This window comes from Elaeis guineensis, chromosome 4, assembly GCF_000442705.2.
Source record: "Elaeis guineensis isolate ETL-2024a chromosome 4, EG11, whole genome shotgun sequence".
In the NCBI taxonomy this organism is placed as follows: domain Eukaryota; kingdom Viridiplantae; phylum Streptophyta; class Magnoliopsida; order Arecales; family Arecaceae; genus Elaeis; species Elaeis guineensis.
In genome coordinates, this window is record NC_025996.2 from 1,464,686 (window position 1) to 1,520,570 (window position 55,885).

The 55,885-nt window shown below is 41.1% G+C and overlaps 4 protein-coding genes across 5 annotated transcripts in view; all 4 read right to left on the minus strand.

Moving 5' to 3' along the window:
* The window catches only part of LOC105044303 (uncharacterized), a 15,531-nt gene extending 12,278 nt beyond the window's left edge, over positions 1 to 3,253 (minus strand). The window contains exons 1-6 of the mRNA XM_010922154.3: positions 3,035 to 3,253; positions 2,435 to 2,936; positions 2,139 to 2,216; positions 1,980 to 2,035; positions 395 to 514; positions 205 to 275 (exon numbers count right to left, since the gene is read on the minus strand). Of these exons, the coding sequence (XP_010920456.1) occupies positions 205 to 275; positions 395 to 514; positions 1,980 to 2,035; positions 2,139 to 2,216; positions 2,435 to 2,743 (634 nt within the window). The 5' untranslated portion in view covers positions 2,744 to 2,936; positions 3,035 to 3,253. The remainder of the gene's footprint in view (positions 1 to 204; positions 276 to 394; positions 515 to 1,979; positions 2,036 to 2,138; positions 2,217 to 2,434; positions 2,937 to 3,034) is intronic.
* A 13,618-nt stretch (positions 3,254 to 16,871) lies between these two features.
* LOC105044330 (uncharacterized) lies at positions 16,872 to 22,760 on the minus strand. The gene is given in 5 exon segments (XM_073255049.1): positions 16,872 to 17,890; positions 19,600 to 19,764; positions 19,767 to 20,269; positions 20,669 to 21,783; positions 22,258 to 22,760. Coding segments are annotated over 4 exon segments (2,775 nt in total). The 5' UTR covers positions 21,757 to 21,783; positions 22,258 to 22,760.
* A 2,687-nt stretch (positions 22,761 to 25,447) lies between these two features.
* Positions 25,448 to 39,471, minus strand: LOC105044304 (clathrin interactor EPSIN 3). Its single transcript, XM_010922155.4, is given in 16 exon segments — positions 25,448 to 26,352; positions 26,498 to 27,316; positions 27,319 to 27,538; positions 28,648 to 28,717; positions 28,719 to 28,836; positions 34,445 to 34,623; positions 34,697 to 34,792; positions 35,242 to 35,283; positions 35,445 to 35,786; positions 35,865 to 36,010; positions 36,136 to 36,219; positions 36,564 to 36,642; positions 36,720 to 36,799; positions 37,768 to 37,819; positions 38,075 to 38,206; positions 39,091 to 39,471. Coding segments are annotated over 15 exon segments (2,874 nt in total). The 5' UTR covers positions 38,110 to 38,206; positions 39,091 to 39,471; the 3' UTR covers positions 25,448 to 25,840.
* A 1,714-nt stretch (positions 39,472 to 41,185) lies between these two features.
* Positions 41,186 to 46,046, minus strand: LOC105044305 (cytokinin riboside 5'-monophosphate phosphoribohydrolase LOG1). 2 transcript variants are annotated; one of them, XM_010922158.3, is made up of 7 exons: positions 45,837 to 46,046; positions 44,858 to 44,955; positions 44,708 to 44,738; positions 44,030 to 44,129; positions 42,685 to 42,755; positions 41,719 to 41,862; positions 41,186 to 41,526 (listed from the first exon to the last, which is right to left on the minus strand). In XM_010922158.3, the coding sequence occupies exons 1-7, from the start codon at positions 45,954 to 45,956 to the stop codon at positions 41,434 to 41,436; spliced, it is 657 nt and encodes a 218-aa protein (XP_010920460.1). In that variant the 5' UTR covers positions 45,957 to 46,046; the 3' UTR covers positions 41,186 to 41,433. The 2 variants fall into 2 exon arrangements, with proteins under 2 accessions (XP_010920460.1, XP_073111375.1); XM_073255274.1 differs by having other exon boundaries at positions 42,637 to 42,755.
* Between the last annotated feature and the right edge of the window lie 9,839 nt (positions 46,047 to 55,885).

The window sequence follows — 55,885 nt, forward strand, 5'->3', positions numbered from 1 at the left end:
TGATTCTCAAAAGACAATAACATCAGTAAACAAAATGGCAAGGAAGAAGCTGTATACAAGTATATGCAGAATTGTTGCGCACATTATGCATGAGCAGGTCTGTGCATATATAAGAATAGGAATTAGGTACAATAAGAACAAAAAGGCACCATGTTCATGATGAACAACTGAACACCCAATGTAAAAGCATTTTGCATTACTCACTTATTGCAACATGTGCAGCTGGCTCACGAGGATAGTTTTTCGCCTCTGTATATATACAGCCTGTGGCAATGCTGCATAAGGGTGCCAAGCCGATGGTTAGTTTCATCTATTAGAACAAGGCAAAAGCTAAGCCTATAAAATATCCAGAAGTTAAAGCATTTAAACATTTGCAGAATTCATCACAACCAACCTCTGAAGTCCATTCTCAATCAGAAGCTCCAAGCAAGAACGATAGCAGTGACTAAGTGCGTTCTCAGCAGCAGTGTGGTACTTGACAGCATACTTAGGGCCAACAGTATGTATAACCTTTCTGCAAGATAAAGTTAACAAATGCTAACATAGTGAGCAACAGTATGCACCAATAAAGCAAGCTTATATGTGGATAATAGTTAAAGTCAAAATACACAGGACCTACAGCACTAAGTGTTCCATAACAAATCAATAAAAACAAGCTGGAGAAGTCATACAAATAGAGAAGCATGTGTTCTGTAAGATATTTTAGGGGCATTGTTGTTACTAGAATTGGGTACATAAGATGCAAGTTAGATGATTTTCACACTGTTCCATGCAGTGCCTTTTTGGCAAGAGAAAGGAATAGAATGGAAAGGGACAATTTGGAAAACGAAAACAGGTTCAATTCAAGGCAAAGTTAGACTACAACTAGCATATTTAACCTACCTATGGCACAAGGTTGGTCCTATATCTCACTGGTCTTCTGAAGATCTTGATGTAGAGAAAAAGTTTTAACTTCATTTTTTTTATAGAGTTGTGGAATAACTTTTATGGTAAACCTTTGAGTCTCTTTAAAGTCCTCAAATTGGTTGTTTATGATCCAAGATGTCTTAGGCCATATCAATTTCAGAAAATTCATAGTGTTGAATCAAATACAGCCTCATATTGATTTAAAAAGTCATTTGTTGAACCAAAGAATGCTAAAAAAATAGCCCAGAGAAACTACTAGTAAGATGAAAGCCCTGATGAGACTATAAAGCATTCACTTTTCGGGCAAGAAAACATTGTTTCCTCGCCCATTTGAGGTCTTTTAATCAGTATTTTTTTTTCAAGATAAATTAAAAATGTTTTGGTGGCCCATGAAACACTAAATAAAGCAATATTGCTCAACAGCTTGCGCCAAACCATTGAACGAAGAATTCATAGCACAGGTAAATCTATGATTTTTAGAAAGGCTGGTGGTGGTGACCAGGCTTAGAATGGAGAAGAGGTAGAGTTGTGGTTAGTTGCAAAGAGGCAAACAAGGAGAAACATGTTTATTAAATAGGCTTTGTAGGTCAACCTAGTTTAGCTTCTGAGGTTTTTAGCATTTACGCTCGAGAATGATGTCATAATGAGCATCTTTGTAGAGAAAGGCCATTATAATTTATCATGTTAACTGCATAACAGGGATGATTATATTCATGGAAGCACATTAAAACCTAAATAAATGCAGATTTTATCCTATCCACGACAAGCTACAAGGACTCCTACCATATTGATCCTGCTCGCTTCTGATTTTTAGCATTTAAGGTTGAGAATGATGTTATGGTGAGCACCTTTGTAGAAACAGAGGCTATTATAACTTACCAATGTTGAGTGGATAACGGGGATTATTATATGGATGGAAGCACATGAATACTTAAATAAACACAGCTGAATTCAGAAAATTATGCTGACCGATGCAATAGATAATTTTATCCTATCTATCAATTTAGTTATCACAACAACTTGACAACTTCCGCATTATGAGTACTATTGTTTGAGGGACTACAGACACCTACCTAGCAGGAAGATCGTATGCATTGGTCATTTTTGCCATTCCAGTTCGACATCCACCCTGCAGAGGATACAAAAATCTGATCACGGTCAATTCTTCAGCAAAACGAAGCCCAAATCAGTTGAACCAATTAAAATTTTGTCTAGAGTATTACAGAACTTACCAATGTAGCACATTCTTCTGCAAGACCAGGTCCAGCAGCAGCATGCAAACCAGGGCTGCTATGTGCTTCATCCAGGCTCTACCAAGCAATTCAAATAAGAAATTAGTCTTGGATCCAACAAAATGCATCATATGCTCCATATTTTGCAGGTTTGATAAGCCTTCATTGGTAAATTATACAGAATTTTAAAACTAGTTTTATTTACAGCCAACCCTAAATCAACTCAAAGGTACATAGGAATGTGACCTTTTTTTTTTTCTTTTTCAATCCTTAAACAGAGCATATCAAATGCTCACCTCATTAGTGGAATTCACAACAGCATCAACTTCAAGATTCCACGGGTTGCCACGCCAAAGATATATCTTCGAATTGATTTCATGATCCACGGGAAACCTCGAGACCACCCCATCACCCCCGGCCTCAGCTCCCGAAGACGACGTAAGAGGATCAGAGAAGTAAGTGAAGGGCGATGAAGGATCCCCACCGCCGTGGGCTCGCTGGTCCGCATCGCTCCACCTCGGCACTTGATCGATGGTCACCACCACATCTCCGCTGTCCGTCGCCATCCCGCCCCGCGTAGCACCTGTGGCCACGCGCTGGTACATCTCTCGCCCCCCAAGATCCAATCTTTATGCCTCGGCTCGGCAAATTCCCCCCAACTGAGCACAAAGAACCGCGCAAGAGTCAATCTGTTCTAGGGAATCTCATGTTTCAATGCGAGAATCTGAAAACCCTAGTCTGGAATGTCTCTACTATCCAGAAAACGCATCAATGTCCACAGCACATCGCCTCCAAACCCTAACAACAACGCTTAGTGAGATGGATAAAGAAGAAACCCTATTGAACTCGGATTGAGAGAAGTGAATGAAATTTTTGATCAAAAAGCAGGAACTTACTTCTCCTCGCTGCTCGAATCTCTCAGAGGATCCGGAAGCTTCGGGTGAGTGGACCAAAATGGAGCTAGATTTGTGCGAGGGGTCTCCACGTACTCGCCGTTTCCGATCGAAGCCGGAACCCTAGGATTGGTTTCGCGCTGAGGGAATAAAATATAACGAGAGGAACTCAGACACCGAGAATTTTGGATTTGATTTGTTCCGAAGATATATCCAGGGACAGTCTAAGTAAATAGTGTATAAATCCTTATACGGGGTATTTTATATATTAGAAAATTTTGCACACTGAATTTTGATCCGGGTCAATTGATTGTAATTGAGATGATGATTGGGTTAATATTTCCTGATCACTCTGATACTTCCTTGAATATAACATATGAACTACCCAGAATTGTAAACTGACTGTTTTAAATACTTGCATTAGTATGAAAAAATTATTTTTATGTCATGGTGTGGTTATTTATGAAATTTTTATAATTTATATATACATAATAATATTATTAATTTTATGATATATTTTATTTTATAATTATTAAAAAATATTTTAATTATATAGTTAAATTATTTAATGAATTAAGACTTTTTTAAATTATATAATTAAAATAATATTTATAAATATGTATGATATACGCAAACATAATAGAATTTTATAAGTCATGTATTATTATGTTATTAAGCCTATGAAATAGTTGGTTTGTAATAAAAATTATTTTTTAATATATATTAAATCATAAAAATTTATATTCGATCCAGTAAGGTAGTACATGATTATTTATTAAAATATGAGACTCATTATTTTTTTTGTTCTTTTCAAATAAACAAGGTTGCTAGTAGTAGGAGGTCGAGATAATATGTTTTAAAGCATAGTAGAAGGCTATTAATAAATTTAGTTGATGATTTTGAAATTTTGAATTCTGTAGTTTTGGATATTTAATCATGGGTTTAGATGCTGTGTGGTCGCACCTCTTTATTTAATTAATAAAAAAAATTAATTACTTTTTAATTGAACTTTATGAAACAATTTTTTATATAATTTTTTCTTTTGAATTTTATGTTATTGTGGGAGATGTTCCATGTGACTGTACAGCTATCATATTTTGGATTTGGGACGTGACACTCGATGATATCAAAGTCAATCCAATTTGTAATTTATATGGACTAGGAAATACCATAGCACAGATTCATTGGGATTGACCATGAATCGATAATAATATTTATAAATGTATTAACATGAATTTGGATCCTTAGTAGTTAGTATGATGAGAATGTCAGGATTTAAATAGGAGGAGTATATGAGAATTCATGTGGACATATATTTAGTCCCATATTAATCATTCATTTAGAAAATTTTAGATACTTATGTAAGGCCAACGAATCTAAATAATATTTTTTAAATAATTTTTTGAATGAAATTCTAAATTATTGCACTTAACCAAAAACTTTCATGCAAAGATCCCATATATATATAGAATAATAGAAAAGATGCATGGCACATTTAAAAAACTAAAAAAAATTCGATTCCAAAATATAAAGTTATCGGTGGCATTTAAGCTAATGGATCAAATCCCAGTAAATCAACTGTATATGTTTCCTCGAACCACACTATCTATTGAAGTGGTTATCTAGAGGCTAGATTAAAGGCAAGAAAGTCGAAAAAAATAAAATAATATAGAGGTGATCTTCACAGTCCCAAATTTTTGAAGAAAGAAATAGTGGAATACATACCATATTGGGAAAGGCATGACCAAGAAAATTATAACTCACACTGGATAGTCTGAATTGATGAACTTTGGGCTTTCCTTTCTGAGTATACTTGATTAATTTGGCTACCTTTCTTTAAAGCAATAACGGCCTTCAAAATAAAGAAAAATTCAAGTAAGAATTGAGGATCCAAATCATCCATAAACCATGTCAATTGACTTCTAACAATTACAAAAAGATGATCAAACCTTTCTCAAGAAAAATAACAAATGGAAAATATGCTAAAGATCATACGCCAGTGCAATATAGAACATCAATGTAACTTCTCAGAAGAATATGGCTAAACACAAAGCAAGGCTGCGAGGAGAGGTCAAAAGTGTGTTAGAACATGAAAAACTAAAACTAATGAAATCCGTTATATAATACTCCACTTATTCTGCATACTATTTTAGAAAGGGATAAAGAAAGATTGAACATCTAGCAAAAGTTGGTGAGTTCAGCAATTCATGAAGCACCACACCTAACAGATGACGTACATCGATCGATCACTTCATAGCTTGACATTTTGCCACAATGCTTCCTTAAAAGCCATCATATCGATGAAACCACAAACCAACTTGCACATAGTTGTATTGGGAGAAATAACTTGATTGTAGGCATATCTAAAAGACTCGTGGATATATCTCATCCTATCACCGGATTCAATTTTCGATATGCTCAACAACATAAGAAACGATCCAATCCTTAGAACGTCTTTCCTCTTTCGACTAGGATTCAGAGCCAACAGTAACTTACGGCAAGATTTTCTTCGGTACCCACCGACCGTGATTTTGCCATCAATGAGGAAAATGAAAAGAGCAAGTGATCGCCAAGGGACACCGACTAAATTATTAAAAATTTGAAGTACGAAATATATACTCTACATTAAAGTGTCCGTCTTGTTGCGCACATTGTTGAATAAAATACCCTTTGTTGCGGCCAATCTCTTCGTCGCCTGGTCGCCGGGAACGAGCGCCTGCAAAAAAAGAAGTCCATACTGACCGGAGGCGGCTCCGACGGGGACCCTCCGACGGTCAAGTCAGAGAGGTGACTGGGCAACAGTGAAATGAAGACAGAGAGCTCAATCGAGAGAGAGTCAGAGAGAGAGAGGGAGGGAGCAAGCCTGTTGTTTCGAAGGCCCTTTGCACTGTTGCCTTCCCCGGTATATATAGTGGAGCGTGGTATGGCGCCGTCATTAATGGCACGGACAATTGAGGAATTGTCAACTCACTGTAGACTGTCAGAGTCGCCGTGAAAGTGTCACATCGCCGTGGGGCTGTCAAATCACTAGGGTTGACAATGCCCTAGGTGGGATAATGCCCTTAGGTGGCAGTGCCGCATGTCGCTGTCGGGGTCGACAGTCTCTGACAGCTATACGGCGATCGGAGGAGTCGACCGACCCTAGGTCGGTGGCCATCTGTGTGGCGTCGGACGAAGATTTGGGCCTCTCTGATAATCAGCCGGACATGTTGCGAGAGTCGGCTATCGGACTTCCCGGTTCAGTCGGTCGGGAGAGTGGAAAAGGTCTGCCCGACCGACATATCCTCAGTCGGTAAAGGGCCGTTAATCGGCCGGTGATGGCGTCCGGTCGGTCGATCGGTCCGTCGGTCGATCGGTCGGTCGATCGATCCGTCGGTCGATCGGTCAGTCGGTCGGTCGGGTATGTCCGATCATAAGCCGTCGTGAGCGGGGTCGGTCGGTATCTCCCAACAGTTGCCCCCCTCCACTCTTGAGTCGGACGGTGCGCTGGCCGATGCCTCCGTTTGGCCAGCAACGCCGGGCGAAAAGGAGTGGATTCGCCGCAGGCCAAATTCCGACCGTACCGTGAGTTGATACGACGTCAGGTGTCTCATAAATGCCGAGCGATTCGCTGGCGTCAGGTGTTACGTCGGTGTCAGATGTCCCGTCCTGTCGGTGTCAGGTGTTATGTTGGTGATCGAGTGCCGGACGATTTGGTGTCAGGCAATCGGGTGCTGGACGATTTGGTGTCAGGTGGTCGGGTGTCTGGCGCCTTTTGGGGAACGCAAACCGCCGCCAAGCGCCGGTCCTGGGAGCGCGGGGCGCTGTCAGGCGTCCCATCGGGAACGCGAATCGCCGGGGCGATTAAATTCGGAACCGCGGCCCTTTTGCCACGTGTCGAAGGTGGTTGGGGCCGGCGTCCTCCGTATTAAATGAGGGCGGTGCGGCCTTCCCGGGATGGGCGCGTCGGACCATCGGGCCAAAAGGAGGGCCCGGACGCCGCCACGTGTCGCCCATCCGGGGGATCTCGATCGGCGCGGGATCATCTTGGCCATTGAATGGCCCTATATATATAGGACCACCTGCGCTCGAAGCCCCACCCTGAACAATTTGCTGCAGAGACTCTGTCCGAGTACTCCCTCCGTCGTCGCCGGCAGTCGTCTCCCCTTTCGCTTTCTAAAGGGTCCGTTTTGGGTTCGTGATCTTCTCTTCTTTCTTCTTCCTCTTCTTCTTCTTTGGTCTCGCCTTTCTCTTGGTTCTGGTGTGATGGCCGGAAACCCATCTCGGGGGGCTCGATCGGGAAACCCGACCGATGACCCTCGGTCGACTCCGAAAGTTGAGGTTTCCTCGCTTTCGAGGCCGAACGTTGATCGGCTTCGGGATCAGTATCGCATCCCGGAGCAGTTTCAACTCTCCGCCCCAGGGGTCGGTGGTCGGGTTAACAACCCTCCGCCGGGTCAATTGGCACTGTACGTCGAAGATCTTCGCGCGGGTCTTCGGCTTCCGATTTCGGAGTTCGTCCGAAATCTGCTGGATTATTACGGACTTTGTCTGGCGCAACTGGCGCCGAACTCTGTCCGACTAATAGTCAGCTTCGCCTTGTTGTGTCAGCTTCTGCCGACCAACCCTCGCATTTCTCTCTTCCGGGCTTTTTTTGTGCTCCGACCCCACCCTAAGGCCCGAGGGTGGTGGCTCTTCAACCCCCGGAAGGGTCTTTCCTTCATCACTGGTCTTCCATCGTCCATCCACGGGTGGAAGAACCAGTTTTTCTTCGTCTCATCTTCTTCTCCCTGGGGCTTTTCTTCTCACTGGGGCGTGCCCCGGACCGAAGCAAACGAGAACAGCCGGGTGGAGGCGGACGACCGGGAGGACTTCCACCGACTCAAGGACATGTCGGTCCCAAAGCAGAGGGAGCTTGTTACCGAACAAGCCCTCTATGACGCTGGCCTGAGCTTGGTCCCCCATCTAGGTATCGCCCGATCCATCGGTTGTCTTTTCATTCGGCTTTCGTTCTTGTTCTTATATTAATATTTCTGTCGGTATCGCGGGACACCTCCGAGGATGAGGCCGACCGACGTCGAAATCCGACAGTATGCGGCGAGGAAGAAGCCGGCATCGGGGGCAGGACCTTCGCGTCTGCCGAAGAAGCCCACCACAGCAGCGCCGACCGTCGAGGCGTCGGCGACCGACCAATCGGAGCTGGTGATAGCACTCGCGGCTCCGGCTGTGCAACCGGAGGAGCGGCAGGCGGAGGAAGCGGCGGAAGGGACATCGGCGGCTTCGCCGGGGGTGTGGCATCGGACGACGTTCGGGAACCCGAACATCATCCGACGGCATCTGCAGCCGCAACGGGGGGTGCCGCGTCAAACTCGAGCATCCCCTCCCTATCGGATCTGCTGGTTGGGGTGGCCGATCGGGGGAAAGCCCCGATGGACCCCGCGGATGACACGAGGTCGGGGAGTCGCACAGTGCCGCCCAGCGCTCAGTTTCCCGAAGGGGCGTCGGCGCTGACCGACCGCAATCTGGCCAGGAGGCTGTGCCAGGGGATCCTCCTCCCAGCCGACGTGGAGGCGCTGAGGTCTCGGCAAGTGATCGAGATGTTATCCTCGTTCTACCCGACCATGGTCGAGGTAAGTACCGCTTCGCCTCCTCTTTCTTTAATATTTTCATTATTTTGCTTTCCTGACGAAACGCTCATGTCGGCAGATGATCTACACCATGTCCGAACTTGAAGCCGGGTACGGAGGTTCGGGAACGTCCGGGCGGCTTGGAAAGACAGGGCGGCGGCAGCCGAAGCCGACCGGACAATGCTGGTCGACCATCTGAAGCAGTCGACCGACCGGGAGGCGAAGTTGGCGGACGAGGTCTCTCGTCTCAGGTCCGAGCTAAAGTCAGCCCGGAAAGAAGTCAAACGCAAGAGTCGAACCGTGCACCGTCTGCGGCGCGAGCGTGACGGCGTTGCCGCCGAACTCGAGAGCGAGCGCGAGCAGCTCCGGATCAGCCTGGAGAAGCTCGCCAAAGCTGAGGAGGATCTGTCAATCGCCCAGGCCGACGCCGACATATCGAAGGCAGAGGCAGAGTCGGCAAAGGACTCGCTCGGCCGGGCGGAAGCGGAAGCAAGGTCGGCGAAGGAGTCGGCGAGTCGGGCGGTGGACGACTTCCGCGCCACCGACCAGTATCGGGAAGAGCTATTGGAGTCCGGCTTCGCGTCGTACCGGGTGGGGTACGAGGACGGTCGGGATGCGGTCCAAGCCCTGTACCCAGAGCTGGACCTCAGCAGTATCGTCCCGTCGGGAGCCGAGGACCAAGCCACGGAAGAGATGGCCGATCCATCGTCGGGAGGCATCGCCGTGGCGGGAGAGGCCGTCCAGGAACAAGCTGCCGAAGGAGAGACGGCCGCGACTCGTGACCCATCGCCGACTGCCAGTCCCTTGCCGACCGACGATCCTGCTTCGGCCGTCGACCCAGTGTCGATCACGGTGGACACGTCGGTCATCCCCGACCTTCCATCGGTCGAGGAGATTGACTCGGAAGGATGACCGCGGCCTCGTCGTCTTTTATCCTTTTTGTTTTTTCTTCTTAAAACACTTGTAACTGGGCTTCGGTCTGACTTTGTAAGCTTCTTTTGATCTTGAATGAAATCAGTCTTAGACTTAAACTTTTTTCCCTCTGCCTGTTTTTCTTTCTTTCATGTGTTATAGAATGCATCTGAACACGTAAGTTGCCAACTCATATAGGTCGGTTAGGACGTTCGGCAACTCGCGCGCCACGAAGGTAGAACAAGTCTCGACTTTGGATCGACCTTCAATGGTCGAGGCCGTAAGTCGGGCGTCCTTCCTCCGACCGTGCATCGGCGCGTTCGTTGAGTCGGAAGCCGACGACCGTCGGATAAAGGTTCGGTAGTCAGATCCCTTCCGACGCATTCAGTCGAATGTCGTCCGACGCATTTAGTCAGGGGAACGCCGATAAGTCGGATCTCGATACTCTTGCGATGGGTACTTATACTGCGCCAAATGATATACGGTGATAAACCGAATATCTTCCGGCCGGTCGTAGCTCGGTCGGTGAGTCATGAATGCGACTGAGGTCGCATCGTGAGATAGACGTGATAAGCCGAATATCCTTCGACCGACCGTAGCTAGGTCGGTAAGTCGCGAGGGCAGTCGCGTAGGCATTCCGTCTTTCTTTGGTCGGGGCTCAGTCGGTAGGTTAGCCGATTGTCTGGTCTGAAAGTACGATCGTAGAAGGAGTGTCAACTCCCGTCAATATAGATATATCGGTCCTTGTAAGGGTCTGATGTTTCGTCGACCGTCGAAGGAGTGTGACTCCCGTCCATGTAGATATATCGGTCTTTGTAAGAGTCCGATGTATCATCGACGATGGTGCCGTCGGTCTCAGGCGGATACCAAGTCCGAGTCGGCACGTCGGGGCTCGACCTTGGTGAGCGCCGATCGTCAGTCGAAGAGTTAAAACTCCGAGATTTCAAACTGGATTCGTATTCTGAATGAACAAGTACAAAGTTCATTGATGATACAACTTCAGGTTATCGGTGTTCCATGTTCGGGGAATGGGTTTCCCTTCCAGAGTCTCCAGTCGGTAGGCCCTCGGACCATAGGTGTCTGCTACCATGTAGGGCCCTTCCCAGTTCGGAGCCAGTTTCCCTTAGTCCAGGGGCTTCGAGACCTTCACCTTTCTCAGGACTAAGTCACCAGGCCTGAAAAGCTTCGGCCTGACTTTGGCATTGTAGTACCGGGCCACCTTCTGTCGGTATGAAGCTATGCGAAGTTGAGCCTCATTTCGCAGTTCGGGGAGGAGGTCTAAGTCGGCTCTCCGACAATCAGAGTTGTCCGGCTCTTGATACCGCTCGACCCTTGTAGACGGCAGCCCGATCTCGAGTGGGATCATCGCTTCCGTCCCATAGGCCAAACCGAAAGGCGACTCCCCGGTCGGTACGCGGGGGGTCATTCGATAAGCCCACAGAACGGAGCCTAGCTCGTCGGCCCAGAGGTCTTTGGCTTCGTTTAGCCGGGTTTTGAGCCCGTGTAGTATGGTCCGGTTGGTCACCTCGACTTCGTCGTTGGACTGTGGGTGCCCGATCGAAGTCAGTCGGTGTGTGATGTGAAATCTTGCACAGAAATCTCTGAAATCTTGGTTGTCGAATTGCCGTCCATTGTCGGTGATAATGGTATGCGGCAATCCGAACCTGAAGATGATGGATTTTTGGACAAAGTCCTCCATCTTTCGCTCGGTAATCTGCGCCAGGGGCTCGGCCTCCACCCACTTGGTAAAGTAGTCGATGGCGACAACTATGAACTTTCTTTGACCCGATGCTGAGGGAAAGGACCGAGAATGTCGACCCCCCACTGGGCAAAGGGCCATGGAGCGACGATAGGAGCGATTTGGCTGGCCGGTCGGTGTTGCATGTTAGCGTACTTCTGGCAAGGTTCGCACCTCCGGACCAACTCAGCCGCGTCCTTCCTCATGGTGGGCCAGTAGTAGCCCTGTCGCAGGACCTTGTAGGCCAGAGACTTGCCCCCCAAGTGATTCCCGCAGATCCCTTCGTGCACTTCTCGGAGAGCATAGTCTGCGTCGGTCGGTCCCAAGCACCTAAGCAAGGGAAGGAGAACGACCTTTTGTAAGTCGGCCATCCATGATCACATATTGGGAGGCCGACCATCGGAGCCGCCTGGCCTCCGTGGGGTCTTCAGGGCCGGTCCCGTCAGTCAGGAACGGACAATCGGATCCATCCAGCTTGGTTCGACTGTTAGTTGTAGTACTTCTTTGACCCGGTCGATGCTCGGTTGCTCGAGGTTCTCCACGAACGTCCGACCCAAAGAGTCGAAAGCCGAAGTCGCCAGTCTAGAGAGTGCGTCGGCACGGGCGTTCTCCGACCTAAGGATGTGGAAATTTTAAAATACCTGAGGCGCGCTACGAGGTCCTTCACTTTCTGAAGATATTTGGTCATGGTCGGATCTCGCGCTTCGAATTCACCTTTGACCTGCCCCACGATCAGCTGAGAATCGGAGAATGCCCGGAGGCTGTCGACATCCAGTTCCCTCGCCATCCTAAAGCCGGCGAGGAGCGCTTCATACTCGGCTTGGTTATTGGAGGCTTTGAAGTCGAATCGGAGGGCGTACTCGGTGACTACCCCATCCGAGTTGGTGAGCAGGAACCCAGCCCACTCCCCTGAGCGTTTGAAGCTCCGTCGATGTGCAGTACCCAAGTGGAGACCAGGTCTGGCTCGGAGACCGCATCTCGTCTCGGGTCCGCAGCTACCGATCCTTGGTCGGTGGTCGGGCACTCGGCGATGAAGTCGGTCAGGACCTGAGCCTTCAAGGCAGGCCGCGGTCGGTACTGTATGTCGAACTCGCTGAGCTTCATCGCCCACTTCGCCAGTCGTCCCGATGTGTCCGGTCGGTGCAAGATTGCCCTCAGGGGCTGGTTGGTGAGAACCACTATGGCATGAGCTTGGAAGTATGGACGGAGTCGTTGTGCAGAGACGGTCAAGGCGAAAATCATCTTTTCGTCTCCGAATATCGGACTTCAGCGCCGTGGAGTACTTTGCTGGTATAGTAGATAGGCTGATGGGTTCGGTTCTCATTTTCTCGGACGAGCACCGAACTGACCGCCTCAGAGGAGGTGGCCAAATAGAGATACAAGGTCTCCCCGACCTGCGGCTTCACGAGCAGCGGCGGGGAAGCCAAGTACTTCTTCAGATCTTCGAAGGCCCGTTGGCACTCATCCGACCAAGAAAAACCCTTCGCTTGCCGCAAAGTTTTGAAAAATGGGAGGCACCTTTTAGCTGATCGAGAAATAAACCGGCTGAGAGCGACGATTTTTTCGTTCAGCTGCTGGACCTTCCTCTTGGTGTTCGGATGACGCATGTCGATGATCGCCTTTATTTTCTCAGGGTTGGCCTCGATCCCTCTCTGAAAAATGAAGAATCCGAGGAACTTCCCCGAGGTTACCCCAAAAGCGCACTTAGTCGGATTCAGCTTCATTCGATGTTATCGTAGAGTGCGGAAGGCCTCTTCGAGGTCCTGAACGTGATTCGAAATCCGTGCACTTTTCACCAGCATGTCGTCTACGTATACCTCCATATTGCGCCCGATCTAATCTTTAAAGACCTTATTGACAAGTCGTTGGTAGGTGGCGCCGGCGTTCTTCAGCCCGAAGGGCATCACTCGATAACAGTAGAGGCCCTTGGGGGTCACGAAGGCAGTGTGCTCCTCGTCTTCAGGCGCCATCTGGATCTGGTTGTACCCGGCAAAGGCGTCCATGAAGCTGAGCAGTCGAAATCCGGACGTCGCATCCACCAACTGGTCGATCTTTGAAAGTGGAAAGCTATCTTTTGGACAGGCCCGATTCAGGTCGGTATAGTCGATGCAAATCCTCCACTTCCCGTTGGCTTTCTTGACCATGACAACATTGGCGAGCCAATCGGGATACGTGGCTTCTCTGATGAAGCCCGCCTCAAGCAGCTTGTCCACTTCTTCGTCGATGGCCCTCTGTCTTTCGGGAGCAAAGGACCTTTTCTTCTGCCCCACCGGCCTCATCGTCGGGTCGATGTTGAGTCGGTGGGTTATTGTCTCTAGGGGGATGCCCGACATATCTGCTGCCGACCAAGCAAATACGTCGGCATTGGTCGTTAGCAGCTCCGTCAACCATCGCCGTTCGGGTTCTGGCAGTTGAGACCCGACCCATACCTTCCGATCGGGGTCTCCTGCAATCGGGATTGACACGAGTTGTTCGGCCGGCGAGCCCCGTTCTTCCTCCTCCCGCTGGTCTAGTTTGTCGATCGTCAGGAAACCCCTCAACTCGTCATTCTGAGCGGAGATCTGGAAGCATCGGCGAGCGAGCTGTTGGTCCCCGCGCATCTCTCCGACCCCGTTCCTTGTTGGAAACCGAACGAGGAGATGGTACGTCGAGACGATCGCCTTGAGGGCGTTAAGTCCGGGTCTTCCAAGTATGGCGTTGTAGGCCGAAGGCACTTGGACAAGCGCAAAAGTCAAATGAACCGTGCTTTGTCATGGTTCGGTGCCGACCGTCACAGGCAGGGTAACTTCACCTTCCGTTGAGACGGCGTCTCCGGCAAAGCCTATCAAGGGCGTAGAGACCCTCTTGAGTCGGTTGGTAGATAGTCGCATCCGGGAGAAGGTCGAGTAAAATAAAATATTTGTCGAACTTCTATTATCTACAAAAATTCTTTTTACATCATAGTTTGCTATTGTTGCCGAGACAACAACAGCGTCGTCGTGGGGAGTTTGGATGCCTCGAACGTCCTCCCCCGTAAAAGTAATCACGTCGTCCGGGCGTAGCTTCTTCATGGGTTCCCCTTCAGCAGACGTCCTTGGGCCGAGTCGCTTGGAAATCATATTGATGACCCCGGCCGTCGGCTGATTGGTGGTCGCTTCCTCAGTCGGCTGGGGTCGTCGGTCGGCCACAGGTCGAGTCGGCGGGTTCCTCCGAAATTTATCGAGATATCCTCGATGGATGAGAGCTTCGATCTCATCCTTAAGCTGGATGCATTGCTCGGTATTGTGGTCGTGGCCCCGGTGGAATCGACAGTACTTCCATCGGTCGAGGCCTTTTGCCTTCAAAGGCGGAGGCCGTCGCAGGTATTCTTCCCCCTCGATCTCCATTAAAATCTGCGCACGGGGAGCGAAGAGAGGAGTGTAGGAGTCATACCTGGGGCGTGCCGGCCTTGGAGTCTGTCGTCGGGGCGACTTTTGATTTCGTCGCGGGGGTGAGACCCGACTATCAGTCGGGGGCCTGCTAGGTTCGACGGGATCCCGACCCTTCCTTCGCTTTTCCTTCGGACCCTTGAACTCGGTCGAGCGCCGGTCGGAGGCTCCTTCGTCCGTGCGCATATACTTGTACGCGCGCTCCAGCAATTCGGCATATGTACGGAGGAGGGTCTTGTCCAGGGAGTAGGTGAATCGGGATGCCCTCAGCCCCCGTTTCATGACTGAGATAGCCATGTCCTCGTTGAGGTCCCGGACCTCAAGCGTGGCCGTATTGAATCGCGCCACGAAGTGTCGGAGCGTCTCATTTTCTCCCTATTTGAGGGAGAAAAGGCTGTCCGACGTTCGCGGCGGCTTCCAGCTGGTGCTGAAGTGAGCCACGAAAGAGTACTCGAGCTGCCGAAGGAGTGGATACTTTCCGATCGAAGACCGGAGTACCAGGCCCTGGCAGCCTTGCAGAGTGTGGCGGAGAAGCCGATGCAAAAGAGAGCGTCGGTTGCCCCCTGAATCTCATGAGAGCTTTATAGCTCTCCAGGTGGTCGATTGGATCGGTGGAGCCGTCGTATGGCTCCACGTGCGGCATCTTGAACCGATTGGAGATCGGTTCGTCGAGGATGAGTCGGGAAAGAGGTTGGGCAGTCTGAAAGTCGACGTCGTTCGAAGACTTCTGCCCGTCCACCTGCAACTGTGCAAGCCGATGATCGATTTTCTCGAACCTGCGTTCGTAGTCATCCTCCGCCGGTGCTGGGAGACCCCAAGAGTGGAGTCTCCGGAAGATTCTGAGAGGGAGACGGACGGCGCTCGTGGTCACTTCTCCTTCCTCGCCCGTTCCAGCAGGGAGGGAGAGAGCTGCTGGGACTGACGGGCATCGCGCCGTGGCCGCCCCTCCTCCGCTCCTTGAGAGCGCTGTGGCAAGCGCTCGCGCGGAGGCGATGGAGATCGACGCGGGCGTCGGCGGCTACTCCTGGAGGGCATCGGATGGGCCGCCGGTTGTTGCTGGAGGCTCTTGACCGCGTCCGTCAGCACGGTCATCTGCCGTACGATTGCCGCGATCTGCGCCTCCGTGGTCACCGCGGGGTGCGGAGAGCTGGGTTCCGCCGCGGAGGGTGGCGGAGAGGCCTCTTCCCGGCGGGAAGAGCGCCTCGCCGACCCTGTGACTCTCGATCATTGGGCTCTTGTCTTTGTCATCAGTATCTACTGCTTGAGAATGCCTGCCTCGCCCTCCTTCCTGGCGCGCCAATCTGTTGCGGCCAATCCTCTCGTCGCCTGGTCGTCGGGAACGAGCGCCTGCAAAAAAGGAAGTCCACACTGACCGGAGGCGGCTCCGGCGGGGACCCTCCGACGGTCAAGTCAGAGAGGTGACTGGGCAACAGTGAAATGAAGACAGAGAGCTCAATCGAGAGAGAGTCAGAGAGAGAGGGAGGGAGCAAGCCTGTTGTTTCGAAGGTCCTTTGCACTGTTGCCTTCTCCGGTATATATAGTGGAGCGTGGTATGGCACCATCATTAATGGCGCGGACAATTGAGGAATTGTCAACTCACTGTAGACTGTCAGAGTCGCCGTGAAAGTGTCACATCGCCGTGGGGCTGTCAAATCACTAGGGTTGACAATGCCCTAGGTGGGATAATGCCCTTAGGTGGCAGTGCCGCATGTCGCTGTCGGGGCCGACAGTCTTTGGCAGTTGTACGACGATCGGAGGAGTCGACCGACCCTAGGTCGGTGGCCATCTGTGTGGCGTCGGACGAAGATTCGGGCCCCTCTGATAATCAGCCGGCATGTTGCGAGAGTCGGCCATCGGACTTCCCGATTCAGTCGGTCGGGAGAGTGGGAAAGGTCTGCCCGACCGACATATCCTCAGTCGGTAAAGGGCCGTTAATCGGCCGGTGATGGCATCCGGTCGGTCGGTCCGTCGGTCGATCGGTCGGTCGATCAGTCCGTCGGTCGATCGGTCGGTCGGTCGGTCGGGTATGTCCGATCATAAGCCGTCGTGAGCGGGGTCGGTCGGTATCCCCCAACACCCTTCGTCTCAGCGCTGGTAACAAGAATCATCAACCCATGTTATGGTTACAAATATAACATAAACAATCAAGAACTATTTAAAAAAAAAAAAATCATATTTCAGAACTTGGTACAGTTCTTAGGCAAGCCGGTACGGTGATCAACAATAACAAGCTCTGATTCGCTGCAGCTGATCACATCTTGCCCGAGCTTCGCCCCTGCTGCTTTCAATCCCTTCAAAGAGATTGGTTGGTTGAATAGGTTAATCACTGGCAGCTTCGAAGCAGGAGGCAGCTTCCCCGCCGGCAATAAGCTCGTGAAATCATCCTCCACCAGTGGCACCTCAAAGTCTTCCTTCTTGTGCTTCACTACATTGTCCTTGGCATTGATGTGCGCACCGGGCTCCATATGGTTGGTCGAGAAGCTCATTTGGTCGGGGAAGTTTGGGTACAGGCTCACATATCCTCTCAGGTACATCATGTCGATGAGGAACTTCTTCCAAGAAGCTTGCCACCCGTTGGTCCTGGACCTGGGGATCTGAACCGGGTTTTGCTTGGCATCTTCGGTGAACCTCGAGCCCATGTAAGCATAGAATTCTCTCCATTGCTTGGCAAAGAAAACTGCACCCCAACTGCACGGGAGCTGGTGGAGATATGGGGTGTTGGGGTGGATCTTCTTGAAGAAATCAGTAGCATTCCATCTGGGCCTTTCTTTCACTACTTCGACAAGGCGTGGGGTGTAGAGAGAGATGGAAGAGAGCTCTGGGAGCGCGACCTGGGGGTCGTAGTGGTAGGCTAGGAGCGCATACTTTATCCAGAGGTAGTAGTAGGGGGAGACCTCGATGTCATCTTCCAGTAGGAGGCCGAAGTCATGGTCAGATGATGGGTACCAGCTCTCGCTCACGGCTCGAATCAGCCCACCTTGAATGATGCGCCTCCGTATGAGTTTAGGACCTTGTTCCCATTCGAAGGATCCTACGACCTTTAGTGTCTCCTCATCAACCTTGCCGTCCATGTTGAAGCTCAAAGGGATCTCATCCCCGAGATAGTAGGCATTTTGGAGGGATCTGAGGAGCCTCTGAAGAGAGGATGCTCGGTTCTGGGTGATGATATTAACAGAAACTCTCATCTTATACCAGTCTGCAAGAGATATGAAATTAATCAGTTAACTCTCTGAGAAGCGTAATAGTGGCATTTATTTCTTGTCTATATCTTTCCAAGCTGCTGCTGCTTTTTTTTTTTTTTTTTTTGTGAGGAAAAGGAAGGCTAGGCCACCCAATTTATTGGAGAGGTTAGGATATACATGTACAACAAGTGTACGAGAAGGAATATACATAGAGAGTACAAAGAAGAAGAAGGAAGAAGAAGAAGAAGAAGAAGAAGAGAGTAAGGAAACAGAAAATAAAACAGCTAAAACAGAAAACAGAATGGGAAAAAAAATCCAAGAAAACAAGAAAGAAAATTGTTGTGGGATGGGCATCGGGGGCATCGAGCCCGAAAATCCTATACCGGATACAATCATGAGAGCCTACTGCTTATTAGTGCGAGTTCCTCTTCTCCCATGTGAAGTGCCTTTTGTGGGGCAAAACCGTGAGGGGTGGGGTTGTCACTGGGTCAAAGGCCTGGGTCCCGCTCCAGAGCGGACAATACCTTACGATTGAGTGGAGGAGATAGTTCCGTACTATGGGCAGTATACCTCAATAATTGGTACCGTCTGTGGAAACCCGTCCCCTATCTGCAGCAGTACGCTCCCTTGCTGGGGGGTTGTTGTGGGATGGGTATCGGAGACATCGAGCCCGAAAGTCCCATACCGGATACAATCAAGAGAGCCTACTGCTTATTAGTGCGAGTTCCCCCTTCCCACGTGAGGCATCTTTTGCGGGGCAAAACCGTGAGGGGTGGGGTTGTCACTGGGTCAAAGGCCTGGGTCCCGCTCTAGAGCGGACAATACCTCACGATTGGGTGGAGGAGATGGTTCCGTACTATGGGCAGTAGACCTCAACAATTGGCGTCGTCTGTGGGAACCCGTCCCCTACCTGCAGCAGTACGCTCCCTTGCTGGGAGGCTGTTGTGAGATGGGCATCGGGGCCATCGAGCCCGAAAGTCCCATACCGGATACAATCAAGAGAGCCTACTGCTTATTAGTGCGAGTTTCCTCTCCCACGTGAGGCGCTTTTGCGGGGCAAAACCGTGAGGGGTGGGGTTGTCACTGGGCCAAAGGCCTGGGCCCTGCTCCAGAGCGGACAATACTTCACGATTAGGTGGAGGAGATGGTTCGCCGTCTGTGGGAACCCGTCCCCTACCTGCAGCAGTACGCTCCCTTGCTAGGGAGGCTGTTGTGGGATGGGCATCGGGGGCATCGAGCCCGAAAGTCTCATACCGGATACAATCAAAAAAACCTACTGCTTATTAGTGCGAGTTTCCTCTCTCCCACGTGAGGTACTTTTTGTGGGGCAAAACCGTGAGGGGTGGGGTTGTCACTGGGCCAAAGGCCTGGGCCCCGTTCCAGAGCGGATAATACCTCATGATTGGATGGAGGAGATGGTTCTATACTATGGGCAGTAGACCTCAACAAAAATTAAAGAGAACAAAATAAAAAAGAAAATGATCGTTGATGTAACATGATGCAGAAACTGAGAAATGCAGCTCAAAGTGGAAAAGAAATGAGATAAACAATAATAATCTTGCTCAAAGTCTCAAGGAGGAGTAAAGTAGTAAGGTTAAATGGTTTAAATTGGGTTATTTTATCAATGACATAGGAATCTGTTTAACTAGAATTTATTAAATAGATAGGTTAAAACAAATGCAATCGGATAGGAAAGAAAAAAAAATTAATGAATGGCTCTTACTTGGTAATGCTGTTGATCGTAGATTAGCCATCCAAAGAACCTTGGGTATCACGGACCTTGGCAGAAGAACCAATGCAGAGCGGTTCAAATTAGTTTCAGCAGCCATTTTAAGAGCATTCTTCACGTTAAGATCGATATCAGCTACTGTGATGAGCAAGCTGGGGTGTGAATTTTGACCAGGCCTTTCATGCTCGAGTATACTGCTTGTAAAATGGGGGCCTCAGAATTGGATAATCCCGAGATGGCTTCAATCCCCAAATTAAAGATCTTAAACCTTCTCTCCTTGCAAACAGATTTTGGCCACTTAAGAACAACTGCAGCCTCTTCACATGGACAGAACCTTCCACCTGAGACAGCAATGTATGCTTTCTTTCCTACGGTTGATCGAAACCTGGCAAGAAGAGGAGCAAGTGCTTCAACCTCTCCAAGGGAGTGAGCATAGAAGAGAGCATCTATCTTCTGTGGGTACATTGCAGCCCATTGAGTAATGTAACCAGTGGAGAGGGCCCTCCACCACTGATCATCTCGGACTCGGACGATATCCTTGAAGATTACTGTGGTCTCGGAGACATACGCAAGCCTGTGCTCACTATCTCCCCAAGTTTCCTTGTCATTTGGATCAACAGGCAAGACATAGGAGTCAGCATTCCTGTATTTCTGAAGCTGGTAACTGCAAGATTACGCATATAACTCAAGGCTGCGCGTATGAAAAGAAATGATGAAACTAAAATTGCATTAGAAAAAGGAAAAATTGACCTCTCAAGCTAAATCATAAAAAAAAAGGTACTGGAGTTCATTTAAAACTGACATAATCATAATTCACCTACCAACCCAAACCATAGGCAACAACTAACAAAAAGCATGGAATTTGCTGTCCAAGAACCAAAACAGAAATATAAGACACAAAATGCTATCCTACTTCCTTATGAACCAATTAAATGTCATATCGGCACTATTTGCTACCTAAAAATGGTAGTTCACAGCTGCTAATTGTCCTTGTGAGTCCCTCCATATGTTTTCCAAAATTAAGCAAACCCAAGATGGAGTTCTGTTCCAAATGATCACTTACCTGAGATGCAGATCTTCGCCAGTCATAAAAGTAAAAGGTTTCTCGACAAACAGAGTCTTAACAAGATCGGCCGAGAGGAACCATGAACTCGACAAGAAGTCAACCTGCACAATCCTTTCAACGGTGATATCATAGGCCGGATCTGGCAAATACAAGCCTGCCTCCTTTGATCGGAGCTTTCGGTAGCTCGGGAATGTGAAGTCCTTCTCTCTGAAAGGCAAGATTCTTCCTATACTCCCCAACACTGCATTCTTGTACTTCTCGGTCCCTCCAACATGCGATAAAATCTCTAGCATTCTCCTTCCGGGAATCATATCATCATCCAGAATATAAACGAAATCAGCTTGTGTCTGTAGAGCCATCTGAAACCTTCCATAGTACTTGAAATCATAGCTCGAGCTAATGAAGCTAATCCTTGAATTGTTATAGCTCTCGACTATTCTTTTAAGCAAAAGCTCATTTGGGCTTCCAAAAGAAAGCACCCAAACATGGTGGAAAGGCAAAGTCTGATGGAGTAGTGAATCAAGCTGAGCACAAAGTGTTTTCCTCTTCAAGTGGTTTAAGATCACAGTAATTTTCGGGATTTCCAGACCTTGTAAGCTCCACTTAGACTTCATTCTCATGAGCTCACCAAGTGTTTCAGTTCCTGAATTTCGCTTCTTCTGGAACTGCAGCACTTCATTGTAGAGCTCCTGCTTGAGCTTGATCATCAATGCATCATCTGACTTCTTCTGTAGGAAACCAAGTTGCTCATGCTCGCATACATCATATGGGGAGAATGTAACATGATCATCTCGGAAGCTTGCGAGCATTCGGGGTTGCAGGATGAAGTGCTTCCAGTTTCGAGCAATACGAGTGGCCCATGAGAAGTCTGGTTTGGAACGGAGATCGATGGTCGGAGTCATGTAATAAAGAAGAAAGATTGCATATATGGCAAAAGTAAATTGAAGAAAAGTGAGGGCACAAATGAAGCGAGAAGAAGACTTCCTTGGTGTCCTAATTTTATTAGCTTTTCGAGAGCAATATTCATTAATTATCCCTTCCAAGGATTCATCACTTCGTATACTCGGACTTCGAACTAAACCCATAGGAGGGATTTGGACTTGAAGACAGATCTGCATTGACATGTCAGGTTAGACAGATGTACAAATAACAAATACTTAGATGGCAATGAGAAGACTCTAATTGTTTGCTCTTTTTTTTTTTTCTTTCCGAGAAGAAGCGCTAATCATATAACACCAAATTCTACAATGGATTTGATAAAATAAACGAACATTTTCGGGCCTCAACATGCAAGTGCTGGCTGAAAGATGGTCAATCCACAACTGGGAGGAAAGAAACAAGACCAGACATGTAAAGAACATCTTGGCATAGGATGAAAGTCTAAAACAAGAAAGCAATGATACAAATGCTGGAATTGTATGTCCTTCAAAAAATAGAAACAATTACAGGGAAGAAACAAAAAAACATAAGCAAATCGAACAACTGAAAATTATATTTTCCCCTAGATATCGATTTTTATCAAGAAAAAATAAAATTATATAATATGAAATGCAATTTAATGGCAGGAGCATATAATGAAAACATACTGTTTTCTGATGAATGATGACGAGCTTCAAAGCGAGGGGAAATTTAATACAATGCTGACAAGCATGAAAACAACAGATTTCATGCAGCCTGCAGCTATTTCAGAATAAGCATCCGAAGATTTTTCTCAGTAATGATATCCACCTTAAAGAGCCATAAATTCAATGGATAACACTGGCATGTTTCAAATCATCTTTCCCTTCTCCGTGGTGACGGTAAATTTAGTAATTCCTGGTCATGAACTAGAGAATAATACAGAGAGAACTTGTCTCTATGCTCTGAAGGAGATCAGAATCAAGAATTAGTGCTAAATTCAGGCAACTCAAACAAGAGAGAATCAAACTGACAAATTAGCACTACCATGAAGTTTGAATTTGAGTAAAAACGGAAAAGCACTGTCTAAGGCAAAAGAAAGATCAATCCAATGTATTCATAGACATCTGTGCTTAAATAAAGACCTAAACAAGCACTAAATTCAGTAGTTACACTCTTAAGAATGAATGAGGCTAAGAATAATTGATTTCATATAATGAAAGAAAGAACTTTTAGTCAAATGCCCAAAGGAAGCTTTGAGTCCAAGAACTACAGTAGACGTCGAGAGAGGGATCAAAAGTCAATAGGTCCAAAAAGGGGAGTGTTTGTTACTCTTGAAGCAACAAATCATGTGGCAATGCTTTTAATACACATGAGAGACATGCGTATATGTGCTACGCAGAGACTAACCATAAACTTTAAAGCCCTCTTTCACATATTAATTTATAGATTTTGCTGACCTCATGAGAAGTGCAATAAAAGAAGGGTTCACATGGGGCAGCCTGCGAACTCCTAGAGGGGTGATGCACCGAAGCTACCTTCACACCTCAATTCTCATACGTCGACGACACTTGCTGACACGATAGAGTGCCAGATTTTGAGGGTGGGAGAAGAGCGATATTAGCTTTCTTTGTGCTCGCTCGTGGTGGTAACTTACTCCATCACATTGGATATCCGATCCGATTCAATTTGAATAGCATGGCTTTTATCTAATCTACAATGAATTTATGGTGGTCTGAATATATATATATATATATATATATATATATATAACTCTTAAGAATTTTCATTTGAGGTGGAGAAGAGCGATATTAGCTTTCTTTGTGCTCGCTCGTGGTAACTTATCCATCACATTGGATATCGATCCGATTCATTTGAATAGCATGGCTTTTATCTAATCTACATGAATTTATGGTGGTCTGAATATATATATATATATATATATATATATATATATAACTCTTAAGAAATTTTCTTCTCGAGATTAAAAAGATTTTTGAACGATGTTTGGATGTGAACTATACTCCGCGAGGAGCCACACGGGCGTATGGCCTTTTGCCTTGCCATTTGACCTCTCTTTCCATGTGAGATGGAATGTTCAGTCACAACCTCTCAATTGTCACTGTTTGGCAGCACTAATCATGTTCGGACAACGAAGCTTACACTCATTTACATTGGTTCATCCGGCTATGCCCCGGGCCTTTTGCTCTTCTAACAACAATGGTGGCCGGCCATTCGTCAAGGCCCCGGAATCCGCTGGACATCTCAGCGGAGGGATTGGATATCCGCATCAGATTGAAGTTCCATTTTTTTGGAGTCTGTAGGAAGATTTATAGAGATTGTACAGAAGCTAGAATCTTTGACCGGCAAGATAGATTGAATCTTTGCCGAACTTTAGGCAAGTCGTAGGGAAAATTTTGCTTCCAGTAAAGGAGCTTTGAATTGAATATTTGTCCTGTTGCACAGACAAACGGACAGCAGGCAGCTTACTTTATTGTATTTTATATACTTTTCAGCTTTTCATCAATCTGAATCAACTTAGCCATGGAAGGTTGGTTCGGATGATACAAGCCTTATCATGCGTAGCGGTAGAAGGGCTTTGATTCCGCTTCAATGCCGACAGGAGTTATGCAGGATTCACCCTCCGTGTGAATCAACCGTTGGATCGCGCAATGGCCGTTTCAAGATCTGTACGGATGAAGAAGTTCGGAGTATTTTAAAATCTGTGCAGGACGTAATTCAATTATCGACATTGTTAAAGAACATCCACCGTTCTTTTATGCCAAAGATACAATCCGAATCCGTATGTATGCACTCTCGGCACGACAGCTAGTAGCTTACTAGCTTATTTGAGGGCTAAAGTTGCGGTCTACAGATTCGCGTGAAAGGTGCAATATGAAATCATGGTCAACGGGGCCGGTAGAGAGAATGGAAACTAGCCCTTTTCACTACTTAAAAGCAAAAAATCAGTTCGAGTCAACTCATATTATAATAGAGAGATGTGAGGAGAGATGCTCTCCATAAAATCCATTCAAGTGATGTTTTTTTTTTTTTTAGATCAAGAGGTGCTTATATTGTACCAAATTAATTATAAAAAGGTCTCCTATATTAAATCTTTTTTTAAATGTCACTTGGAATGAGAGAGAGAATGAAGAGAAGATGGGAAGTCGAAATATTCTCATTTAAAATTGTTGTTTGACTTAGGGATATTGTTTTGTTAAATCGAAGTGTTAATTAGTTGCCTTTACTAGTACTTCTTGCTCTCACCATTGGGCACTGCCGATATATTCTTTAGTCTGTTAGATCTTGAACTTGTTCCTAAAATTCCTGGGTCGGTGATCTGTCAGAGATGATGCGTGCATTCTGCCACAAGGTCGATAGCGTAGGTGAAGCTTCGAGACTCTATCATATGCCTAACGCATCACACGTCAGAACTATGTTTAAATTTCTGGGTGGCTGTTACTTTTCAAAAAAAAAAAAAAAATCTGGGTGGCTGTTTTAGCCTCCAATTTAAGTTAAAAAAAAAAAAAAAAACAAACAAACACTAGCAGAAACTGCCTGTGCTACCATCTTTGCTGTCCCGTTGTCAATATCGATGAGTCAGTGAGCATGCCATCATTTTCGCCATGAGATGAAGCTGCTGGCTTGCCCATGGTTTTGCACTTTTTTTTAAAAAGAAAAAAGAAAAAAAACAAGTGCGCATTCCTCTATATTTTGTATTTTCACACCAACAAGGACATTTGTCTGTAAGCATTGCGGGCATTCCGTGAAAATGTAATAATATTTTCAGAGGAAATCTTAAAAATTTAACATAAATAGAAGAGCGTAAACTATTCAGAGAGTGTTTCATCTGCCATAGTAACCTGACAATATCAGATGTCATCGTGCCAAATTCGGATGATCTAATGGAAAATTTCTCAAAATTCAACAAGGTTTTTGAATATGAAAAAAAAAATGACAACTCAATTTATTTTCCTTCCAGCAAACATGCTGGAACAAATTTAGGAAAAAAAATCCACTAATGAACCTCGAATAATCTATCATCTACATAACACCACATCAGATACTAGCAGAGCAGGCCTGACTGCCAACACGAGACATTGATAGAATCTTAACGCCCAAACAATGAACGGAAATTACACACACACATCTTAATCAACCTGCTTAGTAAAACCAGTGCCACCAAATCTCACATTCTATTGCAACTTATACTGCAAACATGTGACATTTGTGTTCGTTTCTCCTCCCAGTTTTCTTCATGATTAAACTCTTTCATCTATACCCACCTCCATATGGCTGTTGCGAGCCATAGTTACCCATACCCATCGTGGGATTGTAGGCTGACAAGCCAGGACCCGGAGCCATGCCAGGAACGGAAGGCATTCCGGTGGGAGGTTGCATGTGTGCTCCTTGACCCATGCCCATGTTCATCCCCGTTCCCATACCCATGTTCATCCCCATTCCCATGCCCATAGGTAATTGATTCATGCCCCCACCATACCCGCCCATGCTCATGCCAACACCCATTCCCATGCCAGTTCCTCCACCCATTCCCATGCCCATGCCCATGCCCATTCCCAGGGCAGGGTTGATCGCGGGATTTGGAGGTGGGGCAAGGCTACTTGCACCAGCGCGACCGATACCAGAGCCAGCTCCCATAGCTTTGCCCATGGTGATGGTAGATGTCACAGGAGTCACAGCAGAGCTTTTCATCTCTTTTCTCTTCTCCCTCCGATTGATGGCCTCAAAGTCAATTCCAATATCTGCTAGGGGATTGACTTTAGCTGCAGCAGAAATCAGAACTCAATGAACAAATAGTTAGAAACAACAAAGATCAGAAACAAGAAATTTTATCTTACATCGCGAAGAATTTTTTAAAATGGTAAGACATTTATGGGAAAAAAGTAAGCGAAAACAGCAAGCACTTACGTCCAGATATGTTCAGATCGATAAGACCTCGGCTCAATGTGTCTGCCCAAACTGCAGATTTTGGCTGGAATTTTGATGGCTGAGCTTTTACAGGAGGTAGAGCCGAGGTAGTGGAAGTTGCTTGTGAAGCTACCGGAGTGGATGCAACTGGCTGGAAGGGAAGGTTATCAGATGAAGCTGCATGCATACTAGCTGGAGCTGCAAAATGCGCTGCCTGTGATGTAGCTGGAGCAGACTGTGGAGTTGATAGCTCTGAATGGGGGAGAAAACTCATTTGAGCCCCATTTGTAGGTGTTGGACCTGCTGGTTGAGCTGTCTGCATGCTAGTTGGAGCTGCACAATGAGCTGCCTGTGATGAAACTGCAACTGCTTGTGGAGTTGATAGGTTTGAATAAGGGAGAAAATCCATTTGAGCGCCATATGTGGTTGTTGGAGCTGTGGGTTGAGCTGCCTGCGGACTGGCTGGAGCTGCGAAATAAGCTGCCTGTGATGAAACTGAAGCTGCTTGTGGAGTTGATAGCCCTGCACAGGGGACGAAACTCATTCGAGCACCATTTGTGACTGTTGGAGCTGCAGGTTGAGCTGCCTGTGTAGGGATTTTGGCTGCAAGGCTCATCTGTGGTAGAATAGCTCCCTCTGAGTGGGGAAGGAAATTCATTTGAGCACTTGTTGTAGTTGTCATAGCTGTATGCTGAAGTGCCTGTGAAGGGATTTCAGCTGCAAGGCCTGTTGGCGGTAGAATATCTGCGAGAATATCGCTGTTTTCCTGTGTTATGGGCAACTCTGGAGCCAAAAATGTAGGACCTGCAGAAAATATTGACTATTTGCTACAGTTGGAGCGTAAGTAATATCACCCAAGGTGTCACCAAAATCAAAGTTTGAGAATGCTTCCATGGCTGGGGCTATTGGTGGTTGAGTTTCAGTACCACCAGCTGATCCAGGAGGCTGGAAGGAAGGGGCAGCTGTGAAGTCTTGTGGCTGAGGCGGGAATTCTTCTTGAGTAGCCTTGAAAGGGGAATCTCCAAAAGGATTTTCAACAGGCTGGGCATAGATAAAATAGAAATCATGATTGTTCGGCAATGGAGAATGAACAGAAGGAATACGGGATTAGAAGGTTTTTAAAGGCTTCTCATTCTAGAGGAAAAGGATTGCTAGTGAAAATCATTTGTGATTATTAAAACAAATCCAGACCACTATTTTCCAAGTCAGTTGCTGCATAGAGTGCAGGAGACCGGCTAGCACTTCTGCAACCGATGATGCTTAGATAGATACCCAGATGGATTATATCAAATATTAATAAAAAGCAATTAAGATTCATAAATATATAGAAATATCTAGAATATTAGAATAAATAAGAAGAAATTGAAGGAAAAAATAAATTAAACAAAAACTGAAACAATGTGAACTTTATGTTTCTCCTCAAAAAGTCTTATGCTTCTCCGACAAATTATAATAAAGTAGCTTGATGATCCAAAAAAACTGCCCAGTAGGCGGTAGTTCAATTAATCAACAAGCAATCATAGAAAAATCAATACAGAGTTGGAACTAAACAACTGTTACAGCAAGCTTGTAACTTGGAAACAAACTAAGTGTTTATGCACAAAGGGGGTAAGGGGAAGGGTGTTGTTGATAAGCCACTCACCTAAAACATCAAAAGCCCTCACTCACCCTGCATAATACATGATTAACTCCAAACTACTGTCCAATCTGACCCATCAAGGTGCACCACTAAGCAGCAGGGCATCACATGGTGGCCACTTTGGAATTAGGCCCTAAAATGGCAGCCAGGTGATTGCCCAAGCTCATGCAGTCACCTAGGCACCCAAAGGACCACCTTCCAAAACAGTTATTTGGCAGAATATACAACATAAAAGTATGTTCTATTTCTATTCAACATCTATAAATATTTGGCGCAAAAAAAAAAAAAAAAGAAGAAGCTGATTCATCTGAGTTTTCATACACAAAGTATTATCTAGGACTGGAATTTATATGTTTTGGGATTTAGATTAAAAAGAAAAAAGTTCACTTTTTAGGAGAATTCGAAGAGATAAGATCATGACAAGTCGTAAGAGTACTAGATTAACTAGCACCCAGGACCAAATATGATACTAAATCAGATATAAACGCCCAATATAGATGACCAAATATACCTGGTTTACAGTAGCAGAGGAAGTTGATGGGGCAACAGGATTTGTCCCAAAACCAGAATTAATGGCATATCAGCTTCAGAAGCGTAATGCCAGAAGGTAAAGTCATCAGAGCCATTGAATTTGCAGAATCTGGTGCTGATAAGTATCCAAAAATGTCCAACTCTTGATTACTTGCAGCAGGTGGAGCAGCTGAGAAAAATGAAAAGAAGTCAAAGTAGTTTGGCATGTGGTGCTTGCAATTACTGTGTATCCAAAATAACAGGTTGATGCACATGATAGTTTTTTTTCTTTTTGGTAGAAACAGATGATAATATTAAACAATAACGAAGAACTCATGCTTTAAATTCTTCATCAAATTTACAAAAACCACTCAGATATTACTACTTGCTTCATCAATTGATTTGAAAATTCATTTGAATCATACAATGCATATAAAGAACACTGAGAATCAAGCAATCCTTTGACAGCTTGAGACTTCTTGTTGTCACAGCCACATCGACAATGGTACCAAACTATCATTTAACAAAACCTCATGATTTTATTTATTAATGATAATAAACTAACTTCTATAACATTTTAATACTAGCCCAACCAGCAAAGGATTGTCTCCAATTACAAAGATAAAAGGATCCACATGAAGTATCTACCTAGCAAGCGATTCATTATGTCAAATTCTTGCACATGAGCCAACCTTTGCTGTAGAGAAAAAGAAGCCAGAGCAAGTTGATCTTTCGATGTTTCTAATGTAAAGTGGTTACATGCATAATACTGATCGGAGAAAAAGAAACATTAAAGAGAAGAAAAAAAAACACAAATGGTTGGAGTAGGGAGCTAAACAGGGAGAATCGGCACTGAAGCACGATGAAAAAAATTGAAGCAAATTCCAAGCTCTCGTAAACCTTTAAAATGGGTCGAGCTTCTTTTAGTTTTGGAGAAACTCAGAACTTGTAATATTTGAAAGCAAAATGAAGGAACTGTGTTACATTAGTACTCCTGGAAATGTATAGTAAAAGCAAGAATGGACTGAGCCCATAAACTTTACATCTTGGTATCAGGAATCTTCCTTTTAGGGTGATGCATCTGTTTGTGAATCTCCTCAGAAGCTTGTCCATGCAACTCCTTCCTAAGTGTTTTCTACTTTTCTTATTAAATTTTTTTACGAGACCTGCTTCCACGTAGCATCACCCAACACACTTCCGGAAACTAAGCTTGTTGTAGATAATTTTAGTTCTTCTAAAATTAAAGGTGAAAAGAATGCGATCCTTCAAACACAAACTTTAAGGAAACAGATATTCACAAACTATAGAATGTATGGTACAATGATGAGCTAGACAGAATCCCAGAGAACATAAGCATAGTATTACTTGGACGGACAAAATCTTAAAAACCATATTGCTAGTCTCGAAATTATACTATTAAACAAAAATTCTTGAAACAGTATTATTAGCATAACTTCAGTCGAACTGATGAGTTTCAGAAAAAATATTACTAGATCTAGTCAGGCAAAATGAGTACATGTATCTATTAAACACTTTAGAGTTTACATACACAAAGTAGATAATGCATAGGTGTAAATTTGGAAAAAATGCAGGAAGGAGTCAAAGGGTATCTGAAATTTTACTAGAAAAAACAGCATTTGTTTTATTAGATAGAAAGCAAGGAACTGGAAGGGCAAATAGAAATGTTTGACAATTGGGAAAGCAATCATGAATGAACAGCCTGATTTTACAAGCCTGAAAAATCATAAAGTTGGGAAGAAAATGAATTCCAGTTGTGACCACCATCAACCATTTTTTAGCCACACTGGCTTAATTAGTCATCAATAAAGCAACAAGCCCAATTTATTGAGACTAAGTGAAATGGCTCAAAGTTCTAATAATAAAATATTGAAGAATTATAATATTCATTTTTTCCCAAACATCCTCCATGAGCTTCAAGATCATGATTTGAAAGGTTAAAAGAACTTCTGAACCACCTAGACTGTTTGTGCTAAGCTGTCTGATTTTAGGGTTATAGGATGACGTAAGATTGGTATCTTTCTCCAACAAAGAACATCAGGGAGAGCTTGCATTAACTCAAATGACAGAAAATTGGTCATTGTTAATCAAATATTTTAATCATCTGATATTATCGGTATATAGAAACCGATGAACCTGAATGGTCAGCATATCAAGCCACTTACCAGTTTAAGAAAAATGAAATGCGCAAGAAATAGTATTGCCAGAGCTGTTATGACAACTTCCAACATGTTGACTCTCTAAAGGCCACAGAATTGTTAAAGGCATTAATTAAGATGTTCAAGATGTTTATTTCTTAAATCCTGCCTCTGAGAACCAGTGTTGATCTTATCCATGCCAATCCTAGGCAGCCATCTTGCTAGTCAGCAACAAAATTTTGGAACAAAGTGGAAGAAAACTCATTGATATTGCCACTGACTGAATTCATTCCTTTAATTTTTCACAAATTTGTTATTAGTGATTTTGCTAAGAAAAGAAGAGATTTGTAATGAAAAGTTGGGTAGAAGTTGTTAGCTTGACGGATTATGTGGACAGAGGTGTATTTAGAAGCATATAATCTACAAGGAGCTCTCTCTAAACTAAGCTTACTGTGCAATAGAATTAGAAAAAGATATACCTCGTATAATCAATACCCAGAAGTAAGAAATGATACACCGCTGGGGTAGTAGTGATGACTACAGAAAAACTTTTAGCTCTGATGTCTAAATTTTAGATCTGAAAGGTTAAAATGGAATTTTTAGGTAAACATAGAACATCATGTAAAGTTTAATTAACTGGAGTAGCCTTGGAATGCTGGAGTAGAATTTGTCTAAAATAAGTAAATCAGACAAGGATCCATGGTCTTTCTTCGAAAAAGATAATTTGGAACTAATTCTGATTTAGAAACAAAATTCTGATTGGGTAAAATGGCTCAAGATTGTGAGGGATTACAAGGGTCATTCTTTCAAAGTAATTAACTAAACGCACTAGATTTAGACCAGAAATTTGATATGGCATCTAATTTAGTTTTATGTAAAGAACTGGAATGAGGAAAATATGACGACAACAACAAAGATAAAAGAGACAAACTAAAAGATTTTCAGCCAGAAGAACTTGACCAATAGTCACAATCCACCAGCAATTCATCATCTTACTGCCATTAATATTATAAATATATCAAAGCATGAATAAGAAATATTTTTGATGTGATGTGAACTTGCCTAAGCAAGAATGAACTTAGACAATGATTCGTGAGAACACCTTCCAACAACAAAATATGTTAATGAAGAAACAATAATCACCTGATCAGAATTTTTTAAAACAAAATTAATGATTCTCAGAAACCTTGAGTGTGATAACTATGAAAATCTATTACAAGAAACCATGTCATCACCATGCTTTGGTCTAACTGGAACGGGAGATGAAAAATCCTCAGAAATGCAAATGACCATACAACTTTTGAATCCAGATGGTTTGTCATGTTCTTATATGGTATCCATATGTTGTATCATTTAATAGTAGTAGAAAATAATGAATCATTCTAATCAAGGATGGACTCTTGTGGTGAGGTTTTAAGCAAGGTTCACCATCTCATTATTGGATCCTGTTAATCAAGTATGGACTCTTGGTACCATCCTATTACAATATTGGATCATATATCGGTACCATCCTATTACAGTCGATACATATTGGTATAGATTGATATGACAAACCTTTTAAGTCTCGATATCAAACCCAATATTACTACCTTGAAAGTACAAGTTATGCCTCTGTATTGGCACATAGTACACTGTTGGAATCGGCACAACACATGCCATGTGTTGGTATGGGGCGTACCAAGCCTCCATATTGGAGTAGTACCATACTGGATCACTATCGTATGCCCCTGCATCAGCCAATATAAATCAGTACTTAAAACCTTGCTATGGGGTGGCTCATTAGGTCTTGGTTCCCAAAGAAGAAATTAGATATCAGCTATGAGCTGAATAATATCAAATTTCCGGTCACTGGTATTGTAAAATGAACATAATAATTAGGAGCTAAACTACATAGAAACTATGTGCGCTAGAAGGCCTAAGCTTAAGAATTAGTCTGCGTAGACCTTACCTTAACTAGTGAGACAGCCTTTTAGGCTGCTCGTATCAACTGTAACTTACTAAACACAAATGTTTCCCACTAGAGGCTCTAATTGACTAAGGGCTTCACCTCAACTTTGTATACCAACAACTTCATGCATGCATGAGCGAACTACAATGATCAACCATCAGTGGTAGTCGTAGTCCATAATTACTTCTCTACCCTAAGAAAACTATGATCCAAAAAATGCAAGAGTCAAGGCAAAGAACTTTTCAGACTTGAATATCCATGGTGCATCTCTCATAGGGTTTTTGAATGGCTGCTTCATTCCGACTACTTTATCTCTTCAGCCATCACAAATTAGACTCAGCAAATGTAGTGCCCGTGGCTTTGCATGTATTTCTCAAACACAAGAGAACAATCACATGAATAGATTAATTTTACATGACCATTCAATGTGGAACTAGCACTCAGCATATAATTGAATCAAATGAGGAATAAGGATATAATGGATGGCTATAATTCCATTAACTAAGAAAAGTTATGGATTATATTTCTATTGCAATGATATTTTATGAGAAAAGATAAATAAATATATATATATGAGTGACTCATACTTTTCAAAAACATAATCTAGATAGAGTAAATCAAGAGTGAACAAACTGAAACATTGTACTCAGAGGCTTCATAGTATATGAGGCATATAAGGTATATTCACATGGAGCATGGAACACGCAAGCCTTACAGCCTTATGAATCTCCAGTCAAATAAGGCATTATGTAATATATAGTAGAAGATGCCAAGGTTTTACGTCCCAGCGGGACTGAGGGCATCCCAACCGTCCCATACCATTCCTATAAGAAAACGGGATCAAGATGGGGTCGAGACTCCAAAACAGATCCATGTAGGGAGAGAAGAAGAAAGAGAAAAAAAAAAGAAAAATGAAGAAAGGGAAAAGGTGAAATGAAAGAAGGAGAAAGATGAAAGAAAGAAAGGGAGGAAGAAAAAAAAACAGAAGGAAAGAAAGGAAGAAAGAAGAAAAAGAAAGAGAACAAGGAAGGAAAGAAAAGAAAGAAAGAAAGAAAAGAAAGAATAAGGAGAGAGGACACCAGATATCTACTGGAACAGTTGTCGGGACAGGACGGGATAGCGGGCATCCTGTTCCATAGAGATACCAGGATACCTCTATCCGATGAGATTTAAAACTTTGGAAGATGCATCATTGATGTTTATCATGATGTTTCACATGATCAAACACATTTCTGCTGCAAGATTTGGCCCCCACTTATGGTGGTATATGAGACGTCTGTTCATGTATTTAGGGCACCCATGTAATCACAATTGTGATTTACTTCCAACCTCATTACTATTTCTTACACTGTAAACCAGTGACAAACATTCATGGTGGAAGTTAGCATATGCATAGCAGATGTTATGATCATAATAAAGTTAATGTGGTTCTAGTTATAATAGCAAAATAGCTGCTACACTTCTTGGTAAAAACATATGCTGAAGTAGGCACAAAAATTATACAACTTCAAATATGAACATGAGATTGTTTTGGCAGGAAAAAACTGAACCAAAATATCTTTGTTTAAAGCCCATGCTTGTTGGTAAAAGCATATGCTGAAGTAGGCACAAAAATTACACAGTTATGACATCAGTTTAGATTATTTTGGCAGCAGATTTGCAGAAACCCAACAGAAAGGCCAGATCTTTGTTACCTGCCCCTGAACCACGCGGATCAAACTCATCAAACGCATCAACTATGTTGTCTTGGGCTGCCACTGATCCGCCAGTGACGGTAGGGTCTTGACTTTGACTTGCATCTTTGGAAGAAGTTGCCTCAGGTGCAGCTGGTGAAGATGTATCATCCACGGTTGCTTCTATGGTCCCTCCATCACTTAAATTGAGCATGATGTCAAAAGAAATAGATTACATCAAAGAATGTTTTCCCAAACAATGTAAATCCCTACCTCTCATCCTGCACATAGTTTTGGGCATCCCTTTTTGCTTCCTCATAACTAGGTGGGGCACTAGCATTTTCCTCAGAGAGTTTGCACTCAAGTTGTCTGGTGAAACAACTAATTATTTAGGTTTCAAACAATGGTCCGCAAACATGGATATGAGCAACGATTAAAGTTTCAATACTTGTACTTGTCCCAGTTTCATCTTGGGTCAGTACGGTACAAGGATGGGGGTCAGGATGGACAAAATGACCACTGACAACATGCATGAAGAGGGAAAAATTGGGGGAAAAAAGAAAATACTATGGGATGCCAAGCCATCCTGAATATCAGATGCAACCATTCCAAGCCATCCTAACTGCCAAACTGGGATGGTCAGAACATCCTGGTTCTTAAGCAACTGGCGCCTCAGGGATGTCCTGAGTACCATTTTCTCATTGGAACGGTATCGATGGGACATGCTAGGACACACTAGGATATTAATTTTAGACATGAGACTTCCAGGAACTCAACAATTAAAGGATGACCATGAAGCACAGTCACATGGAAATTACCTTCCATCCTGAACATGGTCATCAGCTCTTGCATCACCACTTCTGCACCATAAAGAGGATATTAAGTACCTTGTGTATTTGAAAAAAATTACTTACAGAACAGAGGGTTTACTCTGAAAGTGAATATTATTTAATTTAATCATGACGAAGAAGTAATATATACATATATTTTATTTGAAATAAAAGGAAGAATTAGCATGTACCGATATGAATAACGGTCATCATCATCAATGGAACGATCTGTATCAACATCAACACTCCTACTTCTTGACCTGAATCGGTAACTATCACTTCCACGACCTCTATAATTCTCATCTCCATAAGCTTCTGTTCTGTAGCGTTCACCAAAATCCCGACCATAGCGATCACCATCCTGACTAGATGAGTCCCCACCTTGGCCATATCTGTCATACCCTGAATCTCTTTCCCTACCATATCGATTTCGATCTTCATCTCTATTTCCATAACGACCCTCAAAACGATCATCATCAAGGCGATCATCATGTCCACGTGAATCGGGCCTATATGTTCTGCCACCACCATACCTATGCAATATAACAAGATACTAAATTTGCAAAATCTATCGCATAATTCAACATTATTTGTTAAAGACATAAGCTCACTTTTCCTTGTTAGCAGCAGCTTTCTCTCTAAGCTCCTGTATCCTTTCTTTACTGTTTACTAATGCAACAAGACTCTGAGATTTCCTCCTAACATTGCTTCCCTGATCCCTCCCACTAGAATCAATATACTGGAAGTCGGACAAAGTCTGACAAATCAGAGAAAGGCTACACTCATAACCATTGCAAGTTTGATAAATTCATGCCAAAAACAAGTTAAATAAGTTTCAGATTCAAGTATAACAGAAGAATGAAAACAGGTGGCATAGACTACCGATATTTGATAAGCATGTTCCCTGATTTCATCAATTACACGTTCAGATCCATGTGCTACAAGGTACTCCAGGACAGTCAATGCCTGAGTGTCAATGGAATGAGCTATTAGAGCCACTTGCTAGCGGAGAGCATACCAGAAAAAGAATAAACAATTTACAAAGTTCAAGAACTTGATCAACACACCCATTGTGGCATTGTGTCAGTGCATAATTTATTAAAAAATAGTTATACATTCAAAACATTTGAGACATTTACCGAAAGTCATTAACTTATACAGCATAACAGATTGCATGAAAGGCAGCATATGATAAGATGGAAGAAGATTGTACAGACATTTGGACATTTACTAAAGGTCATTAATAGATACAGCATAACAGTTTACACGGAAGGAAGGATACGACAAGACAGAAGAAGATTGTACAGCACCTTATAGACATGACGCCAATTTTTTCCAGTATCATTAATCCTCTTCCAGATGATCACCATGATAATCTGATATTCATGACTGCATTGAAATGTGATTAACCTTGTTGCAAAATAGAGAATGCAGGTAACCTAAAGCAGATGTATCTGCAAGCTTACTAGTTCCGGGTGGCCTGTGCAATATCTGCCAGATGCGACCCATGAGGACCCCAAGCTTCATTGCTTGTCGCATCAAGCACCTGGAATTTGGAGACAAGAATACAGATATTAATTCCCTGGAGGTGAATGAAAATGAAAATCTTCATCCTTGTTCATAGTATTCTTGTTGAAATCTGACTTGGAGTTTACATAATTCAGGAAGTTCCTGTTTCCCATTTCTACAGCATTGCTATGTTAAAAAGATACTTGGCATCGGTGCGAAGTGTCTAAGTTTCCCCCCAAGCATTCATCATTTCAACCTCCAAAAAACTCAACACAGGGATACTTCCAAATGGTAATGTTACAGGAGTAAAAATATGTAACATTTCAAAATAGCTGGCAACTAGAATAGCTTTGACTATTTGCTGAAACTCTTCTGTTAAAGAAAACTCAGATTCATGGCATATAAACTTTTGATGTGGCTCTCCTCTATAAGAGTCTACATACCTTAGTGATTAGCAATAAAATAATTGAGAACTCAAACACACGAGACATGCTGATACTTTTAATCAAGTAGGACACTCCATTGTTGAAGTGTCTTCAGAGTTCAGAGTGTTATGCCATGTCATCTCCAAGTGTCCAAAAGAGTTAGCACTCCAGAACTCTGAAAAACTAGTGTCCAAGCACCAAAGCTGCACCATGTTGGATTTTGCAGTCTAACGTGTATAGCCTCAGGATAAGTTTTCTCCTTTTGCTTCATTGATTGGAAGGTCCTGGAGTTTAATGGAATTATGTATTTGGAGGTTTTTGTCACCTATCTCTCCTCATTGGTCACCTTGTAGTCTTTTACGCATTCACAATGGTGAAATCATAGCATTTCTCAGGGAGGAAAGGAGTTGATTTCATGCTTCAGCGTTAAGCTTAAATTTAATCAAATAGCCCTCCATCTACATGGAATTGCAAGGCAGATCAAAATCATATGTTTCTCTCCCTACTAAAACATGTTGCTTAATAAAGAAAGGCACACAGTACATGAAACCTAAAAGGATGCCAAAATCAGATAACCAACCTTCTGCTCAATACCGGGCACCTTTAAGACTTTCTTGTTCACCTCTCTCTTGCTGCAAAAAATTAGCAAGAAAAAAGATTGAAATAAGATCTGGCCATACATCTGAGGACACTGCAATCCCCACAGGTCACATTGACTGAAAAGTTAAAATACTTCATGATATTATCAGACCTCTTTATCCAATGTTCTAACCTGTAATGCACTAAAGTGACAAATTTTCATTGATATTCCAATTTCTGGTATAGTACATCACATGAAACAAAATTCACAGAATCGGATGATCATATAATTCATAGATAAATCTTACAGATCTCTAAATGTTTGATCAAAAGCTTTTTTCATGGTTCCTTTGGTTCAGATACGAAAATTTTCCCTTCAGCTGAAACTTCCTTTCAAGTCTTTCTGCATAATCCAGCAAACAACACTCGTTGACAGTCACCTATATGTAACAATATAAAAGTACAAAGCATAGAATTAAAAGGTGTGAGAATCCAATAATGGAACGTTAAAGGCGCAACTTAATAGAGAGTTTTGTAAAGAAAATCGTAAGGATCAGTTGTTACAATTTTGAAATGAAAAACAGTAACCATGTGAAATGTTTTCGAGAAAGGAGCTTAAAGAACAGATCCATGTGCCCTATTATTGAGACTGGAGACTTCTACAAAGCAAAGATAATAAATAATAAGACTGGCATAAAAAACCATTAAGTAATCCAGAAACCCAAGAATTCAAAATAATGGATAGCGTCCAAAGGAAATAAATAAATAAAGAATCCATTAGCTACCATCATGACTTGTCAACAATATAACAAACTATTCTTTTTTTCTCCAACCATGCAAAAATCCTATGTGAATAGGACATAACACACTTGCATTTTAAATCCAGAGGTTGATTCAATAAAGACCACCGAACCAGATCCATGTCACCTAAAAATTCTTTCAGAGTCCCATCTATAACCCAAATATATCAAACCACATGATATATTCTGGATGATAGCAAGGACCACCTGACCATCCAACTAAAAAGTTCATCGAGTCATTGATACTGCAATCGAAGTGCACAATATTTAACTCTGTAAATTACAGAAGAAGAAGAATAAATGCTCTATAACCAGTCAAAAGTGCATCAAAATTTCCTCAAACTTTGATAAATAAAATTGAAAAAAAAAAAAAGAAAAAAAGAGCAAAGTATTTTCACGACTGGATCAATACCAATGATGCAAGGCAAGAACGGACCAATCAAATCCCTCCCCCCCCCCCCCCCACCCGACCCCACCCACAGGCAAAAAAAAAAAAAAAAAAAAAAAAAAAAATCTCGTCATACCCCGGAACCGAGCAATGGGAATCGAAACCTAATCCGATTAAATCCGAGGCAAGACGGAACCCTGGAATTGGGACCAAACGGAGGAGGGATCAACGAACATCGGCCGAAAGAAGGAGATCAAGAACCGAGCCGCTAAATGCCGAGCGGGAGAAGGATCGGATGGATCCAATCAAAGGAGACAAGGGAGAGAAAGGGAAGGAGAGTGGGGGAAGGAGGAGGGGGCGCGGATTTCGGGGCAAATATAGCGTAGGGTTGGTGGGAGAGAATAGAAACGAGGGGTTTCTATTCTGTCCCTCTCCCTGCCCCTGGCTCTCTCCTCTCCCACTCCTTGCCTATTCTTACATATATTTTGAGAGAGAGAGAGAGAGGGAAAAGGAATACGCGACGCGCGGCGGGCGAGGGATTCGCCGGCTCTCATTTGACGGTTAAAAAAAAAAAAAAAAGCTGTTAGAGGGAATTAGCCGTTACACCGGTCGAGCTATTGGATTTCGGGGTTTGGTGAATCACCCTGCCGAGACTCAGCAAGCAAGCCTGGTTTTCAATAATTTGACTGTTTCGCTAAGGTATCAGGAGTGCTATAAAATTAATAACAAATCAGATGGAATAAATTAGCGACGGAAAAAATCTGATTTGGATCAGCAAACCTTCATGAACCCATGCCAAATAAACAGGTTCGAATTGGTCATTTTTAAGTTGGGTCAATCCGAAGTCACCTTTTTTAAATGCTTAGGTTCGGGTGTAGCTTCCAAACTTGGTGGGGCACCAGAGTGGAACCAATTGGAAATTAGCCGGTTCCCAAACTAATGAATCATGTTGATTAGTTCATTTAATTAATCGTTAATTATTATATGTTCTAAGTTTCTTTGTAGTTATGATGATAACATGCAAGTTGAATATGACTTTTTTGTGACATTTGCTTGCCGTATTTTGTTCTATTTTTTAGTTACATGTAATTGACAAGTAAAAATTAAATGATTTAGTGCACCGCATAAATAAGTATAAGTTTTACATTTTTTTCAGCCCAACGACAAATAGGTCAGTTAGGGGATTGGATATTTTTGACTCAAATGCTTCGACCCACCATGAACCCGGGCCTACGTGACCCATTACCATCCGCGGGGTGGATCGGTGAGATATGAAAGGTGCAGAAGGAAGAAAATGAAAAAATAATAATAATAAGAAAGACATTAGACCTTTTTCTAAAAAAGAAAAAAAGAATAAAAAAGAGAAATACTTCACTTCCACAAGCTATGGGGCTAGTGCCTTGTACGACAACCTTAATGTGTACAACGCCATCATGTATCACTTGGAGCCTCGTTATTAAAGGAACAGAAACTCTGATTTTGGTACAGTTGAATTTGTCAAAGGATAGTCTAACTAGTTGAATTTGTGAAGGGATAGTCTAACCTGGTGATACGGATTGATGTTTTGGGTTTTCTGTACTGCTAGGTCATGGAAGACTGGCTTTTGAAAGGAATAAAAAAAATGATGATCAGAGATAAAAGTTCTGGGCTTAGAGATTGAAGAAGAAAGTTCCAGTTCTGCATTCACTCATTCATATTATTCACGGGCATAGATTGGGGGTGCATCAGTTCAAACAGAAGCTATTCAGAAACTGTCCTGTTTTATCACTTGGAAATGGGAATTGAGATAAAATTAGTAGATTCACAAATGCCCTTGTTTTCTATAGATGATTAGAACAATCCTATTAGCTCTGAGCAGATGCCTGGTCCAATTTGAAAGAGAGAATTTTTAGCTGGTCCCAGAGAAGGATTGGGATAAGTTCTGGTCCCTTCCTCTTTTTTTTTTCTCTTTTTTTTTTTTTTTGATAGAAACGTTCTGGTCCAATTTGAAAGTGCCAAATTTTAGGCGTTTCCGGTGAGGGACTGGGCCAAAAAATTATAAGACTGAAGCCTTGCTCTTTTTCTATACAATAATAAAGTATTGTAAGACCGAGTTCTTGATTAAGCATGGATTGTGATATTAATGTTTGCTTAGTAGATCTCGTAATTATAGAGAACGAAAACAGGACCACATCTACAGACAACTTATTTAGGTGCATGCATGATAAGAATGCTTTATTTTACTAAACATATTTGGCCAAGAAGAAATATTAGATGATATTCCATAATTTCTATTTAAGAAAGGTTGAAGGAACGCATTCCATGTTCAGGTACCTTGTGATAACTACAAAAACAACAAAAAAAGAAAAAGAAAAAGAAAAGAAAACTAAGCATTATCTCATACAACAAAGCTTTGGTCATTTCAACCTACCCCTAACACTAGCCAAAGTGTGGTTTAATTCCCTCCAAAGCCTGCCTGCCAGCATCAACTTCCTTCTCCCTATCTAGAAACATCACATTTCTGGCAGTGTCCCAGCTGCTCCATCTCCCAGTTCGGCTTGGGAGCAACTCTTTCATGGCGAGGGAAGTATTCCTATGAGGACACAAAAACATGGAAAATTCAATGTCTGCAAGCTGTAATAGATCAATACATAAAAAATGTTCACGCTTTTGCCTTTTTGTGTGATCATACATTAACAATAGGTTCATTTTACATAGATGAAACAATATCAACAGTATATATATATGCTGCATTTGGCTGCAAGTCCTGTAAATTTCCAATTACCTCTAGTTTCTTCACCAATTCCTTCGCTGTTGGAGCTGAAACAATGATGTGGCGGGCGCTTGGCTTAATGAAACCTTCCTCCACAGCTTTATCGATGAAAGATAATAATGAGTTGTAGTAGCCATCTACATTCAGCAATCCCACCTGCAAAGATTCCGAAAAATTAAATGATTTTGAGAATGCATCTACTTACACAGCTACGCTCAAGCGCGCAGGCACATATAGATCCAAGAAACTTTCATATTATCAAAGTTAATATAGTTAAAACCGCACCCCATTTTTCTCACTAAATAAAAATGGTAGAAAGAAAAAAATAAGCATTTTGCAGCATAGTTGACCAAATTACTTGTGTTTCAGGTGAGTCAACCTAACGAGCTGGATTAGTCTGAAACTGAGCTCAAAACTTAATTTTGTGAATGTTTAAGTTGACTTAAGACCAATATAACAGGAAAAGAGACTAAGGTTGACTTTCAGGTCAACTGGGCAAACTTTTAAAATGTGTAAAAGATAAAAGAAAATAATAAAAATAAAAATGGTAAAAAAATAAGTATTTTTCATCAGAGTTGACCAAATTACTTGTGTTTGAGGTGAGTCAACCTAACAAGTTGGATAAGTCCGAAGTGAGCTTGAAACTTAATTGTGTGAAGGTTTAAGTTGACTTAAGACCATAATAACAGGCAAAGAGACTACGGTTGAATTTCAAGTTCACAATGAATACAACAGGCAAAAATTTAAAATGCTTAAAAGGTAACAGAAAATAATAAAAAATATATGCTACTTAGTACTTGAGTTTGAGATCAGTCAACTTCACAAATTGGATAACTCTAGAACCAACCACGAACATTTTGCAATGACTTGGAAAACCAAAATGAAATAGTAATCCAAGATATGACAGGTGACTGCAGTCGAAATACATACACAAAAACCTTGGTTGGACACAATTACTGGAAGAAAGCATCTCATTACCGGCTTGTCATGTATTCCCAGTTGAGCCCATGCAATCACTTCAAGCAACTCTTCAAGAGTTCCATATCCTCCTGCAAAGTACACTAAATCAGCTTTAAGCTATAAAGAATTACTGTTCCGAGACTGCTCAAACATTTTCCCGCTAGTTATTAGATATTTCCCCTGGTTTAGTCCTTTCTTGGAAAGCTCCTAACAGCTTGCCTTCTGCTTAAGAAAATCAACTTCTGAAAGAGTTATCGATGAAGATAACAGTAATTTAGTGACAGGAAGTGTGAAGCAATTGAGTACCCGAGAGGGATACTATGCATTAATTTCTCATCTGAACCAAGTTGTTCACAACACAGCCAAGAATTTGACTAGAACCAAATTAATTTTTATGCATCTAAAGAATAAATACAAACCACTTTATGAGAAAAGTTTAAAGGTTTACTTGTAAAACAGAGTATTGGAGAGATGTCAATTATCCTATCATGTATTTTTCACTCAACGTGAATGCTCTATGCTTCTAACATGTGGGGAAAATTAAGAGAGCAACAACAGCCCTTTTCTTATCATACGATTATTTTATTGAACATTCAGAATTCTTTCAGTTACGACCGATTAGAAAGAACATAATTTTAAAGCATATTATTCAATTCTGTAGACTTCTATCATATTTTCAGAAAATTATATGGAGCTTCTCTCTTTTACAATTTTAGAAATTAGAAATGGGTTTTAGATGTATTTTCCCCTCAAGTTCACGAGATTGTTTTGACAGTTTCAACACTTCACTTGGTCATTTAGAATCCCATCTAAAGTCTGAATAATGAGAAGCTTATTCTGAAATATTAAAACTGTTAAAGCCTTTCCCTCATGCTGCAAGAGGCATACAACATCTCTGAGAAAGATTTAAGTACGTGAGAAAAATCAGAGATATATTACTTGCCATAAACCATGACTATCGAGCTTTTTACCAACTACTTGGGTGCAAAGGTGACAATACAACTTAAAGAAAATTAGAAATTTAGTGGTTCCATTAAGATAAAGTTAATCCAAAAACTTTTTCTTAGATTTTAATTGAGCGGACCTTTGTAAATGGAGTTTGAAATTTTGACATAACCTGAAACTGGAAAAAATGGGCATCTTGGTTTCGAAACTAGGAAAAATAAAGGAAAGGAGAAAATGGATATCTTAACAAGAAGAAGGACAAAAAAAAAATGAAGTTCAGAAACTAGCATGGGTTCTACCTTGATTTTAGTTCTCTTTTTCTATACCTTGAAGTCTTAAATACTAAGTAGTCTCAAGAGTATCATATTTGTCTACTTTATCGCTTGATCTGCTATAGGAGTTCAGGTCTTACACTAACCAGGTAAGGCAATAAAGGCATCAGACTGTCTGGCCATCTCTGCCTTTCTCTGGTGCATATCTGCCACTGCTTTCACCTCTCCCACAGTCTCACCAGTAATCTGTCAAAAGTTACCAATAAAACCAATAAAGATAATCTTTTTGCATGAAATAGGAGGTTATGAATGAACTCAGCGAGAGAGAGGAGGAGATGGAGTGGTATTGGGGTTCCTTAAGCTGGGAGTTTCCAAGGGCATATTAGTGTATTTTATGCTGAGAAGCAATGATGGTTGTTGTCGGAGGAGGCAAAAATTGAGACCTAAATTTGTTAATATAAGACATACAAAAGGACAGCCTAGAGTGAACATCTAGAATACTGGAATATATTAAACCTGACAAAAGATGAGCTTTCAATTAGCAGTCCTTTCATACCCATAACATGCAAGGGAGTTCTTGCTTGAAGAAAAAATATTCTTATTTTATGAAAAATCAAAAAAACACTAAACGTTAATTTGGAAAAAAAAAAATTGATGAAAACAGGTGATTATAATCTAACTTGTAAAAAAATTAAAGATTTAATACCAGGAAACTTAAAGAGAAGGTATCAAAAAATGCAGAAGAAGACAGGATACACATTCTCAATTTTTTGAACTGTTAATAATTTATTTATTATTAAAACATAAGTTAATAACAGAGATACCTCTGGAGGCATGAGAGTCTTGGGAATAACTCTGCATAGAGATAATGATATGTTAAAATGAGCTAAATGAAAAACAAAACAACATGATTTCACAAAAGTACCTAGACATATATATAAAAAATCATGAAATGAGTAAGAAATATCACGTACCCTATCACATGCCTCCCACCATCATACACAGCTTGAGAAACCAAACCCATTAAGCCAACACTCCCTCCGCCATACACCAGATCAATGTTCCTCGACACCTGAAACCATCCAAACCATTTATTTCAGAAAAGAAAATCCAAATCGTCAGAACAAGAATACAACAAAAAAAACAAATAGAATGAAATCCAATTAGTGGAAACCCCTTAAATTATTAGTGCAAAACTCTTTAATGTCGCATTTACACAGGAGATAGAGAGAGGTGGGTGGGGGCCTCTCGTACTTTCCATGGGTAATGGTTTTTAGTTTTAGGATTTGTAAATGAGAGGGACCAGTGGATTAATGGCAATCCATATCATTGGGAAACATGTTGGAAGTAAAGATAAGAACAGATAGAGGGCAAAAGAAAAAGAAAAGGAGGATTTATGACAAAGACTCCAATAACTAGTGGAGAGGGAGAAAGACAGAGGCATAGAGATACAGAGAAGGAGAGAGAACGTCAGGGAAGCAAAAGTAATACCTAAAGAGTCAAAGGAGCGATGAAGGCACACCCTGTTACCATCATGCTTTTTGAGGAAAAAAAAACATTACAAATATATACAAATATACGAAAGTTCGAAAAAACCATTACACATTTATACAAATATAAGAACGTTCCTCGGAATATTATATTAAGTAAGAAGAAGAAGAAGAAAGAGATGATGTCTAATGACAGGCACCAAATTTACACATCCAAACAAATTACAAATTCGAGCAGCATGCGAAACTTGAGTTTTAAACAATAACCGGTAAAAATAAGATGCAGATAAAGTTAATATAAACCAAAAGAAAAAAGAAAGAACACTCGGGTTTTACGCATTCCAACCGTTAGAAATCTAAATAACAAAACAAGAATTTTGCGTTAAATAATAACTAAAAGATGCACTCGAAGTTAGTGGTAACGAAAGAAAGAAGAAGTAGGGACCAAGGCAGTATAGGATACCAGTTCCTTGCCAAGCTCGATGGCAGCATCCTGGTAGCTTCTCTTCTTCCCCTGGCTACTTCCACAGAAGACACAAATCCTTTTGAATTTGGACTGATTCATTTCTTTATCCCTCTCCATCTCTCTCTCTCTCTCTTAACTTTTTCTCTTGCTCTGTTTCCTCTCCTGTTTTTTTAGCTGGTGGAACAGCAGAATACAAATGCCCACCACGGCCTTGGGCCCTTGAGTGCGCCACCATGCGCTTATATAAAGCACGCCGGGGGGCTCTCGCACGTGCTGACAGCCACACGCGCGCCCGCCCATAAAACACGTGGGAAAACAATGGTGGGGCCAACAAAAGGAAACAATGGATGAAAGCGTGTCGGCTGTTTGACCTGTTTCCTTATTAATGGATTTATTTATACGTTCAGGTTGTGTCTTTCGCGCGAAAGAACGATTGATCTTCTTTCGCGATACCATCCGTTGGATCGCCGCCCATACACATCGCAAAGCACCACAAAATCTCTATTGATCAGGATGCACGGATCTCGAAGTGAAGATTGCGCAATCCATCGGTGGATCCGCGCGAAAGAAATTTTCTTTCTCGTGAAAGATACAACCCCCGGAGTCACTGAGTTCGACGCACTTAACATCCAATAATTCAAAAAAAAAAAAAAAAAACCTCCACCACATGAGCCATTAATATTTATACGTGACAAAATCATGATAATGGAAAATAATCTGGATAATTTATTTTTTACCAAAACTAAGATGAAATACTTGGATGAAGTAGGGAAGGATGATGGTCCAAAAATTTATAAAATAGAAGATAATCATATTGGATCAATTAGAAACTCTATAGAAACCCAAAGAATAATATATATTACTAAAATATTAGTCCTTCCATCATTGTTTTATTGGAGAATATATTAAAATAGTTGATGATCCAATCTAGACTTTCGTAAAATGTGTTTAATGAAACATAGAGAAAAATATTTTGCTTAAATCTTTTTTTTTTAATTTTATGATTTATTTTTTTTAAAATAAATATTTTATGACTTATCATTTTTTATTTAGAATAATTTTTACGAAAAAGCAATTAGGCAAATACACCATTACTATTACGATAACTTGTTAATTAAGTAATTCATTTGTAAAACATCCAAACCTCACTCTCTCTTCATGGAGTGTAATGCTATGGGGATTTTGTTATGCACACAAAACAATTATCTTACCATATAGCAAGCCATAGTTGTGCAATTTATAAGATTTGTTGTCCTAGATTGGTTAATTATCAAGTTGCCAGATCATACAGGCTCATTTTAAAAATTTTTCTTATGTGCAAGTATCTCAAACCATCTTTGTTTCTGGAAGTCATATTTATGCAATTCATAAATAGATAAAATTATCACTTCTTACTCTTTTTACTCCATTGCTTTAGTTTTCCGACTAGCTTGAGAATTGACTTATTTTTCTCTCTCTCTAATTAGACACTTCCCCAATTTGATTAGGAATCAAAATTTGGATCCAAGTATCCCACATATACTTCTAAAGCAATAGATGATCGTAGTCCTCTATCAAGCATTTCTTATATAAAAAATATACATTATACGCGCATGAGATCTAATCCGTTCAATATTTTTTTAAATATTTTATGAAAATTTGATTTGATAAAACTTCTGAGGTAAATTGACCACTTGCCAAACTTCATGTCATGCAAATTAGAAATATACATTAGCCAGGTAACAACATTATAAAATTTATTATGTTCAGGCTGTTAAATTTGTTCGTATTACATGAACCATTTAGTCGAAATTTTTGTCTTATTATTATGTGGTATATCTTAAAGTACAAGTATTTAGTTTGGATGGTATTACCTCTCACTTCTCTACAAGGTGATGCGGGTTTGAGGCTTGGTGGGGTTTTGAGGTCGGGGTTTAGCTGAGCTGGATAGAGTCTTCCCAATCTCACAAGAAGAAAAAAAAAGAAGTTTCAAGTCTTTGTAAATTTTGCAAAAAAAAAAAAAAAAAAAGAAAAGAAGTATCTATTTCGTGGAAAAAATTCATATTGCCTTTTTGACGTTCGGTCCACGCTTAGCCTTCACTTGTATTTCCTCCACATGGTGGCCAAGATATATATGATAGAGAAAATCAAGGACAATTCAATGCAAAGGATTGGCTGATGCTTACAGGCAAGCGTGCATGGCATCTAGTACTGTATTCAAGCCGTATGAAATAAGGGAATTGGTATCGGAATCCACTTGTTCCTAATGTCATTTTACTTAGGAAGAGTGAGAGCTAAAAATAAGGGGAAAAAAATAATCTTTGCCAATGAAAGTCGTCTGCTTGTATCTATGGGAAGAGAAAGGGTGGGGGTAGGGGACCACACGCTTTTTATCCAGGGACATGGAGAGTGTGGTGAGAAGGGTAGCCAATGATACTCTAGCACTGAAGAATTGGAAGGACACCACCTCATATCAATGGTAATATTTTATAGTCTTCTCATCTCCTTGCGCCCTTGCTGCCGCATGAAGAGGAAACAATGTATTTTTATTCCACACGCTCACCCAATTCCCCATACCTCCTGGCCTCCTTTCCAGACCAAGCATGCTCTCGATCATCCACGCCGATCCTTTCCCCTCATTCCGGCCCGTTGCTATCATTCATTATTTAACACCTCCCCCCCGTCCTCCACTTTCCACCTCTCAAAATCTAAATCCCACTACATGTACCATTTCTTCTATTTATTTATGCCTCAAGATTACCTCAATTGTGTCATAACCTTTCTCCAAGGTTTCTCTACCTTTTTCTACTCTAACTCCCATTCCCCAATACTGTAGGAACTGAATGTTGTCTGTTAAAATAATACCAACACTTGTACAATGTTTGGAGATCCCAAACTCCCTGCTCTCCGGGCTCTTTCTCCCCCTTTTAGCTATTTTTTCTCTGTTTGTGGCTTTTTATGGTCAATCCACATCAGACAAACGAATAAAGAGGAAAAAAAAAAAAAAAAAAAGCGGAGCGCCCTTTGAGAAGTGATGATCGAGGCTCGCACTGTCGCACGAGAAATTTATTTTAAGCAAAATTTGCACGAGAAATTCATGTTGTTATTTATCTATAGATCGAGCGCCAAGCACTCCTCATGCATGTTTAATTAGCTCGGAGTTGTGCATTGCAGTTGGTACTTGGTCCTCATCCTTGCCTTCATCAAATTGAAGAGACAAGCAAGAGAAAAACATGAGGTCCCCGACCACCTCCACTATCGCGTCGCCACCAAGTCGACACGTACGTAGCTCGTCTATTGAAGCATTTGTCCTTCGACCCCAAGAGAAAAAAAAAAAAATGGAAGCATTCCATCACTGCCTAAACTTTGCATCATCAATCTGCCATACATCTGCTATAGATGAAGGGAATCTATCGTCTCGTAGAGTGGATAAGATAAACTTGGACTGGGTAAGGCCAGCATGGACAAATAAATGACCGTCCGTCCCTTTCCCAAGAAAAAGATAGGTCTGAGTGGCATAGGAGTTGTATCTTTCGCGCCAAAGAAAGATTCACCTTCTTTCACCCCATCGGTCGCTTTGAGCCCTGTGCGACGAAGTTTGGAATGCTTTGAAAGCTGTGCAGTGGGTGATCCAATGGTGGATTCGTCGAAGGAAGGTGAATCCTTCCTTCTCGTGAAAGATGAAATCCCTATATGTCCTCCTGGGTGGTCCATTCGTTCTTCCACCATAGCGTGGCCGGGCAACTTGATCTTTATGTAACGTGGATGGTCTCCACTTTCAGCTGCCGGAGGCCCAAATTAAGTGTCCCATGCGCATGCCAATGTGCATGGAAGAGTGGAGGAGGAAGGCTCCTTCCGCCGGCTATGGCGGGCGGAGAATTTAATTTGCAGCTTTCGACACATCATGGTTGGGATGTGATGCTTGATCCAATGGGGTTGCAATTTGTCATATGTCCAAAGAATGCTTATCAATGGGGTGGACAAAGATTACGCATCTCTATATATATATGGTCACTTGTGGAAGAATTTCCAAAGCGTATTTGACACTTCTTTTATCGCTAGACCAGACGTCAACTTCTAGTTCCACGATTGTGAGTAGTGGTTGATGTTAATTATAATCACAAATGGTTCTAGTGAGAGAATGGCAAACATATTATGATGTAAGCCACAAACAATCTAGTGCCATTTCAATGGTTGTCACTGGCTTGGCAAGGAGTGCATTGCTACTGGCAATCTGATACTAGTTTGCTTTTTGTCAGAATTGCCCATATGGGATTAACTACTCTATGATGTCAAGAAAAATACACACACACACACATATTATAAAAGAAAAACTCTAAAATTCAAATAAAAAACCAAGTAAATCTAGCTCCATTTCTAAGCAGCACGACGTTTGACTACAGGTCGTAATCAAACTTACAATGAGTGCAAAAAAGAGTTTCATGGTTTTACCTCTACCTCATTCTTGTAATTTATTTATTACTCGGGTAACATTAAGTCATTAACCCAATGTAAAAGTTATGGAAAGGCATCAGGTTTATATGTACACTAATGTGTAAACTAGATTAGACGTGCGGGGCCAGAGCTAAACTGCCTTTCTGGACTCGAGAGATTTTCACATTGACGTCCAACAATTACATTTTCTGGAATTCGGAGAAATGGGTTTTATTTGGCAATCAGCCAACCACAAATTTATATTATTTTGTAATTATTAATCATCTCGAACAAATATATATGTGATAATGCAGGATGTTATACGCGAAATACTTTTTTTTGTTCCCCTGATCATGTGGTAGTCGATCTTTAAGTAGAGACAAAAGGCCCATTTTGGTCGAGAAAAGGAAACAAAGTCTTCTTTTATCAGCTCAACCTATACTCATATTACTTCTACTGTGGACTAATCGTTTAAAAGTTGGACGTAATAATATTGAATATATCCATTATTACCATTTTCAAGTATTAGCCATCCCACTAGCTCCACATGTTTTCAGGCCTTGGCGTCACGTCCCGAGTGCTCTTCACCGGGCTTCCATGCAGCATGTCGGATTCCTAGAGTCGTTGACACCCGCACGATTGAAGCCATCTTTCGAACGCTTTCCAAATCCACGGCTCGATGATGGGTTCGACAACCTAAAATTAGATATTCGTTGGTACATATATATGGCCGTGCTAAGTATACCATATCTGAAACCTAAAGCTCGCAGCTCGACGACCTACTAGCTGACTTGGGCTCTTTCACGTGTATAGAATCTTAACCAAGTCCTCCGTTATCATGTCATGACGACCCTCTAACCAAATCATCACTGATCATTGCAATCTCAAAATAACGTTTAAGATTTTTAATATTAAAATAATCACCGAAATAATGGATGTTGTGATATGCTTGATACTTGTCAACTTCCTGACTAATATGCCAAAATTGAAATCTGATCACGCAATTAAAACCCAGCCCAGCTAAGTGGAAATATCATTCATGCCTCTGTGCACATCCAATGCTCCCATTTTCAAAGGTAAATGTTGAAATCCAATTGGTTAATTAATTTTTAAGAGACAAGACGATACTTCCCATTTTGTCATGTGGTGTAACGTCATCAAACCTGCATTACATACGTTCCCCAAATCCACAAGCGGTAAAAGTTTATAGATGAGTAGTATATTAACATGTAAATTTTGATTCCCAACCATGCAAGCATGTTCTCACCCTTCAGAGAGCTTTCATCAATGCTCTAAAGGCGAATTAAGATGCGTGTAGCATTTGGCCATGTACATGGACATAGATAAATATGATCCTCTGGGTAATGTCGGCTGCCTTTATTTGTCCTACTTTTTTTTCTGATTGGCACGTATCATTGGCAAGATCCTGGACAATAAAACAAGCTAAGATTCTGTACGCGGACTCCCTAACAACTTGGCCATCATCAAAGTTTGCTTGTATAATAAAGAAAGATGTGGCGTTTCTCGATTTAGACATTAGAGGCAAAAAATATAAAGTATGAAGTGGATCTCGATCAACTTTATGGAAAGGGATGAGTTTGAGAGGTGATGAGGTGCGATCCACCCCATGCTGGTCTACGAGGGGTTAGAGGTGTGGCTATGGCAAGATCCAATTTGCTAGGAAACTTTAGCTCCAAAGCCAAACTGGTCGGATGGCTGGAAGAAGTCAAAAACACTTTATATAGTGTATCTCCACAAAATCTCATATAAATGCAGTGTTGTTATAAATCCACACAAAAGCCAAAACTTTTAGGGCAAGATGGCAGGCGGATTTTGTTTTTTTGCCGACCATTTGCCTAACAATGCTACCTTCTGGGCACGTGTATGAAAAATTCGATGGAATTTTGATTCCCTTTTAATCCATTCATGATGCTCTCTTGTGACGCTATCCTACTCACTTGCATATGTGGCATGGTGCTTTAGGAAAAAAAAAAAAAAGTGGAACCCAATATCATATTGGGTAGGTGGAACGAATTTAGGAAAAGCTACCAACTATAATCCTCTATTTAGTATGAAGGATGGATTCAAGAAAGAATGGATGTACAAAAAAAGATGGATAGAGAAAATGATAGATGGATGTTCCATCCAGCTTCTCATATATATGTGAAATAAAGAAGGATGGATGGAAATAATTTTCTCCTCTATTTGGTATAGGAAGAATGAGAGAAAAAATAGATGATATTTGTATAACATTTTTACTAGACTACCTTTTGATAAAAATATTATTGTTATTAATTTAAAACACTTATTTATACTAAAAGGAAGTAAATAATGTATAAACTTATAATCCTTATAACCTATAATTATATAAAAAATATATAAATATTTAATTTAATACATGATTTTATAAATTAATTATTAGTGAATTAATTATATGAATAATTAATTAATTAATTAATAATTTAGTTTAAATAGTTACTTAATATTATAAATATAGTTAATTAAAAAATAGTAAATATAAATAGAGAAATAGAAGATAATCTAATTATTTAATTATAATTATGATAATTTATATTGAAATTAAAATAATGGCTAATAAACTTTAATAGTATATATAAAAATATATATGAACAATATGAGTGAAAAAGTGAAAAGGTATTATAGTTTTATAAAAAAATTAATAAGGGATAATTTTGTCGATGTAAAAGTCCATCCTTCAAAGCTCCTTCATTTTTTTTCATGCTTCTAATTTGGAAGAATACAAATTGATGGACTAGAATAGAAGGACAATCCTTTCTTTTTCATTCATACTTTCATTAATTTTTTGAACCAAATAATGGATGGAGACTATCCATTATTTTAATCTCATCCATCGACCTTCTCATAACCCCAATCAAACAAAGGATAAATCCAGCACCATTGCAGAAATTTATATGCATAAATTTGAAAGATAATGATAACCATCATTTATCTGTTAGAACAAATACATGACTTTAATCAATTCTATCAAATGATCATTATAATCGGATCATAACAGCAGCAATGAAGTCTTATCTTTTTTTTTTTTCCTTTGTATAGGGCATACATTATCCCCTTGAAAATCTTGATATTCTTGCATCACCAAATGTTTAGCTCCTGCTTTTGTCACTAATTTCATGTTAGATTCTTTTTAGGGGAAAATATTTGTAGAGATCGCCACTTATATATGTTTCCTATGCATATAATGTTAACGGTCTATTCTTTTATAGGTAAATATTAAAAAAAAATTAGTCAACTTTCCCATTAACCAATTTATCCACGTTCTTATACTTTCTAAGATGGATAAATTACTTTTTCATGGTAGCATTTATCCATCAAATAAAAAATCTTATCCACCTAGGAGATGACTAAATTATTTTTCCATCAATCGAGAAAATAATCTTTTTAATTCCTTCCTAATATACTCTTAACCTTATAATAATAATAATAATATATATATTATTATATATCAATTATTATAATATATTATAATATAATGATATAATAGTGTATTATATTATATTATATTATTTATATAATATAATTTTATATATGATATTATATAATAAATATTATATTATATTAATATGATACACTATATTATTATAATAATATAATAATAACATATAACAATACAATAATATAATATATATAATAATATAGTATATTCTAATATAATATAATATATTATTTATATAATAATATTTATATAATAAAAATATTATGAAAAATATGGATAAATCTTAACAACTTATCCAGAAAACTAATAATGCAAAAGAACATAGATAATAGATTTTTAAATTATTTTTTAATATATAAATAAATATAAATAAATTATTTTTTATTTAAATATTATTTGAGAAATATTTTTTAAAAAAATATAAATTTTTGAATAAATTTTTTATCCTCAAAAAACATATCTTAAAAGTTTAGTTTTAGCTTTTGCCCCGTAATCCCTGCGAGTTGCGAGTCATTGCTTTGGCACCAATGAGAGGGTCAAAACAGCCCACTCACCAAGAGGATGGAAATCTAGCTGGGGTTTCGCACCGTCCAAACAACTCTCTCTCTGACCTTTTTCGTAGAATAAGGAGCTAAGCTTCGTTATATCAAAAGATATACACTAAGTCCAAAATGTTACAGTGTGTTTAAAAAGAAAAGAAAAAGGCCTACTGGGTCAACCAAAACACGAGAAAAGCAAGAGCTTGACGGAGAAGATGAGATAAATACATAAAGCATATAGCCGGAAAAAAAGAGTTGAGATGATCATTGGCCATCAAACAAATGGTTATGATATGTCTCTTATTCAGCTTCGTTAAATTGATGCATATAGGTACTTCCATTTTGGCAACCATCTTGTCTTCAATTGTTGTCCTCTCAAAACCTATTTAGCATTTATTTTTTATTTTAAAATAAAATTTAAAAATTTAAAAATAAAATATATTCAATATTATTTTAATTTATTTTTTAAAAAATTATATTATTTAAAAAATTTAAAATAAAAAATTAATATTTTTACCATCATTCTCAAAATGCCCCCATGTTCACCACAACCATCATCATCCATATAATCACCATTAATTACCACTCTATCGTCTCTACTATACTATCACCACTGTCATCGCCGCCAGCATCATCATCTATACATTCTCGTTATCATCTCCAATATCTTTGCTAAATGCTGCCGCCATCATCGTCATCCTCATTATATTACTAGTATTTCTACCATGCCGCTATTGTTATCATTTGACCACTTGATCACCACCACCAATACTATAACTATTTTCACCACCACTGCCACCATTATTCATGATTCTAAAAATATTAGACTATACGAAATATATTATTTTTTAAAAATTTTATAAAATATTGAAACATAATTTTTTATTTCTTGATTTTAAGTAGAAACAAATGGAAGTGTTGCCGAACAGCACCCACAGTTTGTCATTTGTAAATATCATCTTTAATGGTTAATTATATTTGATGTAGATTCTTATATATATATATATATATATATGCACACATGTATGTATATACATACATACATAATATACATATACATATACATACAGACACATGCATATATACATGTATGTATGTATATACACACATGTGTGTGCATAAATATATATATATATATATATATATATATATATATATATATATATATATATATATATATATATGTATGTATGTATGTATGTATGTATATATGTATGTATGTATGTATGTATGTATGTGTATATATATATATATGTATGTATGTATGGATGTATGTGTCTATATATATATATATATATATATATATATATATATATATATATATATATATATATATATATATATATATATATGTATATGTATATGTATATGTATATGTATATGTATATATATAGATATATATATATATATATATGTGTGTCTATATATATATAGATATATATATGTGTGTACACACACACACATATACATACATACATATACATACATACATACATACATACATACATATATATATACATACAAACATATATATATATGTATGTATGCATGTATGTATGTATGTATGTATATGTGCGTCTCTCTCTCTCTATATATATATGTATATGTATATGTAT

Bases quoted from the DNA above. Each gene is read 5' to 3' on its own strand.
- LOC105044305 (XM_073255274.1), bottom strand. From the start codon at position 45,956: ATGGAGAGGGATAAAGAAATGAATCAGTCCAAATTCAAAAGGATTTGT. The intron at 44,956-45,836 runs GTATCCTATACT...GGATGGTTTCAG, and splicing joins TCGAGCTTGGCAAGGAACTG to GTGTCGAGGAACATTGATCT. The intron at 41,863-42,636 runs GTATGTATTTCG...GAATCTTTGCAG, and splicing joins TGTCCAACCAAGGTTTTTGT to GTGGGATTGCTGAATGTAGA.